Source organism: Theropithecus gelada, chromosome 14 (genome assembly GCF_003255815.1).
Source record: "Theropithecus gelada isolate Dixy chromosome 14, Tgel_1.0, whole genome shotgun sequence".
Lineage (NCBI taxonomy): Eukaryota > Metazoa > Chordata > Mammalia > Primates > Cercopithecidae > Theropithecus > Theropithecus gelada.
The window spans coordinates 13,290,003-13,358,210 of record NC_037682.1 but is presented as its reverse complement, the minus strand read 5'-3'; the positions used below and the strand labels follow the sequence as shown (position 1 = coordinate 13,358,210).

The 68,208-nt window shown below is 51.4% G+C and overlaps 4 protein-coding genes across 6 annotated transcripts in view; 2 read left to right on the top strand and 2 right to left on the bottom strand.

Moving 5' to 3' along the window:
• Positions 1 to 15,233, bottom strand: part of PRPF19 (pre-mRNA processing factor 19) — a 15,655-nt gene extending 422 nt beyond the window's left edge. The window contains exons 1-16 of one of the 2 annotated variants that reach the window (XM_025358412.1): positions 14,995 to 15,233; positions 12,385 to 12,534; positions 12,132 to 12,208; positions 11,406 to 11,547; positions 11,249 to 11,322; positions 11,070 to 11,132; positions 10,171 to 10,212; positions 9,967 to 10,041; positions 9,526 to 9,601; positions 9,254 to 9,363; positions 7,839 to 7,994; positions 7,504 to 7,573; positions 7,186 to 7,271; positions 6,746 to 6,916; positions 6,489 to 6,594; positions 1 to 99 (exon numbers count right to left, since the gene is read on the bottom strand). The exon at positions 1 to 99 is cut by the window's left edge and continues 422 nt beyond it. In XM_025358412.1, coding sequence (XP_025214197.1) covers positions 2 to 99; positions 6,489 to 6,594; positions 6,746 to 6,916; positions 7,186 to 7,271; positions 7,504 to 7,573; positions 7,839 to 7,994; positions 9,254 to 9,363; positions 9,526 to 9,601; positions 9,967 to 10,041; positions 10,171 to 10,212; positions 11,070 to 11,132; positions 11,249 to 11,322; positions 11,406 to 11,547; positions 12,132 to 12,208; positions 12,385 to 12,534; positions 14,995 to 15,013 — 1,515 coding nt within the window. In that variant the 5' untranslated portion in view covers positions 15,014 to 15,233 and the 3' untranslated portion in view covers position 1. Of the gene's footprint in view, positions 100 to 6,194; positions 6,595 to 6,745; positions 6,917 to 7,185; positions 7,272 to 7,503; positions 7,574 to 7,838; positions 7,995 to 9,253; positions 9,364 to 9,525; positions 9,602 to 9,966; positions 10,042 to 10,170; positions 10,213 to 11,069; positions 11,133 to 11,248; positions 11,323 to 11,405; positions 11,548 to 12,131; positions 12,209 to 12,384; positions 12,535 to 14,994 lie in introns of those variants that run through there. The other variant, XM_025358411.1, reaches the window with a different exon arrangement.
• Positions 15,234 to 23,466: 8,233 nt separating this feature from the next.
• Positions 23,467 to 33,238, top strand: TMEM109 (transmembrane protein 109). 2 transcript variants are annotated; one of them, XM_025358413.1, is made up of 4 exons: positions 23,467 to 23,860; positions 29,486 to 29,730; positions 30,682 to 30,784; positions 31,568 to 33,238. In XM_025358413.1, the coding sequence occupies exons 2-4, from the start codon at positions 29,494 to 29,496 to the stop codon at positions 31,957 to 31,959; spliced, it is 732 nt and encodes a 243-aa protein (XP_025214198.1). In that variant the 5' UTR covers positions 23,467 to 23,860; positions 29,486 to 29,493; the 3' UTR covers positions 31,960 to 33,238. The 2 variants fall into 2 exon arrangements, with proteins under 2 accessions (XP_025214198.1, XP_025214199.1); XM_025358414.1 differs by lacking the exon at positions 23,467 to 23,860 and having other exon boundaries at positions 29,484 to 29,730.
• A 774-nt stretch (positions 33,239 to 34,012) lies between these two features.
• Positions 34,013 to 47,083, top strand: TMEM132A (transmembrane protein 132A). Its single transcript, XM_025358409.1, has 11 exons — positions 34,013 to 34,474; positions 36,952 to 37,166; positions 37,388 to 37,606; positions 38,561 to 38,892; positions 40,453 to 40,602; positions 41,609 to 41,804; positions 41,903 to 42,046; positions 43,475 to 43,677; positions 44,410 to 44,686; positions 45,172 to 45,363; positions 45,787 to 47,083. Exons 1-11 carry the CDS (start codon positions 34,375 to 34,377, stop codon positions 46,828 to 46,830), a joined length of 3,072 nt encoding a protein of 1,023 aa, XP_025214194.1. The 5' UTR covers positions 34,013 to 34,374; the 3' UTR covers positions 46,831 to 47,083.
• On the bottom strand, positions 47,007 to 61,119 carry SLC15A3 (solute carrier family 15 member 3). The gene is made up of 8 exons (XM_025358410.1): positions 60,338 to 61,119; positions 56,385 to 56,674; positions 53,565 to 53,712; positions 51,944 to 52,054; positions 51,028 to 51,196; positions 49,383 to 49,541; positions 47,792 to 47,947; positions 47,007 to 47,297 (listed from the first exon to the last, which is right to left on the bottom strand). Exons 1-8 carry the CDS (start codon positions 60,893 to 60,895, stop codon positions 47,143 to 47,145), a joined length of 1,746 nt encoding a protein of 581 aa, XP_025214195.1. The 5' UTR covers positions 60,896 to 61,119; the 3' UTR covers positions 47,007 to 47,142.
• Positions 61,120 to 68,208: the final 7,089 nt, after the last annotated feature.

Genomic DNA, 68,208 nt, shown 5'->3' with positions numbered 1-68,208 from the left:
CCTACAGGCTGTAGAACTTGAGGCTTCTGTCCATGCCTGTTGAAGCGATGAACTTGGCGTGATGCCCGAAGGCCACCCCTGTGGTCAGGCCGCTATGCTCTGAGGAGAAAGATAAGAGGCAACTGTGAGAAGGCTTTTCCTCCTTTATCCTCCTTTAGTCTGAACACTGATCCCTAATAACATGTTCCCAAACAATCAGGCCTTCCCTAATTAGTATTTATCACACCACAGGCTCCTGTATTTTCCCTAGGCTGACCTGCACACTACCCCCAGTGCCTCCCTCAGTGCCTGTCATTTTTCACCGGTAGGATGAATGAATAAAGCAATGCAGCTCCCTTCTCACCAGAGCTTTCTGGGCAACTGCAATTCGGCTAGGTTTAGCTGAAAACCTCAGAGCTCAGCTTGTTTATGCTTAGGGCTCACTCCTTGCTCGTAAGTGGAACAGTCCATCGGCATGTTCTAGCTCATAGGGTTCTAACCCCAGAGCGCTCAGGCCCCTAACACAGAGCAGGACCAGATAAGGGGCAGATGGGGCTGGGCAACATTCCTCATGGGACTCAGGAAATTCATGAACATCTGGCCAAATTCCTTCTAGATTTAGGATCACACCTGGAGTCAACGAACTCCCCATTAAAAAGTTCACGCTGTATTTTCAGCTACCTAACTCAGCTCCGAATCAAAACACCAGGTACAGTACGGGGTGACAACTGGTGAGTTATACTGTTAGGATGGACACCTTTGTTACACAAACACACTGAGCAGGGCTCGGGAGAATACAGGGCAAGAAGAAGTATCTTGTATCCTGCTCACAACCTGCTACTGAGGACGAGAATTTCATCAACAAACACAGCAGTAGCTCCCATTCACGCAGCATCTTAAGTGAGCATCAGGCACCCTGTTAACCAGCATATTAGCATGCCACCTCCACAACACCAGCTGTCACACTCTGCAAAGCTATGCCAATATTCCCATTTTCTAGATGAAGGAGCTAAAGCTCTGAAAGGGAAAGTCACGTACCCAGGGCCACATAACTGCTAGGTTAGAAACCCTGTTATCCATTCTCTCACCATCTCATACTTTTCTTCTGTAGCACTTATAATTGCAATTAAATGTGTATGTGTGAAATTAATCTACATTTGCCTTTCTAACCTGACTATAAATTACATCAGTGCCCAAATCGGATCTGTCTTATTCACTGCTCTGTCCCACAACATACTAAGACCCAATGCTGAGTAAGTACAACTGCAAATCCTGACTATGTGCCAGACACTGATCTGACCTATGTATTCACAGACAGTCCCCGATCTACCATGGTTCGACTTGCAGTATTTTCAGCTTATGATGGATTTATCAGGATGTGGCTCCATCGTATGTCAAGGAGCACTTGTATGTATTTTCATCTAAACCTCAACAACCCCACTGAGTCTGTACTGTTACCACTCCCACTTTTCTGAGGCTCCAGAGAGGTTAAGTAATGTTGGATCTCAGAAAACAATACCCCAAAGTATGGTGGTTTGACATGCTGAGGGCTCTGAACCAAGGTCTCTCTGACCATGTCCTGCCCTCCTGTTTCTTGCCCCTCTTTCTCTATCTAAGGGCAGATCATCTGAAAAGAACATCATGAATCTCCTCCCTGGGAATCTCAACCAGGGAAAATGAACTGGTCTCACAAGAGAGAAGACTAGATGCCAGTCTTTGTCACATACTATCATGCATTATTTATCTAAGGTCTGCTCTGAGACAACTTTTATTACCTGAGAGACTCTGTAGTGCACTTCCTCCCCATCCCCCTACACAACTTGTGTCACCACCACCCCCTAGAAGCCTTAGGCCCCTACTCCCTTCTGCAGCTCAGGATGCCATAGAGTCATGTGTCACATAATGACATGTCGGCGATGGACCACACAATGGTCCCATAAGATTACAGTGGAGCTGAAAAATTCCTATCACCAAGTGATGTCATAAACATCTTCATGTCACCGTGCAATGCATTACTCACGTTTGTGGGGATACAGGTATAAACAAAACTATTACACTTGCAGTTGTATAAAAGTACAACAGCTGGGCGCGGTGGCTCACGCCTGTAATCCCGGCACTTTGGGAGGCCAAGGCAGGCAGATCATGAGGTCAGGAGTTTGAGACCAGCCTGGCCAACATAGAGAAACGTCATCTCTACTACAAAAAAAAAAAAATTAGCCAGATGTGGTGGCACATGCCTGTAGTCCCAGCTACTAGGGAGGCTGAGGCAGGAGAATCACTTGAACCCGGGAGGCGGAGGTTGCAGTGAGCCAAGACCGAGCCATTGCACTCCAGCCTGGGTGACAGAGCAAGACTCCATATCAAAAAAAAAAAAAAATGTATAACACAATTAGGTACAGTACAAATAACTACGTTACTGGTTTATGTATAAGCATATCTCAGGGATATTGCTGGTTCAGCTCCAGGCCACCAATAAAGCAAATACGCAATAAGGCAAGGCACACAAATTTTTTTGGTTTCTCAGTACATATAAAAGTTATGTTGGCCAGGCATGGTGGCTCATGCCTATAATCCCAGCACTTTGGGAGGCCAAGGCAGGTGAATCACTTGAGGTCAGGAGTTCAAAACCAGCCTGGCCAACATGGGGAAACCCCGTCTCTACTAAATATACAAAAATTAGCTGGGTGTGATGGTGCACACCTGTGCTAGAACCCAGGAGGTGGAGGTTGCAGTGAGCTGAGATCGTGCCACTGCACTCCAGCCTGGGCGATAGAGACTCCATCTCAAAAAAAATGTTATGTTTACACTATACTGTAGTCTATTAAGTGTGTAATAACATTATGTCTAGTAAACAATGTACATACCTTAATCAAAAATACTTTATTGCCAAAACATGCTAACAACCATCAGACACTTCAGAGAGTTGTAATCTTTTTCCAAGACCCACCAGCGGGGTCTTGCCTTGATGCTCATGGCTGCTAACTGACAAGGGTGATGTCTGCTGAAGGCTGAAGTGGCTGTGGCAATTTCTCAAAATAAGACAACAATGAAGTTTGCCACATCGTTTCATTCTTCCTTTGACAAAAGATTTCTCTGTGATGGATGCTGTTTGATAGCATTTTACCCACAGCAGAACTTTCAGACTGGAACCAATCCTCTCAAATTCTGCATCTGCTTTATCAATTAAGTTTATGTAATATTCTAAATCCTTCATTACCATTTCACCAATGTTCACGGCATCTTCACCAGGAGTAGATTCCATCAAGAAACCACTTTCTTTGGTCATCCCTAACATCTCCTCATCCATTAAAGTTTTAACATGAGACTGCAGCAATTCAGTCACAGCTGTAGACTCCATTCGGATTCTAGTTCTGTTACTATTTCCTCCACATCTGTAGTTACCCCCTCCACTGAAGTCTTCAATCCCTCAAAGTCATCCATGAGGGTTGAAGGGTTGGAATCAATTTCTTCCAAACTCCTCTTTATGTTAATAGTTTAACCTCCTCCCATGAATCACAAATGCTTTTAAGGGCATGTAGAATGGTGAATCCTTTCCAGATTTTCAATTTACTTTGTCCAGATCCATCAAAGGAATCACTATCCATGGCAGCTATAATTTTATAAAACATATTTCTTAAGTAATAAGACTTGAAAGTCAGAATTACTCCTTGATCCATAAGCTGAAGATTAGATGTTAGCAGGCATGAAACATCTGCATCTGAGCTTTAGGGTAATGAGGTGCACTGTGATATTTTGAAAGGACTCTATTTTCCTGAACAGTACCTTTTAATGGTGGGCTTAAAAAACATTCAGTAAACCATGCTGTAAACAGACGTGTTGTCATCCAGACTTTGTTGTTCTATTTACAGAGCACGGGCAGAGTAGATTTAGCCCTGCATTCTTAAGGGTGCTACAATTTTCAGAATGCTAAATGAGTTTTGGCTTCAATGTAAAATCACCAGCTGCATGAGTCCCTAACAAGGGAATCACTCTGATCTTTGCAGCTTGGACACCAGGCATCGACTTCTCTCTAGCTGTGGAAGTTCTAGATATCACCTTCTTCCAATAGAAGCCTATTCCATCTACACTGAAAATCTTTTGAGTGTAGCCCCCGTCAATGATCTCAGCTAGGTCTTCCGAATAACTTACTGCAGCTTCTACATCAGCATCTGCTGCTTCACCGTGCACTTTTCTGTTATGGAGATGGCTTCTTTCCTTAAACCTCATGAACCAACCTCTCTGTTAGCTTCAGACTTTTCTTTCAGCCTTCATAGAATTCAAGAGTTAGGATCTTGGTCTGGATTACGGTTTGGCTTAAGAGAATGTTGTGGCTGGTTTGATCTATCCAGACCATTGAAACTTTCTCCGTATCAGCAATAAGGTTGTTCTGCTTTCTTATCATTCGTGTGTTTACTGGAGTAGCACTCTTAATTTCCTTCAAGAATTTTCCTTTGCTTTCATAACTTGACTAATATTTGGCGTTAAGAGGCCTAGCTTTTAGCCTATTTGGCTTTTTGCATGCCTTCCTCACTAAGCTCAATCATTTCTAGCTCTGAGTTTTAAGTAAGAAACATGGGACACTTTCTTTCACTTGAACACAGAGAGACCATAATACGGTTATTAACTGGCCTAGTTTCAATATTGTTGTGTCTAAGAGAACAGGGAGGTCTGAGAGGGAGAGAGATGGGGAATGGCTGGTGGGTGGAGTGGTCAGAACACACACACCATTTCATTTATCGATTAAATTTAGTATCTTATATGGGCACATTTCATGGCGCCCCCCCAACAATTACAATAGCGACATCAAAGATCATTAATCAGAGATCACCATAACAGACACAATAAATCATGAAGTTTGAAATACTGTGAGAATTACCAAAATTTGACACACAGACACAAAGTGAACACATGTTGTTGGAAAAACAGCACTGACAGACTTGCTCGGGGCAAGGTTGCCAAAAACCTTCAATTTATAAAAAGCAAAGTATCCACAAAGTACAATAAAGCTAAATGCAATAAGACAAGGTATGCCTATCCTATACTTTTTTGGGTATTATTTTAAGTATACTCTTTCCACTTATAATTGTAGTGCCCGTAATCCCCACGTGTTGTGGGAGGGAGCCAGTGGGAAGTAATTGAATCACGGGGGTGGTTACCCCCATGCTGTTCTCATGATAGTGAGTTCTCACGAGATCTGATGGTTTTATGAGGGGCTTTACCCCCTTTGCTCAGCATTTGTCTCTCCTGTCACCATGTGAAGAAAGATGTGTTTGCTTTCCCTTCTGCTGTGACTGTAAGTTTCCTGAGGCCTCCCCAGTCACTGGGAGTCAATTAAACCTCTTTCCCTTATAAATTACCCAGGCAGTTCTTCACAGCAGTATGAGAACGGACTAACACAGTTGGTGATCCTGATCCTGTGTAGGTCTAGGGTAATGTGTGCTTGTGTCTTAGTTTTTAACAAGAAAAGTTTAAAAAGTAAAAAATAAAAATTAAAAAAATTAGAAAACAGAAAAAAGCTTATAGAATAAGGATGTAGAGAGACAATATTTTTGTACAGCTGTACAATGTGTTTTTGTTTTAAGCTAAATGTTATTACAAAATAATCCATTTTTTTAAGTTTATAAAGTAAAAGTCAGTTAAGGCTTATTACTGAAGAAAAAGCTGTTTATGAATTTAGTAAAACCTAAATGCACTGTGTTTATGAAGTCTACAGCAGCGTACAGTAATGTCCTAGGCCTTCACATTCACTCACAACTCACTCACTGAACGCAACTTCCAGTCCTGCAAGCTCCATTCATGGCAGGCAATATACCAGTGTACCATTTTTTAAAAATCTCTTCTACCTTATTTTTACTGAACCTTTTCTATGTTTAGATTGGTTTAGATACACATATACTCACCACTGTGTTATAACTGTACTCACTACATGTAATATGCTGTACCGGTTGCAGCCCAGGAGCAGTAATAGACTACACTAAGGTTATAGCAACAGCCTTGGTGTGTAGCAGGCTACACCACTCAGATACGTGTGAGTTCACCCTACAATGGTCACACATGACGAAATCACCTAACAAGACATTTCTCAGAACATATCCCCATTATTAAGGGATATATAGACTATATAAGCTTCAATCATCTGACCTTTCTGCAGGTCTAATATAATGTGGGCCTCCCATGCATATGCACGTCATTAAAATGGCTTTCCTCCTGTCACTCTGCCTAATGTTCATTGATTTTAGATTCAGTTATCAAACCTTCAGAGGGAGGAGTTTTCTCTCCCTTCAGTAACCTGCCCAATGCCACAGGGCATGAAGTGGCAGAGCGACTACTAGCATCCACTGCCACGCAGTCTGACTCAGTCTGCTTCCTTAGCCATAAAGCTCTGCCTCAGGTGGTAACCGAAAGCTGCTTAGGTAAATTCATGCAAGTCCTAGAAATTCCTAACCCAGTGAGGCTTCCCTCCGGGCCTGGGCACCTAGAGACCCCAGGAGCCCAGGACCAGCCTCTACCTGTAAAGTGAAGAATCTCCGTCCATTGTTTGCAGATGTAGATCTGGACATCCGTGCCCCCAAGGGCTAGGTAGGTACCACTCTGGTCGAAGATCAGTGACTTTACCTGCCAGAAACAGAAAGAGAGAAGGTCACACAAGGAGAACAGAAACTATGGGGCAATTGCGGATAAGCAGAAGCAATTAGATTAATTCAATAAATAATCGACAAACAAGGAGACACAATGGAAAGCTGGGTGGGGCGGGGGAAGGGCATACCTCGAAGTTGTTATCCAGCTGCAATGTCTTAAAGTTCTTAAGCTTGCGCAGATCCCATAGCTTGACAGAGGAGTCATCAGCCGCTGTAGCCAGGTAGTAACCATTCTCAGAGAAGGCGATGCTAGTGATGGGGCCCGAGTGGCCAGGGAAGTTGGCCACATTAGTACGTTCCTACAGTGGTGGTGGGTAGTAAAACACGTCACCCACAGATCATGAGAGGAAGAAAATGGAGCTCACCAAACCCCTACCTGAGATGTCCCTCACTGTCCTTCCAGGAAGGCCAGCCAGCGGGACCCCCCCAGACCACACCATCGTATCACACAGGCATAGCCAGCGATGGCCCCTTCAGTGCCAGGTGCCACAAGCACCTCATCAGCACCACGTTGTCACAAACACCCGCTCCGGCCCTGGGCCTCAGATGGAGGCCCACCGTGTCCTACCTTCAAGTCCCAGATCTTGATCTGAGAGTCCATGGTTCCTGTGCCAAAGATGAGTCCATCAGGGTGGAACTGTGCACAGGTGAGAGCTGTGGAGGAGGAAGACGGACCTGTGGTCAGAGCCCACCAGGGAGAGACTAAGAGCAGCAAAATTAGGTTCCTTGTTCTTCACGGTCCTCAGTGCACCCAGCACAAAGCCTGCACTAGGCAGGTGCTGATGGTAAATGTATCTTTAGAACAAATAAGCAAACGACTAAATAAAATGTAAAAGTAAATGATAAATAGCAAACAAAAAGGCTGAGCGCCTATGAGGCAACTTACAGCAGCCAGAGGTCTCATCTGTCACCTTGGTGAGCACACGCCCTGTCTGGATGTCAGAGAAAGCCCAGTACTGGGGGGGAAAAAAAAGAGAGAGAGAGAGAGAGAGAGAGAGAATGGAGTCAGTGAGAAAGTGGGTCCCAGGCTTTGGTGGCCTTTCAGGTAGACAGAGCCCCTGGTCTGGTAAACCCTGGCAAACCTAGCACCTCCCAGCAGAGAGGAAACATTCTCCTTTGAGGTTCTGGGGAACCAGCTGGGGTGGGAAGATGTTCCCGCCACCCAGGATGTTCAAGCTTGGGGACCAGCAGGCCTCTCCAGGGCACTGGCTGGGACCGCACCTGATCATCGGAGGAGCTCAGGAGATAGTCACCAGTGGCATGGAGGCTGAGGCCTGTCACAGCACTCTCATGGGCCCGAACCACCTGTACACAAGAGGCATTGGGGACCGACCAAATCCTGATAGTGGCATCGGGGGAAGCAGAAAACACCAGGTCCTACAAGGAAAACAGAGTATCAGAGTCAGAGAGGAGACACAGAACAAAACAATGTTATAAAAGGGGGCAGGGGATGCCCAAAACTACCAACAATTGCTTCACCTTTCAGCCCTGCCCTCCCTGGAACCACCTACCCACCCAATGGTGCCCACGACAGCCAATGGTAAACGCTATTAAAGTCGTAACTCATACAGCATCAGGGCTTGTGGAGGCGTCCTCGCCATCTAGTGGTAAAAAGGCTAACTGCAACAGAGAGCAATTTTCCCATTTCCAGGACCAAAGGAAGAATGTAGCTAGTACAATTGAGGGACTGAATTTTTTATTCTATTTCATTGAAATTTAAGTAGCCACATGTAGCTAATTGCTACTGTACTGTATGGCACAGGTCTGGGCAGTACTGGGACTCAAAGGGGCTGCATGGCTACATTTCAGGGCATCCCACATTTATGGATTTCCAGGGTAAGTTAGTTTTCCAAAAGATTTGGGGCAGGGAAAGAATTTCGTGTCACTCACCAATTTTTTGTTTAGTTAGGATATTAAAAGCCACAAGGCAAAAATAACTACCATCTTTATCAATACAATTTCATGAGACCTAACTATTAATACCCCATAAGCAAGAAAACAGTGCTCTCGATTTGAGTAATTTAGTCATGAAAAATTCACCATGTCATTCTTATATTTCTCATTTCCCTAAGGTCCAAGGGAAAGCTCGACTGGGAAGCACTAAACCAACCACTGTCCTGCAGCTCCAAACCCAAACTGTCTTAGGCTTGAAATTCGAATCCCATAATATCATTAATCCAGTCCCATGAGTTACCTTTACCCTGTAAACCAGAGGTTCTATTTACAACCCACACCACTTTCAATAGTCAACATGACTTTTACCCATCTCGGAGGGTCATGAGAAAGCAAATACACCTGTCTTCCTCATACCTGTGAGTTGAGATTGAGTTGAGCTTTGTTTTCTGTAGTTTATATGACGAACACTATAAGATTTTTTCTTTCCCTAATATAAAACTTTTCAATGAATATGCTTGTCAAACTACACATTTCCCTTCTCTCCCTGGCTGGAAGACCACTGCTTTAGAAGGTCTCACGCAGAGTGAAGGGCAATCTCCACAACTCCAAAGTGAAGCCCTTCCAAGTGCCCACTAAGGAGTCAGCGCTCTTTCTCAGCCCCACTTCACAGAGACAGCAGGGGGGTGAGGGACAAACAACAGCCAAGGAAAGAAGAACCAAAGGTGGCAAGAACCCCTTACCTGGGAAGGGTGAAACACCACGCTGGTGACCTTCTTGGTATGGCCTTTGAGGGTAGCCAGGATTTGTTCCGAACTTTTGTCAAACACAACGACATTTTTATCTGCTCCACCTGGAGAAGACCCAAAGAGACCATACAATGAGTCAGGCCCACCCAGGCCCTTTTGCTGAAGGAAATGCTTTTGTCCCCATGCCCATGAAGAGGACAAGGCGCATGCAAATTCCCTGCTGCCCCTCCCCACCTTGGCCTGCTGGGCTAGGCCCAGACTCTCACCAGTGAGGATCTTGTTAGTGTCAGACGGGCAGAGGTCTAGGGCCAGGATCCCAGGAATGCTGGCACTGTGCAACCCCTTTGCAGAGAGACACACCAAACCCTGTCACAGCCAAATCACAGCAGGCCACAAAGCCACAGGTCTCCCCTACTGCCATCCCCAGTCACCCATGTTCTCAGGGCAGCAAGAGTTACTTCTACTCCTTATCCATATCTCTTGGCTATCTGCCTGGTGCGGTAACTCCTTCACTGCATCACTGGGAAACCCACAACTGGGCAGGAAGAGGAGCCCTGACAGCTCAGCAGCCCAGGCAAGAAACAGCGCCAGGAACAGTGCCAGGAGCCCGGGACAGCTCTGTACTCAGCACTCCCCATGCTGGCCCGCCCACCCCAGACACAAAACAGGAGGGCTGTCCCCAAGACAGTGAAGACCCAGACACTCACCACGTGGGACGCCACCTGCCGGTATTTGCTGAGCTCTTCTGGCTTCACCAGCTCCTCAGGCACAGTCTTCCCTCTCTGAGAAAATGAAAAAGCCCCCAAAGTAGAGCAGCAATGAATCCAAGATCAGCCAGCCCCCTTTTTCCTAAGGGGTCAACTGCCTCCCACCAGGCCAGCTCTTTCTCCTGGCTTCAAAAGAGAACTCACCTTCTTGCGCTCCGTGGTTAGCACAGTGGCTTTGTCTTGAAGCTGGGGAAGAACAGGCTCAATGTGAGACAAATTATCTTGCAAGGAGAAAAGCACATTGGATGCTGGTCACATCTGTGCTTTCACAAGCAACACCCAGAACTTGCTATCTGCCAATTTCTACATTACAGGCTTAAAGGCATTCTCTCTTCTTACTTCCATCCCAGCTTTATAAGGGGGGTGTTGATGACCTTGTTTTACAGCTGCAGACACTGAGCCTCAGAGAAGTGAAGTCAATTGCCCAAGGTTGCAGAGGTGATAAATAGCAGAGCAGGAATAGAGGCCAGGACTGTAGAGCTCCCATAGGTCTACATGCCACTCAGCCAAGGGCTCAGACACATGCTGACAATTTGAACTGCTCAGAAAGACACTAAAAAGCCCTGCAAATGAGAATCCCACTGGACTTGCAATCAGGAGCCCAGCTCTGCCTCTGATGTGTCTTTCATCTGTAAAATAAGGATTATAATTCCAGTCCTATCGCCCTCATAGAAAAAAAGCAAGAAAATATATAAAAGTAGTTTACTATCTGCAAATAATACCCAAAACAATAAGGGCTAAAAGGTGCACTTATCAGTAATTAAATCGTTTAGATTCCCACATCAAGCCTATAAAGTGGATATTATTATATTCTCAGTTTAGAAGCTACAGAAATGAGACTTGGAAATCGGCTAAGGAAGCCAAGGTCATGTAGCTTACAAGTAGTGGCATCAAAATACAAACCCAGGCAATCTGGGCCCAGAATTCACGCTCTGCACCACTCAACTCCCAAAAGCATAGCGATTTTAGTCACGATGGACTCCAGACAGATGGGGAAAAGTAAGGGCCCATCAGCACTCCCACCAGGTGAGAGCAGGACTTACCTTCTGAATAATCTCTGGGGTCATTCCCACCAGCTCACCCAAATCCATTGGCTCACCCGCACCCTGAAGAGAAGAAAGGTGAGGGTGAGGGGCACAGAGCACCAAAGACACCTACATAAGGACAGCTCTGTGGGCCACTGCACACAAATGGGCTGTGGTAAGGGAAGGGGGACACTTACTACAACACTTGGTTGGGAACTTGGCACAGCCTGGGGCACAATGAGACCAGCCTGTGGTTTCAGGGTAGCCAGAGCTGAGAGAAAAGACGATGTTAGAAATGGGATATTACAAAGCAGAACCAGCCCAGGGTGGGGGATGGCAGGGGGCAGGCTGCACCTTCTCGGGCAGCAGTGACTTCCTTGGTGAGACGGGCAATGACACGGCAGGCGGCATCGTGCTGGTACAGAGCGTGCGACAACTCTTGGCGGGTTGTCTGCAGCTGCTGGCGCAGAGTGAAGCTGTGCAGCATGACTGCATCCTGGGAGAGGCAAATATTACTGTGAGCTGAGGCGGGGGGCGCAGGGAGCACCCAGTGGAGCCAGCTCTTGGGGAGAGGATGCTGCTTCCTATCCCACAGCCTAGACCAGTATCAGTGACCCAAACAATATCCGAGCACCATGAATGTGCCAGCAGACACTCTTGAGCTCCTACCCCAAGCCAAACACTGGGCACACAGACAGGAGTGGGAGTCAGCTCTTTCCCATCCCCACCTTCCCTAATTTACTGGCAAATTCCAGCTGTCATGCCGTCACCTCTCTAAAAGAGGATAACAACACTGCTGCTGCTGCTATTTATTGATTGCCCTCTTTGTGTCAGGCACTGTGCCAGACAGTCCTGCAGGATGTATTCAATCATTCAGTTCGTAATTCTAGAGCACCTACTACGTACCAGGCGCTGCTCTCAGTGCTGGGGATACAACAAAGAATAAAACAAAACCCTGATGTCACAAAACCCTGATGATGATTATCCAAATAATGCTCCATCCTTCCCACCCCCAAGTCCTAACTCAGCGATGCATTCTCTTCAAGTGGGGAAGATGCTGATTCTCTTGCAGGAACTCACCCACTCATCCTGCAAGGCTTTCAGAATGGCCGGGATGCTGGTGGCTGAGGGAGGCTTGGGCCGGATTGGGTGAGCAACTGCCGAAAGGGAAAGTAGGTATGAAGAGCATAACCCAGGGACCTCCCCTGCCATCACATCTTTTCCTTTTAGCCATAAACAGCCCACCATCTCCTCCTCCAGTGCACTGGCACCACCTCCCATCCTCTCAGGCTCTGAGCTAAGATGGCCCTAGACTAAGGCAGCCAATAGGCACCTTTGATGTCGATGAGCTGCTCCTCGGAGAGAGGCTGGTTGTTGATGGGGTCGGTACCATTCTCTGCAATGTACTTCTCAATGAGCCGCCGCTCATAAACATGATTAGAGACAGGGGACACACATGGGTGCTCCGGCACTTCATTAGAGACTGTAGAGAAAAGGCCGGCAGTGAGCTTGGAGTGAAGGCAATCTTGAGCCTAGAGGATTCCTCATCTGCTATCAGCCCCAACAAGACTAAGCATCCTCACAATCAACTAGCAAAAAGCAAGACATCTGACCCTAAGCCAGTTTTGTACTGGCCCCAGAATGCTTGCCAGCTGTGGAACTAGCTTTTCCTTTAGTCTCCTGACAATCAGATAGTCAACAAATAATTATTAACAACTACTATGTGCCAAGCACCTAGAGAACAGCAGTCCATTATCGCCACCTAATATCTGAACAATGATTGTGTACTCTATGAATACAGTTTACTCCATGACATGGAGACACACATGAAGCCATTCAAATCCCTTCCATCCATCTTAGTCTATAGCTCCAGAGGGATTATCAAAGAAATTATAAAGTCTGAGAATATAGGAACAACAAACTCAGTTTCTCCTAGTCTCTCACAAAACAAAATACTTCTGTGACCTCAGATGTGACCATCCGGGTGTCCCCCAATTCAATTCTGACACCAGGTACCTGGAGATAGTGTCAGATCACACGGGTTGAGGTCTCAGTCCCACCAGACTCCCCCACCCCTTCAGATGCCAATCGCAAGCTCCAGGTTGTTTGACCTGTTCTTCTGATCTACCAGCTGTAAATCAGGGTTCCCATGACCCCCTTTTTGGGTTCAATTAATTTGCAACAGTGACTCACAGAATTGTGGGAAACACTTATGTTGACCAGTTTATTATAAAGGATATTACAAAGGGTATAGATGAAGAGGTGCACAGGATGAGGTATGGGAGAAGGAGTACAGAGCTTCCCATGCCCTCCCTGGGCACCCCACCCTCCAGGAACGCCCACATGTTCTGCTATACAGAAGCTCTTTGAATCCTGCCCTTTTGTATTTTTATGAAAACTTCATTACAAAGGCATGATTCAATAAATCACTGGTCACTAGTGACAACTTCAGCCCCTCTCGTTCCCCAGGTAAGTGGTGGGTACGACTGAAAATCCCAACTTTCTAATACCCTTTAGTCTTTCTGGGTGACCAGTCCCCATCCTGAAGCTATTGAGGTCTGCCAGCTACCAGTCAACTGATTAGGATACAGGCAGACACTTATCACCTGGAAGATTCCAAGGAGCAAAGTGGCAATCATTACAATAAAAATATTTACATGGCACATGTCTATGTGCCAAGCACAATTCTAGGCATACAGTACAGTAATTCATGTTCACAACAACCCGCAACAGAGGTATCATTTACACTCTTGCCTGCGTAGACTGTGCGCCCCTTGAGGATAAGGATTACAGCTGGTCTCTCACTTCCAGTACAATGCAGATGCCCCCGGGGCACTCGGTAAACATCTAACGAATGAGTGAACCCTGCCAGGAAAGATAGTGCTGGGGAACGTAAAAGAGAGCTTTCCCAAGACTGGAAGGAAACAATGAATGTGAAGGTACTTTGCGAGCTGTAATTTCTTCAATGTGAGGGATTCCTTTTCCATCATTTCCCTTCCTTCTTCCCCCTCTCTGGATCAACGTACAGGTTCTGAGAAGAGACGGAGGTGAATAGCAAAAGGGAGGGGAAACGAGTAATCTGATGAAACAACGAAAAGGGAAAGGAAAACGTATGTACGTCATGATAAAATAGCAAAGGGAAAGATAGTGGAAGGTACGGAAAAAGCATGGATTCATGGTCCAAACTCCGTGTAACCTAACTACGTCACCCAGCTCTGCCACTGACTAGCTACGCATTCTTAGATAAGCCCCGCTCTTTCTGAGCCTTGCCTCCTCATTTGCAACACCAGGATCTTTTCTCCTTTAGGGAATTCTTGTGAGGATAAAATGAGATCCTAGACTTGGAAGCGCGTTGTAAACCAATAAGGGCTTTATAAATGTGCGCTGTTTTTAATTAGTCATACACTGTAAGGCTGGAAGCCATATACCTAGCTGCCAGCCTTGCCTACCTCTAACTCATCATGTGACCTTTACAAATTGCAAAAGCTGCGACTATCCGAGCAAGGCCTCACAAAATATCCAGTGCAATGCTCTCCATTTTGCAGATGGGGAAACCGAGGCACAGAGCCTTAAGCCAATTCACAAAGCCAACAGGAGGCGGACCCTGGACAAGACCTCGGGTTTCCGACTCTTACATCAAGGCTGTTTCCCCTGCACCAGCTCCCTCTGTCCAGGCCTGTTTCCACTCGGTAGAATGAGGCGACCTGCCTCAGTAATGCCTGCGACAATAAACCTCCGGCACTATATAAACTGCGGAGCACTGCGCAAATGCACCCCGCTCCGAGGGGAGGGCTCCGGGGCTGACAGGCCGCCGCTCTGCCTCTGGAGCGCCCCATTCCCGCCTCCACCCCGGCCCCGGCCCCGGCGCCGCAGTGGCCCGCACACGCTCCAGCGCCGCTCTCCGGCCTCCTGCGACCCGCGCTCGGCCGCAGGCAACACTCACTGGAGCAGATTAGGGACATGGCGCCGTTGCCGCGCTCCCAGGCGCCACACGCCGGACTCCGGGACTGGCTTCTGAGCCTCCGCGAGCCACTTCCGGTCCCCCGCTGCTGCCGGGACTGCTCAGCTGCGAGCTGGGAGCCGCCAGTCGAGCGATGCTCGCGTAGCGCTTCACGTGGGAATGCGGACAGCCGCGCGCCACTGCCTCCAGCACCTAACGGAAATAGACCTTTCCCAGAATGCAGCCGGGCAGGAAAGGGCCCGCCACGAACACTCGGTTATTTCCGGATTGACTCGGCTCGTTCCGTAAAGCGCCCGGGGATTGGCGGGGGCGTCGGAAGAGAGGAGACTGGAAACTACATTTCCCATGATGCAGTGAGAACTTAAAACCAAAGCAATTGGACAGCACTTGTTTTGACAACTGTGCGGCACTGTGTCACGGGACCCTGGTCTTTGAAACCTTGGTGTGCGCGATAATTTCCCAATTTCCCATTGTTAAAATGCAGATTCCTCGGATCTGCGTAGACAGACTGCGCCCCACGCTATTCTAAGTCAGGTGTTTCTCGGGCCACCCTTTAAGAGACACTGCTGGATGGCCTGGTGTTAAAAATACAGAGGCAGATGGGTACAGGAACTAAGAAAACGGCTAAGACAGCGTTTTGGTCCTGACTACTACCGTTTCGCTCTGTGATTTGGGGCAATTCACATTGGCTTCCCTGTCCTTTCTTCTTTGTCAAAAGACAAAATCACAACAAATTTAGTTTAAAGTTTTTTGTTTGTTTTTGTTTTTTTGTTTTGTTTTGTTTTTGTTTTTGTTTTTAAGAGACGGACTCTGGCAATGTTGCCCAGGCTGGAACGCAGTGGCTATTCACAGGTGCAATCGTAGCAATCATGGCTATCACAGGTGCATCCTGGAACTCCTGGGCTCAAGTGATCCTTCTGCCTCAGCCTCCAGAGTAGCTCTGGGACTTAGGGTGCAATTCTGTAAAATTGGGCAGCGCCTTACACTATAAAATATAATGGTTGTTCCAATGAGCTGAACAGGGGAGCTTGGTTTTTTAGACAGAAAAGGACTGAGGAAAACAGAAACAGAACAAAAATGGGATTGGTCATTTGGTAATCTCAAAATTACTTTTCTTGTAAAGGTTAAAGTGGAGGGTACTTCTTTATCATGCCATGTAAAACTTGCCTGTTTGGGAATTTAGCTCTCCCCGCCAACACACATGCACACACACACTCTCTCTCAGAAGGTCGTAAAGATCTTAGTTTCAGCTCATTGGTGTGGAACTTCAGCAGGACTCTTTTTAGCTTGGTCTGTTAGGCCTAGCGCAAGAGCTCAGTCCAAACCAGTGGCCTCTTATCAATTTATTTTGTATTTTCTGTTTCTCTTCCAGCTCAGATAGTGTATGATTCTTTGTGGATATCTGTAAGATAAGATACTCTCAGGAATCATGCAAAAGACATGTGGTGTGGACTATAAGGTATCAAGACAAACGGGCAGGATGAACAGGATGTGTGAGTGAGAGGGACTTTGACAGGTGGCAGTATTCAGAGGAGAAGGAGAAGGAGAAGGAAAGGCATTCCAGAAGGAGAAACAATGTAAGCAAAAGCTTGGAGAGAAAAATAAAAGTTACAGGTACAAAAGGTAGTATGGCATAGTGGCCAAGAGCATGGACTCTGAAGTCAGACTGTGTGCTCAAATCCTAGCACCACCCAGGTGATTGACTGTATGAACTTCTCTATGCCTTAGTTTCCTCATCTGTAAAACAGAGGGAGTGATGACAGGGGTAGAACTAACTCGCTGAACTCTTATGAGGAGCTAATATGCAAAAGGCCATTTCATCTCTCTCTTGCACCAACAAAGTAGCTTGCCACTTGTTCCTTGCTTCCAGCCTGGCCTCCTCCTCCTAATCTACTTTCCACAGAGCAGCCAGTGATCCGCTTTGAATGAAATATCGATTCATGTTATTCCCCAGGCATTTCATTCATCCAACAAATATTGATTGAGTACTTCCTATGTGCCAAGCCCTATTCTAAAAACTGGAGATAGAAAAGGTCAACAAGAAAGACACAGTTTCTGCTCTTTTGGAGCTTACACTGTACTAGGAGTGGTGGGAGCACAGAGACAATCAACACTTAAGAAGAAATTCCAGGCCGGGCGCGGTGGCTCAAGCCTGTAATCCCAGCACTTTGGGAGGCCGAGACGGGCGGATCACGAGGTCAGGAGATCGAGACCATCCTGGCTAACACAGTGAAACCCCGTCTCTACTAAAAAATACAAAAAACTAGCCGGGCGAGGTGGCGGGCGCCTGTAGTCCCAGCTACTCGGGAGGCTGAGGCAGGAGAATGGTGTAAATCCGGGAGGCGGAGCTTGCAGTGAGCCGAGATCTGGCCACTGCACTCCAGCCTGGGCAACAGAGCGAGACTCCGCCTCAAAAAAAAAAAAAAAAAAAGAAGAAATTCCAGAGTAGTAGTGCTATGAATGCAACAAATCAGAGCAAAGTAGATAGAGGTGCTGGGGATTGGAGGAACAGCCACTTTAGACAGGGCACTTAGAGAGTGCATCTTTGAGGAGCTGATTTTTTTTTCGCTGAGAACTGAATGAGGGTATGGAGCAAAAAAGTTTCTCCTCTGCCCTCTAAAGATTTGCTGAAATTAACTGACAAACGACAGAATAACAGGAGAAACGACATACAAGTGTATTAGTGTGCAAGTGTGCACAGCAGTCATACAAAATATGAGGCTCAAAGAAGGAACAGGTGGCTGATGCTTACTTAAATGGCACCCAGGAAAGAGGGAGATGGAAATGTAGGCAATTTTGAGGGCTAGCAAATAATTTTTAGGGGAAATGAATGAGCCCCAAGAACAGACAATGCCTTGGGACAAAGTTCTTATTTTTGTTTTTGTTTTTTTTTTTTTTTTGAGACGGAGTCTCGCTCTGTCGCCCAGGCTGGAGTACAGTGGCCGGATCTCAGCTCACTGCAAGCTCCGCCTCCCGGGTTTATGCCATTCTCCTGCCTCAGCCTCCCAAGTAGCTGGGACTACAGGCGCCCGCCACCTCGCCCGGCTAGTTTTTTGTATTTTTTAGTAGAGACGGGGTTTCACCGTGTTAGCCAGGATGGTCTCGATCTCCTGACCTCGTGATCCGCCCGTCTCGGCCTCCCAAAGTGCTGGGATTACAGGCTTGAGCCACCGCGCCCGGCCGGGACAAAGTTCTTATGAGCTCTGGAGGAGGTGGCAACAAATTGTGGGAAGGTGAGGGGCAGAACTCCATTGTGAACAAAGGTTGTCTTATGCTCATAAAGTCTCCCAGGTAATCTGTTATAGCTCCCTCAGAAGAATAGATTAAAAGTCTCTCTAGGTGTAGTGGTGAGTTGATGACTTTTAGTTTTTATTCTTCTCTAGTGGTTAATCTTTCCTGGTTATTTGATGAGTTTCCTGTGAAGAGGGATTTGAGACAATTGCACTTCTTTTGGAAGAAATTTTCTGAGATAAGGGAACTTCTAGAGAGAGCTTCTACCTGCACTTAGGATGGGGGTCAGTGGGCAAGAGAAGGTTAGAAAGTCCTTGGTTCTGAGGCAGCTTCTAAGACCTTCCCATTTCTTTTCATTCAAAAGTGCTCGGCATGCTGTAACCTCAGGACCAATCCAAACTGGGCCTACTCTTTTGATAATAGAATGTCATGTTCTCTTGTAGGTATGACAGAGCCGAAACTCCAAGTCATGTCAGCAGGACATGCACAATAGAAAATGCTTTGACATCTAACAACACCCAGAACCAATGATTCTTCCCTGTAGTACCAAGAAGACCTAGACATGAACAGAACCTAAATGCTAGAACTGTTTCAGGAGCAAAGAGTCTGTTGACGAGAAAGATCCAGGGCAAAAATCCACCTCAACATACCCGTGTAGTCAAATTTGAAGCCCTCCAATCAGACCCTGCCAAGCAAAAATTCCTAATTCTTTTCCTTGCCCTCTGTATTAGTCTGTTTTCACACTACTGATAAAGACATACCTGAGACTGGGCAATTTACAAAAGAAAGAGGTTTAATTGGACTTATAGTTCCACGTGGCTGGGGAAGCCTCACAATCATGGCAGAAGGCAAGGAGGAGCAAATCACATCTTACATGGATGGCAGCAGGCAAAAACAAAAAGCTTGTACAGGGAAACTCCTGTTTCTCAAAACCACCAGATCTCATGAGACTTATTCACTAACACAAGAACAGCACAAGAAAGACCTGCCCCTGTGATTCAATTACCTCCCACTTGGTCCATCCCTTAACATGTAGGAATTCAAGATAAGATTTGGGTTGGGATGCAGCCAAACCATATCACCCTCTGACCCCTTAAAACTTGCCCCAGTTAGGGAAAATTAGGGAGACAGATTTGAGCCATGCCTCCAGTCTCCTTGCTGGGTGGCCCTGCAATAAAGCCTTTCTCCACTCAAAAGCTGGTACCATAGTATTGGCTTCTATGTGCATCAGGCAGTAAGCCTATTTGCTCAGAAACAATACTAAAGCACCATACTTTGAGGTATCATTCTCTGAGCCCCAACCAGGGGTCATTCCTGAGGCCATGAATGAGAGAGAGAGTTTCTGGATGAGGAAACTTGACCCCAAGTCTTGTACCATCTGGCCCATGCTGACCATCATGGTCTCACTTTATCTTCTCTCCAACCACATTGGCCTTTCAATTCCTCAAACATACCCATTCTGGCTGGTTTCAGAACTTCTGCCCGGACCACTTTCCTCTCCTCCCTCCCTCTTCCCCCTCCTGTCTCAAACCCTCCAATGTAAACTTCAGTCTCGCCTTAAATGTCACTTCCTCTGGAGCCCTTTTCATGGTCCCTGGTTTACATTTAGTCCACACAGCAAACTGTAATTGTCCTCCAAACCACTTCAAAGAACTGTAATCATTTAATTATCTATTTATAAGTATTTGATGTCTGGGTTCTCCACTAGAGTGTAAACTTCATGATGGTAGGAACCATCATTGTTCTGGTTACTTTTGCTCTCAGAGTGTAAGAGTGCCACATTGTGCCTGGCACGTAGCAGGAACTTTGATTGTTGGTTGAAAGACAGGTTGCCTGACAGGCCATGCATCTCAAGTACTGTACTTGGATGTGTGGTAGGAAATAAAATGGATCCGTTTAGGAGAGGCCTTGAACCCAAGGTGGTTAAACTTGGGTGGTGATTGGGCTGGCAGCACAATAGCATGTGTTTGCATTTGAACTGTGGAGTGATAACCACACTTTTAGAGGTTTCCTGTGGAAGACACTTACTGGATGGGTTGGAGTGGGACAGACTAGAAGGAGGGAGACTCAGTAATTAATTGTTGAACCAGTCTTTATTGAGTACCCATAGTGTGTCAGCCAGGCATGATACTAGGTGTTGGTAATATCACAATGAGCAAAACCAGAGATGCCCCTCTGCTGGGGAGTTTATGGCTATGACAGCAGGATGCAGGAAAAAGGAAGTCCCTTCAAGGCTTTTCCGTTTCATAAGCCAGTTCACAGGGAATAGAAAAAATTCAGGGCACTTGATTTTGGAGAAACAGGGAGACTTAAGGGAAAAGAGATACATGTATTGGTGCTGGTGGGTCCCTGAGGAAGGAACTCTATGCCTTGTTCCCTCAGACCAACGCTGCTGTTGCTGCCTGGGGAGCATGGGGACACATCGGCCAAAGACCCAGAGGAAGCTCAATTTCCCAGGTATCTTCAGTGGCAATCTGTGTGGACAAGTGACAGAAGATTAGGCAGGGAGAAGTTGCCAGCTTAAACGACTGACAGTGATAATTAGATGAATTTTCTTTTTTTCTTTTTCTTTTCTTTTTTCTTTTTTCTTTTTTTTTGGACATGGAGTCTCACTCACTCTGTCACCCAGGCTGGAGAGCAGTGGTATGATCTTGGCTCACTGCAACCTCTGCCTTCTGGATTCATGTGATTCTCCTGCCTCAGCCTCCTAAGTAGTTGAGATTACAGCACACACCACCACACCCGGCTGGTTTTGTTTAGTATTTTTAGAGACACAGGGTTTCATCGTTTTGGCCAGGCTGAACTTGAACTCCTTCACCTCAAGTGATCTGTCCGCCTCAGCCTCCCAAAGTGCTGGGTATTACAGGCGTGAACCACTGCCCCTGGCCAGGATTAGATAAATGTTCTCCCCCAATTTTGGCCCTATGTTCATTTTCCAAAAGGTGTATACAACCTGAAAATCAAGGATGGGAAGATCCCTGAACCGTCTGAGATTGTTTCTGCTACCCACATGGAAAACAGAGTTGAAAAGAAATTAATTTGTCATCGAAAAAAAAAGGTTAAATTTCTTTCCCAGGTAAGTCTGTGACCTGAGATTGGTAATCCTACACATCAGAAAGGATCTAACAAGCAAATGTAAAATTGAAACTGTTAGAAAAGCTGGAAAGTGAGGTTCAGGATGCTACCAGAGCCTGTTCTGGAAGAAGGACTCTTAGCTGAGGGGCAGGAAGTGACAAGAGCTCAGATGAAGATGGATGTGTCTGAGGAACATTTGATGGAAAGAAACAACTGGGTGAGGTGACAGATTGGGAGCCTACAGAGTGTGTATTCTGGGAGGTAGGCAGAATTAGAAGGCTGAATGATTGGGGGTGGCAGGGAAGAGTTACGTTTTAGAGGGCTGAGTTTGAGAAACAAGTTTTAACATCAAAAGGAAGCTCTCCTATGACAGCTCTTGATGGTTATAAAAACATTCGGTCAGCAACGTGGATTTTTTTTTTTTTTTTAATGTTCATGATTGTTGCTTCCTTGAAACTTCACACCTACCGTGAAGTGGTATTTTTAGGTCCTTTATAGTTCTTGAACGTCAAGCAGTGAAGGCCCAGAGAAATGAAGCTGTGTGCTCAGGATCACACGACAGGCAAGGGATCACTTCATTCGGAAGCACTATTCATTCCCCTAAACGGTGCTGCTGAAGCAGGATATTGCCCTGACCCTTTCACAGGACTCACAACAAGGGTGCCCCGTTTACTCAGCCCGCTGCTCTCAACTTCTCGTGGGAGGGAGTACGCAAGTGAACGAGGCGGGAACTGGAGTGCACAAGCGCTGGAAGAAGCCAGCTGTTCTTCGGCACCGGTGGGATCACACTCCACTCACTCAAGATTCACTGCGTTCCACCCCTCATAGGAGGGAGCATGCAGGTGAGTGGGTGCAGGAGCCAGAGTGTGTGCTTTCGGGCACCGGCAGGAACGAATTCCGTGCAGCCCCGTGGCAGCGTCCAGGCAGGGTGCCTGAGGCTCCCGAAGCCCCAGAGGGCATGTTACAGTGCTCTTTCGGCTCTGCCGTCCGTGGACGGCTTAAGTGTTAACAGCTCAGTGGGGCCGCGGTTGCCCTCCACCAGCGAGGGCAAAGGGCCAGCGTGACAGCCTTTGTATCCGCACTGGTGGCTCCCCAGCTCTTGTCCAGCGTCCAAGAAAAATAAAGTTGCACGAACAAATTAAAGGACAAATGCCTGGGATTTTATTGCTGATGAAAATGGATTTCAGAGGGAAGGGGAGCTGAAAACAGATGGGTGGGACAGGCGGGTATGTAGTCTTCCCTTGAAGCCCAGCTGTCTCCGGCCAGATTCGTCTCCGAAGTTATGCCTCAAGCTGTCCCTCTGAAGACAAGCTGCTTCTCTCTGACATCCAGCCATGGTCGTCCCCTCATCCAGCTGCTTCTCCTCTCTGCCAGATGAGTCTGGAGTCTTTCCAGGCACAGGATGAGGCAGGGCAGAGACATGGGTGGCTTAGGAAAAGGGAACATTCAACTAGGAAAACATGAATAGAAGTTCTCACTTTGGGCCACGGTTTCAGGCTTTTTGGCTTGCGGGTGGGGTTTCCCCAGGGACCCGCCCTTTTCTACCTAGCATTTATCTGCCCCCTGTCCCTATCACTGCCTTTGTGGCAGAAAAAGGAGAGCGGGAGTTGGTTCCACTCCTTCTCTAAAATTCTGAACTAGCATTTGGGAGCCGTCGAATTTTACGAATTTTCTTTTCTTTTCTTTTTTTTTTTTTTTGAGACGGAGTCTCGCTCAGTCGCTCAGGCTGGAGTACAGTGGCCGGATCTCAGCTCACTGCAAGCTCCGCCTCCCGGGTTTACGCCATTCTCCTGCCTCAGCCTCCAGAGTAGCTGGGACTACAGGCGCCCGCCACCTCGCCCGGCTAGGTTTTTTGTTTTGTATTTTTTAGTAGAGACGGGGTTTCACTGGGTTAGCCAGGATGGTCTCGATCTCCTGACCTCGTGATCCACCCGTCTCGGCCTCCCAAAGTGCTGGTTTTACAGGCTTGAGCCACCGCGCCCGGCCTACGAATTTTCTCTCTGGGGGAGCGCATGCGTTTTCCTAGCGCAGTGTGCCTTTAATGCCTTTCTCTTTCGTGCCTTTTTAGCGCGAAGCTTCTAGGAAGACCAGGTGCTCGTTAGCAGCCCGGTTAGAACAACATTGCCCACAATGCCCCAAGGAACATTTGTAGCTCGAGAACTACATTACCCAAAATGCCGAGCGGTGGCAAGAGGGGGATTAGCTTCCACTCCGATTTCAAAGATCCAGTTTACCCACTCTGCAGCCCACATATAGTCATTTATTTCCCCTTTCCAGCCAGAGACTTCCGTTCCCTGCTGGAACTTCCGATCCCATTCTTCTCTCGGTGGGAATGCTTGTGGGGAAAAAAGAAACGCAATAGATAAAGCGGGGCGCATGCGCTCCCGGCGTGGGTTTCGATTGTGAGAAAGGCCGGCTAGTTTCCGGGCTCATCCCGCCTTGCGCATGCGGAGAAGGCAAACCAACGCCCGGAGTTGAGGCGCGTTTTTGGTGGCGCGTTTCAGCGAAGTCGCACGTGAAGGATAGCAGTGGCCTGAGAAAGGTGAGTGCGGGCCGAGGCCGGAATGCGGGGCAGCGCACGGGAAGGGGAGACAGCAGCCGCTGCAGGCGGCACCAGGCAGAGCGGCGAGGCCTGGAGAGTCCGAGTAGGGAGGGGTCCGCGCGCCCAGCGGGCGAAACAAACAGGGGACCCGGATCCTCGTTGCTATGCAACCGGGGGCGTCGTTTCCAGGCAACCCGGGAGGCGCATGTTTCCGGGGAGAAGAGGGTTGCAGCAAGGTACCGAGGTCCGGCGGAGGTGGAGCGGCTCCCGGGCGTGGGGACCAGACTAGCGCCAAACCCGACCCCCGAGTCCCGACCCACGGCCCAGCCTCCTGCAGCCTCGGCTCGAGCCCCTCGGGGGGCTCCCAACTCATGGGTCGCGCCACGTCCCTTGCCAGCGACGCCACCCCTCAGCGCTTGGCAGGGGACGCGCCGTTCGAAATAGCACATGCCACTGACACCCTCTCTCCGGGAGGCTGGGCCCTGGGGAGAGCGCGGAGCGGCCGGGAAGCTGCCCCTTTGCCGTCGCCCTGCCCCCAAACAGTTGCTGGGCAGCAGCTGTCAGGGGTTTAGTGGGAGCTGCCCCCAACCTGCCAGGGCGCTGACTTCATTCTCTGCAGTGGCGGCTTCGCCCTGTTTAGGACCTTCCTTTAGACTCAGCTGTGCTTCTCGTGTGGCTGCTGTATATTTGGATCTACTATTAAAATAACCTCCCTCCTCACCTCTCCATGGCTTTCTGGTTCTACCCTCACGATTTCTTGGCGGGTTGCTAATATTCATTTAACAAGCATTTATTAGTCATCTTTCCTACTAGGCGCTCGGGATTCCAAGATGTCAAGTCTAACCGGGAGGCGCTTGGTGTAATGGGGAAGGCAGGTTGATAAACTGCTAAATTATGCTACGATATATAATCAGTGGTAATGCGTGTGCTGCAACATTTCTATAGATGTTTAGTTTACAAAGCGCTTGCTGAATAAATATCTCAACTCCTTACACTCACTTTTACGTTTGAGGAGACTGCAACTCAGGCAGGTTAAGTAACAGGTGTAAAGGTAGTGACTTCTAATCTGTGGCACACTTGAGCCTGGGACGGAAGTCTGGGGTCCTTTGTGCACTGCTGCACTTTTGAAGCTTTGCTTAGACTTTTCCCTGAGCTGCTGGCTATGCATCAGAAATTCCTAGGGAGCTTTGCAAAACAAAGGGCTGAGTCCCTCTCTGGAAGAGTCTGAGTGAGTAGCCCTGGGTGGGGCAGACATCCTCGTTTAATAGGCTGCACAGGCATTTCGGATGGGCAACCAAAGTTGAGAACCGCCGCTCCTCAGGGGCAGCTATGAGCAGCAGCGGGACAGTCAGAGCCGGTAGAGGGCACTTTTTGCCGCCCCTCCTGCTACCTGGTGATTCATAGCATGAAATGAAACTAACAAAAGGAAAGAGAAGAGGAGGAAGGAGCCTTGATTGGGAGGAGGGGCGTGAAATGCCCCATCCTACCCTTGTAGCAAACCACAGCTAAACGTAAGCAGTGGCGCCCCCTCACTAACACAGTAAGTAAAGCTGTTTCCCCAGCCCGGCTGGGCTCTCCAGACCCACCTGGGCCATATTGCAGCTGCCGAACAGAAGTGGCAGGTTTTGTCCCCCACCTTTTGCTGTCCTCTCATACCTCTTGGTACAAAACGAAGGCCTATAAGCCCAGAAGGCAGATGATCTCGTTGTATGTGTTCCCTCGGAGGAGTCTGGATGTCCTTCACTTTGAGCTTGTTGATGAACTTCAGCTCCATAAGGGCAGGGGCTATGTCCTATCAAGGCAGCATGTGGCTGTGGGACAAGCAAAAAGGCAAGATGGAGATCCTGGGTACTGGAGTCAAGTCCCAGCTCTGCTGTGTGATCTTGGATAAGTCACTCAACCTCTCTAAGCCATACTTTTCTGACTAAAATGAAGAGGGTAATAATATCTTAAAAGATTGTTGTTAGAGTTAAAAGAAGTGATGAAAAAACAAGCACTTTGTGAATTATAAAGCACCACACAAAAATTATTACAACATATGTATACATATAGATATGTATAAACTTTGTATTATTATGAGTTGCTGTTGAGTGCCTACTATTTGTCTTGCAGAAGGTGAAGAAGTTTTAAGACATGCTTCCTCCTCACAGAGGCTGAGACTGTTTCCACGCCTTTAGTAAAACTATTTGATTAGGCCAAAGTGAGGAGGCCTAATAGCAGTGATTCATACTGCCTGAGATTCCCCTGGAAAAAAATGAGGAGTCCTGTTAAAGAAAACAATTTGAAAAAGCAGACCAGCCAGCCAATCTCTGCACTCATTATCTCCAAAGGGTACACTACACAATCCTATTAGATTTGGTTTCTGGTGCACTTCAGATCATCAGCTGGCATGACAATGCCAGCCTCACTGTAGAGGGCTTATTTCAAGGTCTCCTAGCTCCCTTTGACTGGGGCAGACGGCCACTGGAAAGTTGGGGCTGGCACAGAACAAGACAGGCTGCTGTGGGAGGAGCTGCTCATGGCACCCTGACCTCCTAGGGCTGAGGAAACGACATTTGATCCCTCCTGGTGGAGGTCCTTGGATAAAGGATCTGACCCAAGATAGCATCCCTGCTCTTTAAGTCCCCAACATGGTTATGACCTAGATAACTCAGGAACAGACCTGTGCTTTCCTCATCTCTGACCACTGGCAGGCAGGAACCATCTGGTTCTTGATTTGTGCCAAAGAGAGGGCTTAGAGCAGCTGTTTCTGGACCAAAAAGTACCCTAAATGTAGTATTTTTTAGAACCCTTTCCTAGACTCCTCCTTCCCACTAAGCAAGACTGGGACATCCTTCTCTTCTCTCTCGTCCATCCTCAAGCTCTGGATTTATGTTCACCTCACTGAGTGCCTGCGTAACTGCAAAAACTTCAAAAACCTGACTGCTCCTACCTCAGGGGCATGGCTTAGCCTCTGAACATCAGGTCTGAATCATGAAAACTCCTGGAGCTACAGGTTCATTTCTGAGCCTGGAGGAGAACAGGGAATTTGCTGGCACTGTCTGACATTTCTCAAGCACAGTGGCAAATAGAAGTTGAACTTGCATACTTTTTTCTTGGCTGATCTTTACCTGCTTCAATGAGTTGGCACTTGTTGGATCTTAACTTGTCTGTGGCATTGTGTTACAAGACCAGAGCACAAAGCACAAAATTGTTAGGTAATTTTCACCAGTAATTCACTGAGATGAGTGGTAGATGCCATGTTTATTTTAACTCATGAATAATCTGTGGTGTGACTTTTTTTTTTTTAAGAGTCTTGCTGTCTCGGCCAGGATAGGGTACAGTGGCATGATCACAGCTCACTGCAGCCGTGACCTCTTGGGCTGAAGTGATCCTCCCCCCTCAGCCTCCCAAATAGCTGGGAGTACAGGCATGCACCACCACACCTGACTAATGAATTTTATTTATATTTTTGTAGAGACAGGGTCTCCCTATGTTTCCCAGGCTGCTCCCAAACTCCTGGGCTCAAGCAGTCCTCCTACTTCGGCCTCCCAAAGTGTTGGGATTACAGGAGTGAGCCACCATGCCTAGCCTGTATGACTTTCGAAATCACTTCTGAGAATTAGTTGGAGACAATACAGCAGAGTTGTTGTGTGTGAGGGGTCCAATGTCAGAAGTACCTGGATTCAAATGCTGGTTTCCCCACTTACTACTTAACTTGCCTCAATTACTTCATCAGTAAAATGGGGGAAAATAGCAACACCCAGCGGATGGGCTGTTGTGACAGTTAAATGAGCGAGGTGGTGCATGGCAAGACCTAGCTGAATGTTAGCTTTTGATTAATAGTATCTTTCTTTAAAGGTTGTTTATTATACCCTTGCCCACTGTCCTTGTCCCTTTTCTGCTTGCTATAACAGAATACCACTGACGGCGTAGTTTATAATGAGCAGAAATTCATTAGGGTCACAGTTCCAGAGGCTGGGAAGTCTAAGGGCATGGCGCTGGCATCTGGCAAGGGTCATCCTATGGCAGAAGGCAGAACCCAGCACATGAGACAGAGAGGAAATCAGACCAAAGTAATCCTTTTTATCAGGAGCTCCATTCCTGGGATAACTAATCCACTCCCAAGAAAACGGCATTAATCCATTCATGAGGGCTAAACCCTCATAACCTAATCACCTCTTAAAGGTCCTCCCTTTTAATACCATCATCATGACAGTTAAATTTCTTTTTTTTTTTTTTTCATGTTGGAATTCATTTATTTGGAAAGGAAATTCAATTGATATTTAATCGAATTCATAAAATCACAGAAAATGTTTAGACATGAAAAGTGAATCTAGTACAATCTACTTATTTTACAAAATGGAATTTTTTTTCCAAACTATGGAGAGTCTAATATAATTTTTTTTTTAAATTATACTTTAAGTTCTAGGGTACATGTGCACAACGTGCAGGTTTGTTACATATGTATACATGTGCCATGTTGGTGTGCTGCACCCATTAACTCGTCATTTACATTAGGTTTATCTCCTAATGCTATCCCTCACCCCTAAATTTCTTTTTTTTTTTTTTTTGGCGGGGAAGGGGTCAAACTATTTTACTGAGGGGAATGGGGTGTCAAAAAAGTACTGAGGATCATGAGATCCAACATCCTTGGCTGGGCCGGGAGCTCCCAGGCTCTGCAGGTGGTGCAAGGACACTTAAATCTCAACATGAGTTTTGCTCTTCAAACTACAGCACCTCCATTGGGGGTGGGGAGGTGAGATCACTCTGTATCAGTGGTTCTCAACTTCATACAGGGGAACTGCCTAGGGAGCTGTTGCAGGTCTAAGGCTAGGCCACACCCAGACAATGATATCAGAGCCCCTGGGCTTGGGACACAGACATCAGTACTTGTGAAGCTTCCAGGTGATTCCAGGGAGCAGCCATGGTTGAGACCCATGATATAACTTGACTCCTAATGAAGATGGGTGGAAGCAGAAGCTTGGGTTCAAATCCTGGCCTTTCTGTGTAGCCCAGTGACCATGGGAAAATGCTTAACTTCTGAGTCGCAGTTTCTTTCACCTGTACCTGTAGGGATGAGGAGGATAAAAGCCACCTCACATGATGGTCCTGCAGAGAAGATGACATATGTGCAGTTATTCTTGTTTGAGCACATAACTGAGCACTTTTCTTTATACCATTATATGGCAGTAATCCTACTTGTGTGCTATTTTTAAGTTGTTTTTTATACCAGCTTTATCTTAAGTAGATTATAAGCTCCTTGGGACAGAGCCTTTATAGAGTCTTATAATTCTTTTATGCCTATAGCACCTACGATACAGGGACAGGCCTTCAGATTTTTAGAACTGGCACAAACCTGAGAGAGATCTTCTCACCCACTCTAAAGTGTTGAATAATATTTGCTGGTTAATTAACATGCAAGTGGTAAAGAATGTGAAAGAGGAACCTGTGAGTCAGATGGTTGTACCCAGCTCCAGTTGGAAGTCCCAGTCCTTCCTCTCCCAGCTAACAGCACTTTCTTTCCAGGGTTAGCTTGGTGCTTGCTGGAGGTAGGGGCGGAGAAGGATGTTGGGATAATGAGAGCTGGGAGGGTGAGTGCGTCTACCATGGCACTCAGCTCATGCTGTGCTTCTCTCCTGGCAGACCCAGTCATGGCAGCCTCCAGCATCAGTTCACGATGGGGAAAGCATCTGTTCAAAGCCATCCTGATGGTCCTAGTGGCCCTCATCCTCCTCCACTCAGCATTGGCCCAGTCCCATCAAGACTCTGCACCACCGGGCCAGCAGAAGAGAGAGGCCCCAGTTGATCTCTTGACCCAGATAGGTCGATCTGTGCGGGGGACACTGGATGCCTGGATTGGGCCAGAGACCATGCACCTGGTGTCAGAGGTAAGGAAGGTAGTCCCTGTGTGACTACACACATTAAGGAAAAGTAAAAGAGAGGTTGGTAATGGCCAACTCATCTTAGTTCCACATCTTCTCTGGTGCAGAGAGCCCCAAATTCCACAAAAAGAAGCCACACAGCACTTGTCTTTGAATTCCTCGTTATTTGATTCCTATCCTAGGGCCTTTTAGCTCCACCCCTATCTTTTCCTGGCTCCTGCCCTTTCCTTGCCAGAAAGGCTGGAAAATGAGCCATCTTTATAAACCCATGTTACTGGGTGACCGTAGAGTCTCACTTTGGTCTAAATCTGACCTAGAATCTCGAAATGGCAAAATATCAAGCCCTGAATCCATTCCTTCACCTGTAGAAGTGGGTTGGGCTTATTGGGAGCCTAAGGCAGGGTTATCTTTTTTACCTAGTGGCATCCCAAGCGTGGTATCACATAATTTTGATAGGCTGGACTGAAGGGCTGAGACAATCATTTTTTAAATCCATAATATAGTATAGCTGATAGACTCCTTTTTCACTGAAACATCCTATCCCTTTACAGATGTTCTCCACACACCTTCATGACTCCCTGGAAGGCTAGCAGGGCTCCACTTTTACAGGGTGACTACTAAAAGTATTTAATTGTCTCCGTCATTCACACACAAGTACACCTACTACTCCCTCCAGAGTATCCCAGCAAAGCAGTTAAATTATGTCCCAGATGCCCTGGTTTCCGGTTCAGGAAGGAGAGACGGCCTGTTGGCCATCCCTGTACACTAGAAGGTGGGTGTGGAAGGGACCCCTTAGCCAGCCCCAAGGCGCCTACCCTCTGACCCAGGCCTGTCACCACTGGGTGAGAAACAGGTCTGAGACATTCCTGCAGTCCTTGCCTGGACAGTGGTGATCAGGTTTGAAGGCGAGGACTGTTGTTAATTATGAACTCATCTCGCTCCATGCTTTTTCCACAGTCTTCGTCCCAAGTGTTGTGGGCCATCTCATCAGCCATTTCTGTGGCCTTCTTTGCTCTGTCTGGGATCTCCGCACAGCTGCTAAATGCCTTGGGGCTGGCTGGTGAGTGTTGGAGCACTGGGTAGTCAGCCAGAGCTTTGCCTGTACTTTCCTACTTGGGGGAGTTCATCTTTGTCAGGGTCTAGCCTTTTCCCCAAGCTGCTTAACCCTTCCCAGGATCCTGCAGAGACACGGCCAAAGAGCAAGCCAAGAACTACCATGGCCGGGTGTGGTGGCTCCCGCCTGTAATCCCAGCACTTTGGGAGGTCAAGGCAGGAGGGTCACTTGAGGCCAGAAGTTTGAGACCAGCCTGGGCAATATAATGAGACCTCGTCTCTATAAAAGATTAGCCAAGCATGGTGGCGTGTGTCTGTGGTCCCAGCTACTTGGGAGCTGAGGTGGGAGGATCGCTTGAACCGAAGAGGTGGAGGTTGCAGTGAGCCGGAATCACGCCACTGCACTCCAGCCTGGGCAGCAGAGCAAAACCCTGTCCCACCTGGACCCCCTAAAAAATAACTTCCACCCCCATGTGCCAGTTGTTCACTTCTTATCAGGCATCATGCTGAGCTGTAGTATCTCATTTAATTGCCAGCCACAGTACAGGGAGGCAGTAGAATTGTTCCCATTTAGTAAATGAAACTGCAGCTCAACAGAAGCAAGTAATCTACTCCAGTCCTCACAGCCAGCAAGAAACAGAGCTGAGATTCCAACCCATATCACTCTGAGTCTACTAGAACACCTTATTCCTTTGCAATGTGGCTAGCACCTCTCACCCTTTTAGCTCTTGCCCCGCTCTCCCCTCACCACTTCTCCAGGTTGGCTGACTCTGACTCTTTTGGCTTCCAGGTGATTACCTCGCCCAGGGCCTGAAGCTCAGCCCTGGCCAAGTCCAGACCTTCCTGCTGTGGGGAGCAGGGGCCCTGGTCACCTACTGGCTGCTGTCCCTGCTCCTCGGCTTGGTCTTGGCCTTGCTGGGGCGGATCCTGTGGGGCCTGAAGCTTGTCATCTTCCTGGCCGGCTTTGTGGCCCTGGTGAGGTCGGTGCCCGACCCTTCCACCCGGGCCTTGCTACTCCTGGCCTTGCTGATCCTCTACGCCCTGCTGAGCCGGCTCACTGGCTCCCGAGCCTCTGGGGCCCAACTTGAGGCCAAGGTGCGAGGGCTGGAGCGCCAGGTGGAGGAGCTGCGCTGGCGCCAGAGGCGAGCGGCCAAGGGGGCCCGCAGTGTGGAGGAGGAGTGAGCAGAATGCCCCACGCACCTCCAGTGTCATACCAAAGAGCTGAGCTGCTTCGGGGCAACACAGCCCTCCTGCCAGCCCCCTGCCCTTTTCTTGCCCTGTTTCAGCCTTCAGAACCTTGATCCCTGCCCCAGCCCCACCAGCCAAGAGAAACAGAGAAAGGCCATTCCCCCTGCCAGTCCTTGCGGCCCTGTCTTCTGAGGTTCTCTGTCTGGAGTTGCTCTCTTAACCCTTTCTCTGCTCCCAGCCTGCCTCACCAGGGAAGGTTGGAGGGGCCTCCCTCTGGCTTCTGCATCTGCACCAGCAAACATCACTGCCATTGGTCTCTCATGACTTAACTGGCTTCCCTCTGCTGCTGCCTTGGCTTCCTCCTAATGCTCTTGCTCTTCTGTCCTTCTGAAGTTGCTCCTTGGCCAAATCTCCAGCTCCCTTCTTGTTTTCCTCATCCTCCTACCCTGTACTCCCACCAAACCATGGTCCTGTAAGGCACGCTGCTGTCCTCTTCATTGCCCAGCAGTGGGGAGGGGCAGGGGTAATGGGACCCAAGGATAAAGGGTGGGGAAACAGGGTCCCCTGAGGCCTGTGGGGGCTGGAGGGGAGGAGGATGTACCTTGTGTCTGTTTCAAGTGCCTTAATCCGAGCCAGCAGGGCCCTCTGCTTGCCCGCTGCCATACTGTATGTAGGAAAGTGCTCTGTGGCTGCTTTGTGTCAAGAGAAGAGCAGTCACTCTCAGAATCTTGATTCCCCATCAGCCAAAACAAAAGATGGCTGCTGCTTTGTAGGCATGTGCTTGCAAGTGGGACCTTGCTGGGCATTATATGCCCTATGGGGGTTTCAGAGACCCTGAAGGAGGAAGGAGGACCCGCCTCCTTGTTTGCACAACTGCATGCACTTCTGTCCCCATCGCTCCACTCCCTGAAACCAAGAAGGAGTTGCTGACCAGCGTCCACCCCGGCAGCCCGGGAGGAACACAGGCAGCTCCTTTCCCTTCGCATGGTCTGCGAAGAGCAGGGTGAGCTGCCAGCTGCCCCTCTCCACCAGGGTGCCCCATCTTGGTGGTTAGGGGCCACTTTTCCTTTGAGGCTCTGGTGGAGGTGGGTATCCTTCTCTGCCAGGCCTGGCACATGATGTGAAGAAGAAATGCCCAATTCTTACTGTTCAGGTTTGATGTGGAATCACAGCTGCAGTGATATATATATATTTTTTATCAGCGCTTGGTTGGTTTTAAATAAAATGCACGCTATTTTATTATCTTGTTCTGAATAAAATGTATTTACTCCAAGTCTGGATTGCTTCGATGTCTCCTCTACTGCTAAACCCATTTCTGTAGTGCAGCTTCTGTGGGGACAGTGTGAAGCCGGCAGAGGGGAGAGCTGAAAAGGCAGGCTGGTACCAGGTACCCTTCCCTCCAGGGGCATGAGGAATGAGGAAGGTGTGCCTCCATTCCAAACGTAGGAATGACCAGCACTGCTGGAAATGTGTGCGCGTGCTGGGCGGAGGGGGCACCCCTTCCCTGCGGTGTGCTGAGGTGGGTGGGCAGCCTGGAGAAGACTTGCCTGCCCTCCCCTTCACCACCCACCTGAGGACTTTCGTGTGCCAAGGTTTCCAGTTGGCCCACAGGCTGGACCAATTTTGCGGAGGGCCTCAGACATGTTTTTCTTTGTAAGCTGCCCAGGGCATGAGAGTGTGCAGCCAGGGCTCCTGTTGTGGGCCTCTCCCCAAACTGCCTGGTAGGCAACGCTGGGTCAGGACCCTTGAGGCCGGCCTTCCCTCGGGAGTGCTGAGCAACCCTCACCCTTCCTAGGCTCTGCAGGGTGCTCCCCAGGTGGAGCTGGTCAAGAGACTAGAGCTGCCCGCACCTAGAGCCCTTCCTCCACGGCGGTGGCCTAGGGCTGTGTCAGGGCAGGCTCAGGTGGTTGGCATCTGGCCCCGTTTGACTCCCTCACTCTTTTGCTGTCCCTGCAGCTCCCATCCCATATGTCCCTGAATTCAGGTGTCAGATGCCTTCACAGGTGAGCTGCTTGTGGGGGTGGGTGAGGCAGAGGAAGTGGCTTTTTCTTCCCTGGTCAGAAGCTTCCGAGAGGGAGAAACACAGAGGCGGCCGTCCTCTGTTGCTTCCTGGGACGTGGCCCTCTTCCCGACCTCGGTCGCCAGAGCGCGCAGGAGTTGGGAATCCGTAGGGCACTAGGACCCGGCGGGGCGGAGGGGGCAGCCCATGTGCTGCGATTCGCTCCCTCCCACCCCGCTGCTCCCGCTCCATTGTCTGGGAACTGCAGCCGCGGGGCGGGCGGCGGCGGCGGCGGCGGCGGCGGGGACCCAGCGGGCCAGGTGTGGCTGGCGCGGAGCGGGTGCGGGAGATGCCGGGTGGGACCAGGGCCACCTGAGCCGCCCGCCTGGTCCCCGCCTTCTGTGGGAAGGATGTGCGCGCTGATGGCCGGGCGCGCGGCAGCGGCCCCCCGGGGGCCCTACGGCCCCTTGCTCTGCCTCCTGGTGGCCCTCGCCGTGGACGTCGTGAGAGGTCAGCGGGAGGGGAGGGCCGGGCCAGGGCGAGTGGGAGCGAGTGATGCCCGGGAGCCACGAACCTTCGGGTTCTCGGACTGAACCCTGAGCGGGGTCGCCCCGCAGCGCCCTGAAGGTCGGAGAGGTCTTGCCCTCGGGAACCTTTCCCCAGCCGCTCGCCCCTAAGGTTTCCTTCACCTTGCACGACCCGGCAACTCCTTCCTGACCCGCGGCGACCCGGGGCAGCCCGGCGCAGGAGCTTCCCTGTCCCGCACCTTCTGCAAGGGGCCCCTCAGCCCGGGCATCGAACCCAGTGGCCCCGGTCCCGGGCGCACTAACGTCATCCCCACTCCCTCATCTGTGGTCTGTAGCGCTGCACCCTCCTAGCCTCCTTCCGCCAACACCAACCCACCCCCCTCGGGAGTGGAAAGCAGCTCCTTTGCCTGGGACCTGCAAGATACACAAGCCCTCCCTCCGCCTTCCTCCAGGGGCTCCCTGACTTTGGCGTCTCCAGGGATGGCCGCATCCTTGCCTTCCAGGGCCCTTGGGAGGATTCCTGTCACTGGGGGAAAGGGCAGCAACTTCCCTGTTCTTCGGGGTGGGGGTCGGACTCCCTTGACCTGAGCTAGCTGGGCTGTGGCTGCAAGGCAAAGGATGCCACAGAAGACCAGGGGGACAGTGAAACATTCTCTGCCCTCCTCCCCACCGAGAGAGCCGAGCGCTGGGTGATGGGAGTCTGTGGGAGTCAGGCTAAGAGCATCTTGTAATTACGGAGGCAATGGAGTAGGAGGCAAATCTGAAGCCAGTGGCTGCCCCTAGGGAGCAGTAGTCACCTGTTACGCTTGGGGCAGGGGGCAGGGGGCAGGGAGAGCCTCTCAGTTATATGCTCCTTGTGGGGGAGGGCCAGGAAGGAGGTTGAAACCAATTTCCCCACCCCCACCCACAGTCCAGCTGTGGGGCTGAGAGGGAGCTAGCTGTGGGGTTGCTTTCAGCCACCTGCTCCCCAGCCCGAGGGACCCGGTGGGAGTCCTACTAGAGAGAGGAGGAAAACCTTGTCAAATCCATTACGCAGCAGCAATAATGCCTCCCCCCTCCAGACAGCACTCCACAGTTTACACAGCCCTGTCCTGTCCACAGTGTCACCTAATGCTTCTGCCCGTTGTACAAGTGAGGAAATAGGCTTCAAAATGTTAATGCCTGACCCAAGGTTCATCAATTTAAGTTCAGGTCTCCAGGCTCCCAGGAAATCCTCTCTAGGGAGAGCTTCCTAGTTTGGGGGAATTCCAGGATGAGCACGACAAGGTCCCTGGTTGATAGGAAGATTACTAATTCAGAGGAGGCACCCAGGGTTGCAAAAGACAGGAGACTGGTGGGAAGGTGAGTAACCAAGGAGGGCTTCCTTCAGAAGGAGGCCGTATTCACTCATGGCCCTGAATGAGGAGGGAGGTGCCACCAGGCAGAGCAGAGGAGAGGAGGTGTGCTCCAGGGCATGAAGCCTGCAGGGTGCACCGTGGCAGTGAAGAGTGGAGAGAGAGGTGGCAGGTGGAGAGGCCGGATGGTCTAGTGGCTAATGCCTGGGATGAACTCCCAGCTCCTTCACTCTCCAGCTGTGGAACCATAGGCAAGTTCCTTAACCTCTCTGCCTCATTTTCTACATCCACAAAATGGGATTCATCATAATAGAACCTGGTTCACAGAATTATTACAAAGACTCAAATAGTTCATACACATATAGTATTTAAATTCTCACCTGCATATAGCATTCACAAAATGCTAATTATTATTATTAGTGCTCATAGTTAGGGCAAACCAATATAGCCTTAGTGGTCCTTTGTCCTTCTGATGATTGATTATTTTGACAGTTGCCCCAGGCTCATGGTCTCCACCCCACCCCTAGGGCAAGCAAGTGCCTTCACAGATCTCTTCAGCACCTTCCGCACCTGTCCATCCCACACTTGCACTCGATACCAGTTGGTTCAGGGAAGAAGGGAGCAAGCTTGGAAAGATGCTTCAGGTTGCCATGGCAGTGATGGGGGAGGAGGGGTGGATGCCCAGCAAAGCCTGGCCAAGGATTCAGGGCAGAGAAAGCTCACTTCATTACCATCTTTTACCACACTGGCCCAGTCTGGGGAGAGTTGTACCCCAGAAGTGCCTTGGTGTCAGAGGTGAGTAGATAGAGGGCAGGAGCTGGAGAAAAGCAGACATTGAGAAGGCTGTTGGAGAGAAGAAAGCCAAGGTCTGTGGAAAGCAGAAGGAATGGCTGGGAAGTGTCCAGTCCTGGACTCAGATTTGAATCCTGGCTTTGCTACATGCTACCTGCGTGAGGCTCTTTAAGCCTCAGTGACGTCATCTGTGAAATGGTGGTGAGAGGGGAAGGGACATTTACAGCCCTTTTCTCCCTCCCCTGCCCACAACTACTGTGCCCCAGCATGGCGCTCAGGTCAGCCCCTGCCAGCTCTGAAGCTGTTGCCATCTCTCCCTCTTATCCCTCTTCAGTGGACTGTGGCCAGGCTCCCCTGGACCCTGTCTACCTGCCGGCAGCCCTGGAGCTCCTAGACGCCCCTGAGCACTTCCGTGTGCAGCAGGTGGGCCACTACCCACCTGCCAACTCCTCTCTGAGCTCCCGATCTGAGACTTTTCTGCTCCTGCAGCCCTGGCCCAGGGCCCAGCCACTTCTCCGGGCCTCCTACCCACCTTTTGCCACTCAGCAGGTAAGGAGGGGGCACCAGGGACTCTCAGGCTAACAGGACTCAGGGCCTGAGGTCTGCTGGGTATGGCTTGGGAGCCTTCCCCAGCCCCTGCTGTGCTCCTCATAGTCCAGAGGGGGAAACTGAAGCCCACAAAGGTTCTCTTCTGCCAAGCTGGGATCCCATCTTCCTAGATCTTGCCCCGCAACCTCCTCTTTTGTTAAGCCCTCTCATTCTCCCTCCAGGTGGTCCCTCCTCGAGTCACTGAGCCCCACCAACGGCCAGTCCCATGGGACGTGCGGGCCGTGTCAGTGGAAGCGGCTGTGACTCCAGCGGAGCCACACGCCCGGGTTCTCTTCCACCTCAAAGGGCAGGATTGGCCACCAGGGTCTGGCAGCCTGCCCTGTGCCCGGCTCCATGCCACGCACCCTGCGGGCACTGCTCACCAAGCCTGCCGCTTCCAGGTGAGTACAGACAGGCCCCACCTAGGCTGGTCCTGCTGCAGCTGCATCAGCCAGGTGGTGGGCCCACCGCAGAGAGGAAGCCCCCACTCTTGGGACGCGTGGGGGTTGTGGACCACCGACTCCATTTCTGCCCCCACTGCTTTCAGTGCTATGAAAAGGTTATTTAGGGCCCCAGAGGGAGTTCAGTCCTTGGTGTGACTTTGAGCAAGTAACTTAATCTCTCTGAGATTCAGTTTCCTCATCTGAAGAATGGGGTGATAACAATTCCTACCTCATCTGGAGTTGGAGGAAGGAATAAGTGAGATGAATGTAAGGATAGCTTATGGCAGAGTAATCACTCAGCCAGTGTGTTTGCATTATTAGTATTACTTTTATAATTGCTGTTTCCACTATTTTGGAGTCTAGCACAGGACTCCATGGGAGAGGCATCTCTTGAGCTTTAGGATTCTGAGAAGAAGATTAGATTCTAGGCAGGATAGTCCTGGGCTTGGTTAGGGTGAGGCACTGGGATTGGCTTACTTTGTAATGAGACCTTTCCCAAAGTAATGGGCTCTTGCTCCAGTGCCCCAGCGAGAGATATTTGCCCCAATCATGTTCACCTACATGCTCTCCCTCCTTGCCACCCTTGCCGTAGGTCCCTAACCTTTGGACAGAGCCCGCTCTTCCCTATAGGAAGGCCCTCATTCTTTGTGTCGTTTTCTGTAATAAGTTCCCGCAAAGGTCTTTCCCAAGGTCTGAAGAGTGGTCTGCGGACATGCTCTGAAACCTAGACCTGGTTTGAAGCCCCAGCCATGTCGCCGGTTTGCTATGTCACCCAGGCGATGTCTCCGGCCCATGCCGGGCCTCCCTTTCATGAGCCCCTCCAGCTCTGGGTTTCCTGCCGTGGGTGCTGAGAATCCTGTTCCTCGCCCTGCGCCCACCCGCATGCCAATTACTGCTGTCGTGTCTTCACAGCCATCCCTGGGCGCCTGCGTGGTGGAGCTGGAGCTTCCCTCGCACTGGTTCTCCCAGGCCTCCACCACACGGGCCGAGCTGGCCTACACGCTTGAGCCTGCGGCCGAGGGCCCCGGGGGCTGTGGCTCCGGTGAGGAGAACGACCCGGGGGAGCAGGCCCTCCCAGTGGGGGGTGTGGAGCTGCGCCCAGCAGATCCCCCGCAGTACCAGGAGGTACCACTGGACGAGGCTGTGACTCTGCGGGTGCCTGACGTGCCAGTGCGGCCCGGCCAGCTCTTTAGTGCTACCCTCCTGCTTCGGCACAACTTCACAGCCAGCCTCCTGACCCTGCGGTGAGCACCAGGCCGTGGGGATGGGTGAGGGTGGGAACCTCTGCGGGAAGACTAGGGACAGGTACCTGCTTCTCTTGGGGTCCTTGCTGGAATCCTTGACCTCTGCAAAACATGTGTCCACCAAACTCCTTCCAGGTAAAAAGCCATGATTGTGCTGGTAGGAGCCCACCATGGGCACAGCCCTGGAATTAGAGTCAGAAGTAGGAAGCTGCCCCTCTCCCTGGCACCTCCCTGAGATTCCTTTATCCAATGGCGCTAACATGGTCCAGCTTCAGGGCAGCTGCAAGGCTGCAGGGAGGGGAACCCGCAAAGGGCTTAGAGACTGGAAAATGCAGTACCTAAGCGTGGACTCTTGCCCCAGTGCTCCGGAGGGATATTTGCCCCAATCATGTTCACCTACATGCTCTCCCTCCTTGCCACCCTCGCTGTAGGTCCCTAGGCTTTGGACAGAGCCCGCTCTTCCCCATAGGAAGGCCCTCATTCTTTGTGTCCTTTCCTTTTCTGTAATAAGTTCCCCCAAAGCAGCCCCCACCCACCTACCCAGTTCACCGGGCAAGGGCTTGCAGAGTACGACTTGCTTTTGGAGTCTAGCGCAGGAATTCATGGGTGAGACATCTCTTAGGCTTTAGGATTCTGAGAAGCCTGAGTTCTAGGCAGGATAGTCCTGGGCTTGGTTACGGTGAGGCACTGGGACTGGTTCACTTCGTAATGAGACCTTTCCTGAGGGTTGAAGAGTGGTCTGCAGACATGCTTTGAAACCGAGACCTCGTTTCAAGCCCTGCCTGGGTTTGTGCATGTCCCGTCTCTGTGTCTCCCCATCTCCTACGCCCTCCTATTCTCACTCTTATTAAGCAGATCTTTCCTAGACACTTGCGGCCTGCCAAGCCCTGTGTCTTCACTCTGCAGATCCAAACACGAGCAAGGGCCAGTCCCTGTCTGGCAGAAAGGGGCCCCCAGTGGTAGGGAAGGGAGCTGGATGGGCATGAATTGGATTAGAAGGCATGTGGGTGTGTAAGCACTGAGGGAGGTTAGCAGTGCTGTGGGAGCTTGGGTCACTGGGTGCAGTAAGGGGGAAATTCATCCCACCACTGGAAAAGCTTTCTAAAGGAAATGGTCTGTGAGTTGTTGGTGGCTTAAAGCATCAGCAGGTAAAGTAAGAAAGGGCAGAGCAGACTGAAGGCACAGACTGGGCAAAGACTTGGAGCCACGAATGAGTGCTGTGTGTGTGGGGAAGAACTTGTGTGTAGCTGAAGCAGAGAGTGCATGGAGAGATGTCACAGCCAAAGGTAAGGCTGAACCAGACCCTGGAAGGCCCCCGAATGCCAGGCTAAGGTTTGACCTTATGGGAAGTGGGGAGGCATAAGTGGTCTTTGGGTAGGGGAGAGCTGGAAGGTGTGAGCTGCACTGAGGCGGGGTCCTTCTGGGTTGGAGGATGGTGAAGAGGAGATTCAGACTGGAGCCGGGGAGGTCAGAGGGCTTCGGCCCCTTGTCTTTCCCCTTCAATCCAGCCCACACTTCAGCATCCACCTTGCCAAACTGAGCCTATACCCTCTTCCCCAGGATCAAGGTGAAGAAGGGGCTGCATGTGACAGCCGCCCGCCCAGCCCAGCCCACACTGTGGACTGCCAAGCTGGACCGCTTCAAGGGTTCCAAGCACCACACCACCCTCATCACCTGCCACCGTGCTGGGCTCACAGAGCCAGATTCCAGGTGGGCAGTTTCCTTCCACCCAGGGGGCAAGGGAGGGAGGGCTGGTTATAGAGTGCAGGTGGGCAGACTTGGGAGCTGCCATGCTGCCTCTAGATCCCCAGGTGGGAGACACAAGGACAGACTTTTTCAAGGCACAAAGCACAAAGCAGGCATCATTCATTCATTCATTCGGCCACTTATCTTCCCAGCCCCAGCCATGTGCCAGGCATAGTAAGTGTCTGTGAGTGTTATTCTAAGGGATGCCAACCAATCCTGTCCCCCAGGTACAGCCCTCATAGCCACTACTCCATCCCTCTGCTCCCACCAAATGGTTCCTTCTCTGGGCCATTCACATTTCCCCAAAAAGCCCAGCTGCAGTTCTGAACTCTTCTTATTCATGCCCTGAGCCTGGGTCAGGGCCATGGACTCGGTAGCCCCAGTTTGAATTCTGGTTCTGATGCTTTCGGGATGGGCAAAACCTGGGGCAAGCCAGTGAACATTCCCCTAACCAAGCCTCAGTTTCCTCACTTGTGAAATAGGAATAATAATGCATCCCTTAGCATTTTTGAAAATAAAGTACTGCATATCAAGCACCCAGGACGGTTCCCAGCACATAGATGTTTGTTTGATCAGAGGAAGCTTATCATTGAGAGGGTCGAGTGTTTGGTCCTGGGACCTGGAAGTGAATCTCCCGCATGCCACCTCAGTGGCTGTGGAAAGCAGAGGTCTGGGGGAAGCGGGCCCCGGCAGGCAGGGCAGCAAGCCACCTTGCAGGTGGGAGGTGGTTAAGTGGCTTCAAGGATCTTAGAGAGGCCAAGAGTGGGTCAGAGTTTGGGCTGCAGCAAGGATGCTTGGGTTTAGATCCCAGCCCTGCTACTTTTTGCTGTGTGGTCTTAAGTGAGCTATATAACCTCTGTGCCTCAGTTTTCTCCTGTGTAAAATTGGGATAATCATGAATGTAGGAACAGCTGAGGCCATACCTGGCAGCTAGCGAGCACTTGGCTTCTCTCTCTCTTTTGGCTGGCAGTTCCCTTGAACTGTTTGAGTTCCTATGGGTGGACTTTGTGGTGGAGAATAGCACTGGTGGGGGCGTAGCGGTCACTCGCCCCGTCACGTGGCAGCTGGAGTACCCCGGCCAGGCCCCTGAAGCAGAGAAGGACAAAATGGTGTGGGAGATCCTGGTGTCAGAGCGAGACATCAGAGCCCTTATCCCACTGGCCAAGGTAAGGAGACCTCCATCTCTGCTGGGGGAGGCTGGAGGCCAAGTCCCAGGAGCCCATGAGCTGAGGGACCTGGGGCTGAGCCCCTCCTCCACCCCCAGGCTGAGGAGCTGGTGAATACAGCACCACTGACTGGAGTGCCCCAGCATGTCCCCGTGCGCCTTGTCACTGTGGACGGCGGGGGGGCCTTGGTGGAGGTGACAGAGCATGTCGGCTGTGAGTCGGCCAACACGCAGGTCCTGCAGGTGAGTGGCAGGTACCCAGCTCATGTGAGTCTGCATTTGTGTGGGCACAGTTACACACACACCCCTTTCCTCCTTCCTCATGTGGGTCCCCAAGAGAACAGCTTCGTCTTGAGACCAGAAACCTCATGGGAGGAACCACAGCTTCAATTTCTTTTGTTCCAGCCACCTCTCTCCCAAATCAAGTAGGAGCCAAGTAACCCTAACAGTCTCCAACCTTAGACACTTTCATGCTCATTATTGCATGGGCAGGTGAGCTGGCCTGAGAGTTGAGAGCACGTACTTTGTGATCAGAAAGTTTTAGTTTGAAACACATCCTTGTTGTCAACCAGCTGTGTGATCATGGGCTGATCTCCTAACCTCTCTGAGCCTCGTTCCCTAAACTTTAAAATGGGAACATATCTTTGGGTTGTTGTAAGAATTAAAAGCACCTTAAGACAGTATTCGGCAGATAGCAGGAGCTGAAACAATGGCGCCTATTGCTGTTATAATATGTAATAATTATACAATGGTAAAAATTATTATTATTATTTCTGGTGATTGTGAAGCAAAAAAAAGGGGGGTGGGTAGAGGAACTTTCTTATCTTGAAGTTCTAAGAGGGGAAGCATGAAGCCTGCATGTATGCAAATCGCAGCCACCTGAAGGGAGAAGGTGCCTTTCCCCACTTGTGGCGCCCTTTGCTCAAATGTGTGTGGTTCCTGCTGGAGGGCCTTGGTGGGGAGATCTGCTTTGCCCCACCTCTGCCTACCTGGCTGTAGCTGGCTGCCAGGGGGCTCCAAGAGCAATGTCAAAGGCCAGCACGAATAAGGAGCCAAAGTTTTGGGTTCATACCCCTGCTCTGCCAGGAGGCAGACTGGTACGCAATGGCCAGTTCCCCTGACTGAGCCCCAGGGAAACTCAAGGAATGGCCCCTACAGTAAAATCTTACACGAAGAACAGGGGCTTAACCAACAATTCTGCTGCAACATGCATTCCTGTGAGACACAGAGCCGAACTCAGTGGGAGCCCACCCTATGGCCTGAGGTCCGGGCTGCTCTCTTCTGGCCCATGCCTTTTTTTTTTTTTTTTTTAATCTATTTATTTATTTATTTGAGACAGAGTCTCACTCTGTCCCCAGACTGGAGTGCAATGATACAGTCCGGCTCATTGCAGTCTCAGCTTCCCAGGCTCAAGGGATCCTCCCACCTCAGCCTCCCCAGTAGCTAGGACTATAGGCACATGCCACCACCCCTGGCTGATGTATTGTATTTTTTGTAGAGAGGGGGTTTTGCCATGTTGCCCAGGCTGGCCTCAAACTCCTGGACTCAAGGAATCCACCCACCTCGGCCTCTCAGAGTGCTAGGACTACAGGCATGAGCCACCCACCGGGCCCAACCTCACACCTATCTTTAGTGGCTTAGCCCATCCGCCTGCCCTCTGCCCTTCCACAGGTGTCTGAGGCCTGTGATGCCGTGTTCGTGGCTGGCAAGGAGAGCCGGGGCGCCCGGGGGGTGCGGGTGGACTTCTGGTGGCGCCGGCTCCGGGCCTCGCTAAGGCTGACAGTGTGGGCCCCGCTGCTACCACTGCGCATCGAGCTCACCGACACCACCCTCGAGCAGGTCCGCGGCTGGAGGGTACCTAGCTCTGCCGAAGGGTGAGTGGAGGCCTGAGGAAGCTGGCAGGCCTTGGCGAGTCACACTGGGACGGAGAGGGCGCAGGGGACACAGCCATGGGCCCAAGTCGGGGTCTGAAAAACTGCCGCGTTGCTTGCAGTTCTTTCTGCCCACCTCCACCCTGGACAGCCCAACCAATGACAGCTTTCTGTGAAATTGCTGACGTCCGCATCCCTCTCCTTCCCTGCCTCATTTCTCCCGTAGCACCCTCCACTTCCTAATCTACATCAGTACTGGTTAATATTGCCTGTCCATCCTTTCCACGCTCCTCCCCCGAGAATGTCAGCCCCTTGAAGCCGGGGTCTGTCTATGCTGGTCACTGCTGTACCCTCAGAGCCTAAGATGACACAGAGCTCACGAAACGAACACCTTTGGAGGGGGCTCCCCAAAACCCAGGGCGAGGTGGCCCACGCCTCTGGAATCTAGCTTCCAGGCCCTTCAGAGAGTGAGCGCCCCCAGGGTCCCCGAAAGAGAGTGTCTCCCCTGGGGTCCACTTGGGAGCAAGAGCGGTGATCGAGGCACAGCGCTGTTCCAGAGTGGGCTGGGGGTCGAAGGGCCTGACCCCAAGAGGGGCAGATGTCTTCCTTTGAGAAACAGGAGCCGCTGGCGATTAGGAGCTGCCGGGGAGGAGCTGGGGATCTTCAGCAGCTGGGCCCTGGGCAGGCTGGGGCCGGGCAGCGCTGACAGCCAGTTCCGGCCTCCCCGCCCTGCAGGCCTGCGGAACCCGCCGCAGAGGCGGTAGATGAGACTGAGCGGCGCGCCCGTGGCTGCCACCTGCAGTACCAGCGCGCCGGTGTGCGCTTCCTCGCCCCCTTCGCTGCCCACCCGCTGGACGGCGGCCGCCGCCTCACGCACCTGCTTGGCCCCAACTGGCTGCTGGACGTGTCCCACCTTGTGGCGCCACATGCCCGCGTGCTGGACCCGCGTGTAGCCTCGCTGGAGGGCGGCCGCGTCCTGGTGGGCCGGGAGCCCGGTGTCACCTCCATTGAGGTAAGCAGCCGGGGACCAGGAGAGCAGACCCCCTGAGAAGGGTGGAGGGGCCCCCAGAATGCCTGCGGGTGGGAGTAAGAGTGTGCCAGGAGTCCAGAGTGTGTGGGGGAGTTGTGAGGTCTAGTCTGAGAGCAGTGGGATTGGGGATGGGTTCAGAATGGGGTGGCCGCATAAGCGAGGAAACCCTCTAGCTATGGAGGGCTGAGGTGTGGGTAATGTGGGGACCAGGTCTTGAGGGAAAAGGGAACTGTCCCCTAGGTGTGGGATTGGAGTCCAAGTATGCACTGGGGTGCAAAGAGTAGAGGGAGAGTAGCCAATGAGGCTGCTGGGAGCTCCTTTTTCCCTCTGGGTGGGGGCTGTCCGTGGCGAAGACCCCCCCACCTCCCGAGAGCAGCCTGTAAGGGTGTTGGGGGCACCCAGTTCCCTCTGGGTGGGGGCTGTCTGTATGGAAGGCTCCCCCACCTCCAGCTCCTTCCCACCCTCAGGTGCGTTCCCCGCTGTCTGACTCCATCCTGGGGGAGCAGGCCCTGGCTGTGACGGACGACAAGGTCTCAGTGCTGGAGCTGAGGGTGCAGCCAGTGATGGGCATCTCGCTGACCTTGAGCCGGGGCACTGCCCACCCCGGGGAGGTCACAGCCACATGCTGGGCACAGTCAGCCCTTCCCGCCCCAAAGCAGGTGACAGTTGGGGGGGGTCAGGGGGGTGAGGTCAACATCTCCAGATGGGGGCTCATGGTAGAGGGGGATGGGAGGAAGGGGAACCTGGCACCTTGACCCCTTAGGGTTTTCAGAGTGAGGACTGACTCTGTGAGGTAGTGAGCTCTCTGCAGCTGGAGGTGATCAAGCAGTGGCTGGAGTATGGCAGTGGGAGGTTGGTTAGATGGCTCTAACTGAGGACCCTCCCAATAACTCAGACCCTAGGACTGAGTGGCAGACAGGTGATTGACACGCGTCCCCTCTCTCCCTGTGTTTTGTCTATCTGCCTGTGTCTCTGTTTTCTCTCTGGTCTCTCTTCCATGTGGCCTGTCTCTGTGGGAGTGGTTTCTCTGTGCATGCGTGCGTGCCCTCGCGTGTCTCTGCCTGTGTCTGTGTGCCCCACAGGAGGTGGCCCTTTCCCTATGGCTGTCCTTCTCTGATCACACTGTGGCCCCGGCTGAGCTCTACGACCGCCGTGACCTGGGACTGTCCGTCTCAGCCGAGGAGCCTGGTGCCATCCTGCCAGCTGAGGAGCAGGGCGCCCAGCTCGGGGTGGTGGTGAGTGGGGCAGGCGCCGAAGGGCTGCCGCTGCATGTGGCTCTGCACCCGCCCGAGCCCTGCCGCCGGGGCCGCCACCGTGTGCCTCTGGCCTCTGGCACCGCCTGGCTGGGGCTGCCCCCTGCCTCCACTCCAGCCCCTGCCCTCCCATCCAGCCCTGCTTGGAGCCCACCAGCCACAGAAGCCACCATGGGTGGTGAACGGCAGGCGGCAGGCAGTGTCGGGGACAACATAGGTGTGAGGGGCAAGTTTGAGCGGGCAGAGGAGGAGGCCAGGAAGGAGGACACCAAAGCCAGGGAGGAGGAGGAGGAAGAGGAGGAGGAGATGGTCCCTGCCCCTCAGCGTGTCACCGACCTAGAGCTGGGCATGTACGCCCTGCTGGGAATCTTCTGCGTGGCCATCTTCGTCTTCTTGGTCAATGGTGTGGTCTTCGTCCTGCGCTATCAGCGCAAAGAGCCTCCCGACAGTGCCACTGATCCCACCTCCCCCCAGCCCCACAACTGGGTCTGGCTGGGCACTGACCAGGAGGAACTGAGCCGCCAGCTGGACCGGCAGTCCCCTGGCCTGCCCAAGGGGGAGGGGGGCTGCCCCTGTGAGAGTGGGGGAGGAGGGGAGGCCCCTACCCTGGCCCCTGGCCCTCCTGGGGACACCACCAGCTCCTCAAGCACCCTGGCCCGAAAGGAGGCTGGGGGGCGGCGGAAGCGAGTAGAGTTCGTGACATTTGCGCCAGCCCCTCCAGCCCAGCCACCTGAGGAGCCTGTAGGGGCCCCTGCTGTGCAGTCCATCCTTGTGGCAGGCGAGGAGGACATCCGCTGGGTGTGTGAGGACATGGGGCTGAAGGACCCTGAGGAGCTTCGCAACTACATGGAGAGGATCCGGGGCAGCTCCTGACCCTCCACAGCCACCTGGTCAGCCACCAGCTGGGGCAACAGCGGTGGAGGTCCCACCGAGCCTCTCGTCTGCCCCCCGCCGCTCGTCTGGTGCTTGGTGATCCAAGTCCCCTGCCTGGTCCCCCACAAGGACTCCCACCCAGGCCCCCTCTGCCCTGCCCCTTGTCATGGACCATGGTCGTGAGGAAGGGCTCATGCCCGTTATTTATGGGAACCATTTCATTCTAACAGAATAAACCGAGAAGGAAACCAGAGCCGGGACTGCTGCTGTCTGTCTGGTGGAGTGAAGCAAGGGGGCTGGAATGGGGTGTGTTCAGCCCCTGTCCCTGCTGAAACAGCTGTGGGAGGCTGGGCCCTGGGACACCCTCTCATAGCGTCCAGCGATCCAGACAAATAGGAGAGCCGTGACAGCCTGAATGCCAGCCAGCAGGAAGAAGTAGAGGTCCATCCGGCAATTGTTGATGTTCCCTGGGGAAAGGAGGGGTTAGATTTGGGTCAGGACAGGGATCCTCTGACTTGCACCCTGTGCCTGCCATGTCCCAGCCCTGGGGCTGGCAGCTGAGGCCATGTGGGCAGTGGTGGGATCTGAAGACACTGGACAGATACCCGCTAATGTCTGGCTTCCTGAAGGTCTCCAGGGGTATCTACAATTCCTCTTCAGCTATTCAGAAGGGGGTGTGAAATACAAACGCCATGAGAAAGGTAACCTTTCAGCCAGAAATGGCAGAGTTCCAGAAGCAGTAAGGAGCCTTGGAGGTCCACTAAGTTCAACAGTTGGGGAAACAAAGGCCCAAGGAGGGAGGCCATGCTGTGGGTGACTGGCCAAGCCCAGACTAGAACCCCATTCTCCAAGTCTAGCCCTCTTCTTGCTTCTGCCCAGAGTCAAAGCACTTAGCAGTTGCCACCTCCTTTCCAAGCCTCCCTCCACCCATGTCCCACTCCTGGGGAGGCCCCATACTCACCGAAGTCCTCAGGGCAGTGCAGCCAGCCCCCAGGCAAGGACAGCAGTGCCACTAGGCTGGAACCCAACAGTGAGCCCACCCCCGACAGGCAGAAGAAGATGCCCATGATGGCGCCTTGCATGGAGCGCGGGGCCTCTGAGTAGGCAAACTCCAGGCCTGCGGAGAGGGAGCAGAGATGATCTCAGGGGCTGGTGCAGGTGCAGAGAACAGGCTCAGGCCCCTGCCTGCTGCCACCACCAAGCCACCCTCCAGGCTTCCCTTGGATGCCTGTCCACTCAGTGGCAATGACAGCACCTATGCATCAATGCCGCCTTTCCCTCTGCCCTGCTCACCTGCCTCCTGGCTGAACCCCTGCACCGGGGTGCTCCATGTGCTGCCCCAGGAGCTCTGTCTCCCCTCCTCCCCTTCCTGCTAGGTCGCTCATTTCAGTGACAGCACCATCTTTACTTCCTCTCTCTCCCCACCATCTCTGCCCACCTTCAATGTCATCGTCGAATCGTTTTGATATAACCTCTGAAATCTATTCTAAATGTATGTCCTTCTCTCTGTTTCCTCTTCTCTGGGTCCAACCCCAGTCCTGGTCACTTTCTGCAAATGCCTCTTAAACTCCCCTGACTCCTGTCCTCCTCACACAGCCAGGAGCATCTGTCTAAAGCATCTCGGATGGGGTCCTTTCCCGGCCTAAACCCCCTGGAGGGGAGGGGCACTGTTGCCTTCAGGAGAAATCCCAAGGTGCAGGCTCAGCCCACAAATTCGACACTTCCACTGCACTTCCCTTGCCCCTCCAGTCCTATCCCCCACACTTCCCAAAGGCTTGGGTCTTTGCTTATGCTGTTCCCTCAGCCTGTAAGACCCCTCCTCCTACCCACTCACCTGCCTGCCTCCCCTCCATGCTTAAGGGCTCCCACCACACTCTGCCCTGACTTCCACAGCACTCCACTGGCTCACTGTTTGCCTGACTCTCTCCCCATCTGAGTGAGCTCCCAGGGTCAGTTTTTTCATTACATCTGACCCAGCCTAGCCCTGGGCCCGCAGCTGAGGAAGCTCTTGGGTTTTTTTTGCTGCCTGAAGGGCCTGCCCCAGCCTTGCAGCTCTAGCTCCCAGCCCAGGGAAGGGGGTTGGGAGGGTGGGGAGCGAAGGACATAGAAATCCATTATTATGACCCAGAGTACTGTGTGCTATGATAGAGAGATGAACACGGGGCGGGAAGGGAGGGCCCCTTCCTCCCAAGCACCTTGGTATTTAGGCTCAGAATTGAAGGGGAAATCAGAGTTCACCTTCAATCTAAGGTAGAGGGAACAGCAACTTCAAAGACATAGAGGGTGGAGAACCTGGCACCAGGGGAATACGTGGAGAGCTGGTGTGGGAAGTGCCTTGCTTGCCTCCAAATCCCCAGCGCCTGTTACAGTGGCTGACTTGAACCAGGTGCCAATACTAGATCCCAGTTGAGTGACAGAGCCCTGGTCAGAAAACACTGCCTTCCTCCATGCAGATGGGCCCTGGAGGCTGCAGCCCTGGGGCCCCTGATTTTGAGGTGCCACTGGGCAGAGCCCATCACTGGTGTAGGAGCAGGGGAGGGGATCCAGGGTACCTGGGATGCTGGCAAAAATCTCGCTGATCCCAATGAGCAGGTACTGAGGGATCTGCCACCAGATGGACAGTGGTGCCGCGTTGTACAGGACCTCCCCAATCTCCTGGGACACGGTTTGGTTGTGGTGGATGTAATGTAAGCGCTCCATCTCCAGGACTCCTGGTGGAGGAGCAGAGGGGGATTATAGTCAGGCCCACCCCAGGCAGCTTAGCCCACAGCAGAGCTTGTACGTGGCAGGGGTGGGGTGCTCATGAAGTAGCCAAAGATTAAGCATCAGGCAAGGAAAAGAATCCTGGACTCGGGGTGGAGGAGGAGGCCAAGATGTGACCAGCTCTTCCCTTTTGGAGTTGGCTGCTAGAAGCTCCGAGCTGAGTTTTGCACTCATTAACAACTCTCATTAATGGAGAACCTGTTATGTGCTAGGCATTTACTATGCATCCTTGCTGGTGAAAAAAGTGCAACAGGTCAAACAACCAGCCCACAGTCACACAGCTGATAAGTAGTCAGGGCTGGATTTGAGCTCTGGTATGTCTGGTTTCAAAGCTGGCCTACTTTCCACGATATCACATGACTTCTCTACTGCAACGTCAAGTACTGCTGTAGTGTTTCTAACCTGGCTTTCAAATTTAATTATGTTATCTCCTTCTCCTGCGTTGCTTGGGAGATAGCTGTGCTCTAGTGGAATAAACATTGGACATGGAGTTGGGGGACCTGGGTTCCCAGCCTGGCTAGCTGTGTGACCTTGGGCAAATCACTTAACCTCTCTAGACTCAGTTCCCTTATGCAAGAAGCAGGAATAACATTCCCAGGACTATTGTGAGGATAAAATAGGACAAACTGCTTTAAGGATATAGCTGGAATAAAATCTAGTTGGGTTTTCACACTTTCAACACAATACCATTTATATGGAGGTTTCATTTCTCCAGCTCACACTTGTGATCCAGGCACACTACTGAGTGCTTTACAGACTTCATCTCCTTTAATCCTCACAACAACCCCCATCAGACTGAGTTCCACGAGGGCAGAGCGCTGCTCAGGGCCCAGATGATACCTGTCCCCATTTTAGAGACCTGGTCTCTAAAACAGGTGAGTTTAGAGACTCACCTGTTCCCCCTCAGAGACTCTAAGGAACTTCAGGGTTATAAAGTTACAAGTAAAAAGGGTTCAGGTTTGCGCAACAGTGTGAAAGACTTCTTTAGCTGCCCCCTCCCACCCCCACCCTCAACCCCCACGTTGTAACAAATGGCTCCAGATCCTTTTAAAACGAAGAAGGAAGAGAAATTTCTTTTTAAGTCTTCTTTTGCCACTAAGTGGAAAATTCCTTCAACACATTTATGGAGGGCCCACATGCATGTTCATAGCAGTGAATAAAAAAGAATAACAATCCCTGCCTTCAAGGAACTTATAATTCACTGGGGAAAGTATTTGTTCCTCTCTTGGCCTGAGTTTCCTCTTCTGCCAAAATGAGGGGCAGCTGGACTAGATAGGAGGGTCTCTTTCAGCTTGCACCTCCGGGAAGCCAACACGCACGCCCACTGGGAGAGGCTGAACTTGGCCCAGGCTACCACTTCAGCATCAGCCCATGGTGGAACCAGACTTCCCCAAGCCCAAAGTTCAGCCCCCTGCCCCACACCGCTCTGCACACCTGCCACAATGACGGAGGTAAAACCAAACAACATCCCCAGAGCCATCTTCTGCAGAGCAGATGGAAGCAGCTTGCACCGCAGCAGCAGAGGGTCGATCAAGCGGTCCTTCAGAGGGACCAGAATCAGCACCACCACGACGTTGGCCAGGAGGAGCCAGGCTTCCGGGATCTGGGCGGGAGGAAGTCAAGAGAGGCAGGCTAGCAGCGTGGAAGGAGCCTGGCTGCAGTCAGGAGACCTGGACTCTAGACTGGCCCTGAGTGACCCAGGGGTCCCGCTCCTTCCCCTCTCTGGAACTCACATTCCTCAGTTGTGTAGCCAGGGAGTGGGATTATATAGAGATGGCAGATAGGTTCCTCTTGTATTCTAACTTTTATCAGTTGGTAGTGGCTGATTACGGAACATTTATGGGCTCAGCATAAAAAAAGTCATGATTGACTAGTGATGTCTGCCATAGGCACAGAAATGGAGTACAATGGCAAATTTCTCATTTATCTGCCAGCTCTGTAGATCATTCATTTCTTGAGTCTCTGAAATGCCAAGGAAATGGTTTAGAAAGCTCTGGGAAAGGCAGAGATCTAGGTATCTAAGGGTCCCAGAGAAACAGGAGACAAGGAAGAGTTGAAAAGGGACCTGAGTGTGCTTAATCTGAGGCTGCAGATTCGGCAGCGAGGCCTGCTTCAGAGCGGCAGCATGGCGGTGTGCAGCCGGCCTGAATTCCTTCAAGCAGGTGAGCGTCTTGGCAGGATCCCTGCGCTGTGACACAAGTTCTCCCACCCTCCAGGTGCTTTTCCTGTATCCCAAGGTTGCCTTGCAGCCAGGAAAGGGGAGTGTGAAGGCAGTTTCATTTGCTCCTCTTCTCAGAGGAAGCTGCTACCTGGCCTGAACTGGGTGCTGAACACATGCTTTATCTCTCACCGTATAGCTGCTGCCCTGGGCTCTCAGGGCCATGGAGATGTTGGACGGGTTGGCTGGGAAAATGTTTGGGATGTGGAGGTGAAGACCCTGCAGAACGTAGGTGGACTGCATCTGCCAAGAGAGACGGGGATGAGCCTGGAACAGAACTGGCCGTGCCCCCTCCCAGCTTCCAGGTGGCATTCCTCAGCCAGAGCACAGGGCAGTGGGGCAGCTGTCCCCTCTCCCAGTCTCAGGGAGATAGTCACTTTCCCACCCTCCTTTCTCCTACATAGCCGGGCTGAGCAGGGAGCTTCCTGCGCTCTGCTCTCAGGCCTGTAGGTAGTGCGTGCAGCCTTGTCCCGGAGCCCAGGCACAGCTGGTCTGACTCGTATTTGTGTCCCCAGGGCCCAGCACAGGGTAAGCATGGATAAATGTTTGTTGAAATGGGAAAGGTAACGGCTGCCCCCGCAGGGAGTTCTCATCTCACACTGAAACCAAGCTGAGTCCCACAGGTTGACACAAGCACTGCATAGACATGGACTTGCCGGAATGGCTCTGGACACAGCTGCAGGAGCAGGGCCCAGGGGCCACGTCCCATACCAGGCATTGCCCCTTTAGTTGCTACATAATGGAGTAGGATCCAGGAGACTCCCACCGGAAGCGCCAGGGCAGGGGAGGGCATGTGGGCTGCTCAGGGCAGCAGCCATTTACCAACTGGTATGGAAAGAAGTCAGTATCTGATTGGTATGACTAAGAATCAGCCATGGACACCCTCCCACCACAAGCCGCTGTCTCATCATAGACATACTCTGTGTGCCCCTAAGTAGCAGGCTGGGAGCTCCAACAAATGTTCCTGTGAATGGGACATGAAAGGCAATGATCTTATGGCCTGGGGGCTAGCATTAAGCTGCTGCCCACCCTCCTAACAATCACACACACACACACACCACTGACCTCCCCTCTGGGAGTAATACGGTGAGTGGGAGGCAATAGTTCTCAACCCTGAGTGTCAGTATCATCTGAAAAGTTTCTTAAACTAGATACTTCCCCAGCAATTCTGATTCAATAGCCTAGGGTCGGACTTAGAATCTGTTTTTAAAACACAGCATATTTTTAAAAGCTCTGCCGGTGATTCTGAAGCACAGCCAGGTTGGGGAACCACTGTTGCAAAGTACCCACTTTTGTGAGCTTGCCCCTGACCTGCCTGCCGTGGGGCCTTGGGTGACTGACACAACTTCTCTAGGCCTCAGCTACCAAGTCGGACAATCTGAATGCGGCAGAGCTGGAAAAGCCTCTCGTTTAAGCCACCCGTCGTACATGTGAGGAAACAGGCCCAGAGAGATGAGGTGACTTATTCAAGGACCTAGCCTGGCACAAAGCCATCCCAGTAATTCAATTCCCGCAGGTGGTGTAGCAGGAGGAAGCCGTCTCCAGAGTTCCTCTTACCACACCACGCGAGGAAGTTGGATTGCTGAGATGGCTTTGTGCCAGGCCCCATGCTGGCTGGTACGGGGCAGCACCTCACTTAATTCCCAGACTTTCCCCCTTTCCACATGCCCTGGGCCTCTATGATGAGAACCGAAGCCATTCAGGTGGTGAGTGGGGAGCCAGGCCCCCAGAGAAAAAGGGGAGGGGTGCTCACCTGAAAGTAGACCATCCAGTAGGGCACCAGGGTCACCATGACGGGCAAGATCTTCACCAGCACCTGGAAGTTGGCGATGTCCTCTTGCGGGGAAGCCCCAGGCTGGGGAGACCTCTGGTCAGGCAGCAGGCGGGCACCTTGACGGTCTCTGTGGGACCTCAGGGACAGCAGATAAAACAGCAGTCGAGGCTTGGCTTGGTGGCTCACGCCTGTAATCCCAGCACTTTGGGAGGCTAAGGCGGGTGGATCACCTGAGGTCAGGAGTTCAAGACCAGTCTGGCCAACATGGTGAAACCCTGTCTCTGCTAAAAATACAAAAAGTAGCCGGGCTGTTTTGGTGTGCACCTGTAGTCCCAACCCAGGAGGCTGAGACAGGAGAGTTGCTTGAACCTGGGAGGCGGACGTTGCAGTGAGCCAAGATTGTGCCACTGCACTCCAGCCTGGGCAACAGAGCCAGACTCCCTCTCAAAAAACAAGCAAACAAACAAACACAGCAGCCATAATCTTTCCCACCACCTCGGCCACCGTTTTCACTCCCACCATCACCCTGTAATTTAATCCTCCTCTCAGTATCAGCATGTCCCTGAAATCAGTGCCCTCATCTCCTCCTCCCCACCTTCGCCATCATCACCACCATCGCCAAGGCCAGCATCCTTCCTATCATCACCTTTAGTAAGGTGGCTGCTGTCAGCAGAATCATCCTCTCCACAGAGTTTCCATTCCCATCACCATCACTCTTTTTCAGTGTTGGCACCACCACTGCCAATATTATTCTATCCTCTCTTTTGTTGCAAACGTGCCTAGCCAAGACTCATTCCGCTCTAGAGCTGCGGCCCCTCTGGGTCCTGAGGGAAGTAAGACCAGAGACTGTGGAAAACAGTCTGAAGGGATTTTTTGGCTTGTAGCATCAATTTGCCACAGGAACCAGGGGAGCCCCAGTCCAAGCCTGACTGAGAGCGAGAGACGCTGTCACAGATTTGATACACCAAAATTCCCCCCACTTGCTGTCTCAAGTCCATCCTCCTTAACAGTCAACATGACAACCCTCTCCCTCCACGACAAGGCATAGAGAGTGGAGAGGTGGGGGTAGAGGGAACATCAGTTGGTGACAGGATTGATCAATCACTGCTGCAACCTTTACCCTTTGCCCTTTGTCCTGAGAGCTTTCTGACCTCTTTTTGTCCAAGAGCCTTGCATCGTCCTTTGAGATTCCAAAAGGGACAATACTAGTGTGGTCATCTTCAAAGACAGTCACTGTCAACTCCGCCCTTCCCAGCGTGTGCTGCCATTTTGCCACCAACAGGCAGAGTTTACTTTTCCTGCCATTGTTTCCCTGCTGGCCCTGTGATGCCTTTGACCTGTTAGAATGAAGCAGAAGTGGTGGTCTGGGACTTCAGCGCCTCTTAAGGGCCTTAAGAAGACCTGTAACTTCTGCTTTCTTCCCTCTTCTGCATTCTTGGAATGCTCCCTCCTCCTACAACCCTCACAAGATGCTGTGAGAAGTTCAAGCCACACGGTAAGACCACATGAAGGGGAACCAAGGTGCTCTGGTCCACATAGTCCCAGCTGAGTTCCCAGCCAACAGCCCACATTGACCGCCAGCCATGTAAGTGAGCAGACTCAGATGTTCCAGCCCTTTCCAGGTACCAAATGACTGCAACCCCAGTGCCATCATGAGAAACAGAACTGCCCTACTGAGCCCAGTCACTCAGAACTGGGAGAGGAGATAACAAGGTCATTTAAATCAGTAAGATCTGGTGTGGTTTGTTAGGCAGTGATAGATAATGAAAACCACCACACTTCTTGGCTCCCGACAACTTACAAACCTCTAGCAATATGCCAGATTGGGGAAAGCATGTTCTTCACCTTTTTCATCTAGATCCTATTGACAGGAGCTGTAACTGGTTGCAAGGTCTGGAGACAGATTTGCTTAGCATAAGTAGACAGTTAATTTAGGAAGGCGAGGAGCAAAAGGAAGCCATGGGACCTAAGGTCATTCAGAACCTTCCTCCCTTGGATGTCAGCTAATGGGGAGGGAGCGAGTTTGGTCGATTTCCTAAGACGCTGTGATGGTTAGTAATAGGGTAATGTGGAATTATTCACATTATATCCCAACAGCCTTCACTGGAACCATCATCCCTCATCCCCTCCTTTAATGCCATTGTCATCCCCATTGCCAATGTTTGTGTCTTCAGTGTAGATACCAATGCCATCATCCTTATCCTTACTACCATCTTCACTGTCAAGACCCCGATCATCCTCACACTTCCTTTTCTTTCTTTTTTCTTTTCTTTCTTTCTTTCTTTTTTTTTTTTCTGTTCTGTCACCCAGGTTGGAGTGCAGTGGCACCATCATGGCTCACTCCAGCCTCAACCTCCTGGACTCGATTGATCCTTCTATGTCAGCCTCCCGAGTAGCTGAGACCACAGGCACACGCCACCACACCCCACTCATTTTTGTAATTTTTTTGTAGAGATGAGTTTCACCATGTTGCCTAGGCTGGCCTCAAATTCCCGGGCTCAAGAGAGCCGCCAGCTTCAGCCTCCCAAAGTGCTTAGAGAGATAGCCACTGCCCCCAGCCCCATCCTCACACATTCTATACGTAGATGGCCACCAATAATACCACCACCACCACCACCACTACCTTGACCTCCGTCCTCAGTCACAGTGGGCAGCTCTGGCCCACTGGAGAGCAGATCATCATAAAAAGCTATCACTGTAGCTGAACCAGAACATCTGCAATCCAGACCATCCCTCCCCAGAAGCAGTCCAGCGCTTCTCCAAGCTTGGAGGCTCCTGGCACCCAGAGCCCCTCCTTACCTGGCCAAGTGTCGTTGCCACAGCTGGGGGCAGCAGTTTTGGAGAGCGAGCTTAAGCATAGAGGACACTTGGCTGCCCATGGGGGGCTTGGTGATGAAGACAGGGGTGGCAAAGAGGAAGATAAAAAATGCCAGGCCCACACAGCCCACAGGGATGCTGTAGCCCAGCAGGAAACTGATGTTCTGCTGAATAAAAGCCACCACCAGCAGCGACAGCACAGCACCCAGGTTGATGCTCCAGTAAAACCAGTTGAAGAAGCGGCGGGTGGCGTCGCGGCCGAGATCCATCACCTGCCATTCAGGAAGGGTTGAGAGTGAGGGCCAAAGGGGTTCGGGGCACTCTCTGTACCCTACCCCTCCCTCATACAGAGACATTTCTTGGGGTCAGTGGGTGGTGGGCGTTCCGACACTTTCCTAGTCTCTGATCACTAAACAGATACTCAGTAAATATTTGCTGAATGAATGAATGAATCCTTCTCTTGGGAGTCACTTGCTAAAGATCAGGACATTTGGCCCAGCTGCTTTTGCATACCCATGACACACATTGCTTTTTTATTGTTGCAGAGGAACACATACAACAGATGTCTCGGATGCCACTTGTTCATTTCTGGTTGATTTATCCCTTTGTCTTTGACTGAGCAACCTACACTATTCATTACTTCTGTAATCAGAAAAAAGCCAATAAAGATCTCAGTTTTGTTGCACATTATTAAAAATGTTGTATGCATATTATTGGAAGAGCAGAAGTCTGAGTGAGAATTTCCTCTGCAATTCAGAGAGGCAAGCAGAGAAACCTATTGTGACTCATCCTTTCACCCAATTTTTGTCCCACTGATATGCGGCAGAGGTGGTCCCAGGCACAGCCCCAAGAGTGAGTTCTGGCCTGGTGAAAAAAGCATTTTTTTTTCAGGCCTCCCAGCAAGGGTAGATGGGCTGAAAATCTTTACCCAGGATTTGGATCAATCAGCAACAGCCAGGCCCCAGGCCCCTTCTGGTCTGTTGGCTCCAGTTAGCTGCACTGGCTGCTCCCAAATCTCCTAGACCCAGGTCCCAGATTCTGACTCAGCAGGTCTGGGACAGGACCTGGGTATCTGCATTTTTGAAAAAAGCAGTGAGGACTAGGGGCCGTTTCAATGGAGAGAATAAATGCTTCTCTACATTGCTAAACCAGTCACCCTTTTGATATCCCTGCAAATCTCAGGATCCGTTACTGCCTTTCACCTAGAGATTTAAATTTCCACTAGCTGGGGAGATTTTGTCAAACTCTACTTTCTGTAGTTGCACTGAGGAAAATATAAGTATTTATTTTTCCTTTTTCAAAAGTGAAATTATAGTCCACATGGATGCACTTAAAACCACATTCCATTGGAGATTCTGGGGGTCCTCTTGGCAATGGGGAGGGAGGGGCATGCCAGCTCCCTGATAATTCTCGCTCTAGACTTTCAAGTAGAAAATTGAATAGGTCCCATTAGAAGCAGCCACTTCCATTTATTAATTGGAAGTAAATGAATATGACTATTGTAACTCTAAGGGGGAAGACCAGGAATCCCATTCAGGATATAAATGAGTTCTTTTAGAATGAGCAGACACTTTGTCAAGAGTGATGGATGGCCCTTTCTGAAATCAGCAAGTGTGTGAAACACGCAGCTCCTGGGGTATAGCTATTGCCAGATGGTGCCAGTCCCACCCACCCCCACATCCCCCGTCTGACTGCCCCCCTGAATTCTGCAGCAGCTTCCTGCCTGTTGTGAAGTACCCGCTCTTGTTAACCCATACGCTGTCTACACTGCAGCCAGAGTCATTTTTGAAGACCTCAAATCCAGTGATGTGCATTCCTGCCTCAAACCATTTCGGTGTTTCTGCACTGTCCTAGGGATCAGGTCCCGACTTCATGAGGCAGCCTTGTGGCCTGCCTTTGCTCCACCCAAAGTTCATGCCCAGCCAAGGGGAGAATGTACAGGAGCTTCTATCACTATTGGTGCCATGGGAGGCTCTGCTCAGTGGCCTGGCCTCCAGAAGATCAATTCTGCCACAGGAGGTACTGGATGGGTGAGGCTCTCTGGAGGTCAACAGGGTCAAGGACACAGGTTAAGGGTACTGGGTTGGGGGTGCTAGTGGGATATCAACGAAATAAAAGGATTAAAGGAAGATGAGAGATTCCCATTGACAAATATTGGGGGTCTCTAAGTCTGAAGGAATGTCAACAACAAGTAAGAAATGGCCAGGGTTGGCCGGTTGCAGTGGCTCACGCCTGTAATCTCAGCACTTTGAGAGGCTGAGGCAGGTGGATCACCTGAGGTCAGGAGTCAAGACCAGCCTGGCCAACATGGCAAAACCACATCTCTACTAAAAAAATACCAAAATTAGCCAACGTGGTGGTGGGCATCTACAATCCCAGCTACTTGGGAGACTGAGGCAGGGAGAATTGCTTGAACCCGGGAGGAGAGGTTGCAGTGAGCTGAGATCGCACCACTGCACTCCAGCCTGGGCAACAGAGCGAGACTCCATCTCAAAAAAAAAGATAGAAAGAAAAAGAAATGGCCAGGGTTGTCTTGGGGGCACGAAGGCATCATCAAAGGATCCTAAACAAGCTGGACAAGTGACTCCTTGCCAAGGACACTGGAAACTGCTTAGGTGCTGAATTGTGGGTGCTAACTGGATGAAATGATCCTTTTGAAAAATGTCCCCTTTATGAGTATAATATATGCAATCAAAGAACATTTGAAAAACTGAGACAATTAAGAAGAAAGTGCAATGAGTCCAGTGGCCTGATCATACTACTGTGACAATGTTTCTCCCATTTCCTTTCATTGACATCTCGTCTTTCCACATGGCTGCAGTCCTATCTGTATGCAGTCCTGCATCTGGCTTTTGCTCATATACACCATATGTAGTTATTTTAATAATATTACATTTTAGTCTAAAGTATTGTCTGATATCACACTGGGAACAGCTATCAAAATATAGCCGTGTTGTTGGGCATTTACTCATTCATTTAGCAAATAATTATTAAATTTCTTCTACGTGCCATGCTCTGTCCAAGGGGGAATGGAGAAAGGCTCAGTGGTTGAGCTAAGGGAGAAGACCAGGCAGCCCATTCGGGATATAAATAAGTTCTTGCCCATGCGCCTTCAGCTAGTGATGGGCAGAGCTGGGATCTGAGCAGGTCGGCCTGACAACCTCCAGCACTGCTGGTAGGAAGAGGCTGGCTCGATCCTGCCCTGCCTGCACATCCCCATAACACACAGAGGAGGCTCATGGTGGGACCTGGAGTCCAGCTGCCCTTACTCGACTGCTTGACCCTCCATGTCACCTTGGACGAGTTAATTAATGCCATGAAACCTCTCAGTGTCTTTCTCTGTAAAATGGGTATAATACTTCCTACCTCCTGGGTGGTGAAGAGTATTAAATCAGTTAAACAGTGAAAGTGCTTAGCATAGGGCCTACAAGTAGCTCAAAGAAGACCAACCCTTCCGGCGTGGTGGCTCATGCCTGTAATCCCAGCACTTTGGGAGGCGGAGGCAGGTGGATCATCTGAGGTCAGGAGTTCGAGACCAATATGGTGAAACTCCATCTCTACTTAAAAAAAAAAAAATTAGCTGGGCCTGGTGGCAAGCCCCTGTAATCCCAGCTACTTTGGAGGCTAAGGAGGGAGAATCGCTTGAACCCGGGAGGCTGAGGTTGCAGTGAGCTGAGATCGCGCCATTGCACTGCAGCCTGGGCGACAGAGTGAAACCCCGTCTCAAAAAATAAAACCAACCAACAAACAAAAATAACCATGGTTATTCCCACTGCGGTTGCCATCGGTTCTGCAAGGGCTAGCACCCCTCTTCTTTCAAATCAGGAAACTAGGCGCAGGCAGGGGACGTGGTTTGTCCCAGGTCACGCTGGGGGTCAGCCCTCCTTCCCTCCACACCCGCCGGAATCGGCCGGGGCAGGCCTCCTGCCACTCACCTGGTCGGCACCGAAGGAGGTGAGGTTGCTCCGGACGGAGCTGGCGGCCAGGGCGATGAGCAGCAGCCCCGCGTAGAGGACGGGCGCGCAGTAGGGGCTGGGCGAGGCGCGCGGGCAGTCGGGCGAGGGGCAGGCGGGTCCCAGCGGCGAAGCGGGCATCTCTCCGCAGAAGGAGCTGCGGCCGTCGGGGAAGGCGGTGGCGGGCAGCAGGCCCGAGGCGGCCAGGTAGAGCAGCAGGCTGAGCGCGACCGCGCGGTAGCGGCCCAGGTACACGTCGGCCAGCCAGCCGCCCACGGGCGCCAACAGGTAGGAGGCGCCCAGGAATACCAGCGCGGCGCGTGACGCCTGCTCGCCCGCCCAGTTGAAGTTGGTGCTGTTTAGGTAGAGCACGAGGTTGGCAGTGATGCCGAAGAAGGCGGCGCGCTCCAGCATCTCCACTAGCAGCACCGCCGCGCCCGCCGCCCGCCGCCACCGTCGAGGGCCCTGCACGCCGCGAGGCAGCAGCGGCCGGCGCTCCCCGGGCACGCGGGGCTGCTCCCGGGTGCGCGGCGCGGGCATCCTGGCTCCGGGCTGGGCCCCCCTCGGCTCTCCTCTCCCCGCCTCAGAGCCCTGCACTCCTGCCCCCGGGCCTCGGCCCTCTCCCCCACCCAACTGGCTGGCCCTCCTTTCTCACCGCTTTGGCCCACCCTTCCCTCCTGTCCCCTCTCCCTTTCTTGCCCTACCCTTCCTGTTCCTCCGCTCACTACCCGGACTCTACTACCTCCTCCCTAATTTTCAACTCCCCTCTCCCTTCCCCTACCCCTAAGCCTTCCTCCCCGTGCCTCCCCTGCAGCTGTTTCTCCCTGACTCTCCCCTCTCCTCCCTCCACCTTGACCCTTCCTCCCTCTCCTCTTGTTCACACTGCGACCCTCCCTGCTCCACTTCGCTGCCCCTCCGCCTCCCTTTCCTCCTCCCCGTTTGTCGCCCCTTCCTGTTGTCCCCTCTCCTTATGACTCCCGGCCTGCCCTGGGGTGGGTTGGGGGCTTCTTCTGCCCCAGTTACCCTGCTGCCCCTGCTGTCTTCTCCACCTCCTCCCTGTTCCCCTCACCCCCACTGCCTCCACTCCCCTCCCAGTCTCCTGCAGCCCTCCCACCAGGCTCAGTTTGAGAAACTCTGGGCTCCCCTCGCTTCCCCTTTCAGTGGCCCTATCCGCAGTCGCCTGCCTGCATCACATGGCGCAACTGGGTGTTCAGGAGAAGTGAAAGCCTGGGTCACAGGGCTCCTGCCCTGTCAGCTTTCTAAAAACCTCCCTCCTCCTCTACCTCTGCCTGCTACCCCAGACCCCCTCTGCTGGCCTCCCTAGAGCCAGGAGGAATTTTTTCTTTCAGTTTCATTTCTCGCCAGGATCCCACTTTTGCTTTATCCTCTTCCAATCGAACTCCAAGGCGCCACGGGTAGAAGGAAGTGGAAAGGCTGCCTGCATCATTTGGTCACACTCAGTCACTTCACAGATGCAGAGACTGAGACCCAGTGGGGCTAGGGCAGGAAGGTGGAGAAAGACTGGTTCCTGGTGACTGAACTAGGGGTGAAGCCCTGCCCGGGCTCCTGAGTGGCGGGGAAATTCACAGTGCAATTCGGATTGCGCAGAGGCTGCTGTAAGGAAGGAAGTGGGGACACTTTCCACAAGCCTGCGGGCCATAGAGCACCACAAGTGAGTCGGGATTGAGAGGGACACTGACCTCAGACTAAATCAGAGTCAGCCTCAGCACTCCTAAGAACCAGCCCCACCCTGACCTAGGAGCCCAGGGGGATCTGGCCTCTGCTCTCCTCTGACCTCACCTCAGCCCCATGTTCACTCGAGTCCAGCCAGCTGGCCTCCCAGGTTTCCCTCCCATGCTAAGCTCCTCCCTGCCTCAGGACCTTTGTCTTTGCTGACCCCTCTGCCATAACTGCTCCCCTCCAGATCCTTGCATGGCTGGCTGCTTCTCTTTATTGAGGTTTCAGCAGATATGTCTCCTTTGTCGGGACCTTCCCTGATTTTCCCATCTAAGTAGTTGCCCACTGGATTCTCAGCATCCTCCATCACATTGTCTTGTTTTAATGTCTTCAGAGCACGTACTGCTTGTTCAGTTACCACCAGTAGAATAGGCCCTCCATCAGATCAGAGACGTTTTCTAACTTTTCACTGTTTTATTCTCAATGGCTGCCCAGTACTTGGCAAACAGTAGGTGCTCAATAAGTATTGGCTGAATCAATGAATAGAAAGAGTGTCCCAAGGCAAAATTCGTACAAATAATATCAGGAAGGCTAAAAGCTAAATAAACTGAGTCTCACAAAAGCTATAGATACCAGAAAAAAAAAAAAAAAGTGCTATAGGTACTAGCAAAAAAGTGCGGGTTTTTTTTGTTGTTGTTTGTTTGTTTTGAGACGAAGTCTTGCTCTGTTGCCCAGGCTGCAGTGCAGTGGCACAATCTTGGCTCACTGCAACCCCTGCTTCCCGAGTTCAAGCGATTCTCCTGCCTCAGCCTCCTGAGTAACTGGGATTACAAGTGCATGCCATCATGCCCGGCTAATTTTTGTATTTTCAGTAGAGATGGGATTTCACCACATTGGTCAGGCTGGTTTCTAATCCCTGACCTCGTGATCCACCCACTTTGGCCTCCCAAAGTCCTGGGATTACAGGCGTGAGCCACCGTAAGTTTTTAACATGTTAGAGAAGCCAGGCCGAGAGGATGGTGAGAAAACAGAGCTCTCCACCCCAGGTCTTCCTTCAGTTGCTGTGGTCAGGACCACGTGCTCTCCTGAGGTGGGCAGAGCCTGGAGGTGAGAAGAGGAGGCTTCAGTGGAGCTGCACCACCCCTCGACTTGGAGGAAGCTTAGGTCACCAGCTGTGACGGTATGGTGACGAAGTTCGGATCACATCAGATCCAGTTCCTTCCTCTCTTGGCAAGATCGCTAGGCTGGCAGATGAGCTCAGACTCAGCCCAGAGAGCTGAGTCTTACCCAGACAGCTGAGAGAGTGCTGGCCTGCTGCCAGTGATGTTCAGGGGGTGGTAGATGAAGGGAAAGGCTTCTAAAAGCAGTGTGGCCTGCAGAGAAAAACTCAGGAGAGGAAAGCAGCGGAGAAAAGAGGAGTACAGCATCTTTTTTTTTTTTTCTCTGAGACAGAGTCACGCTCTGTCAGCCAGCCTGAAGTGCAGTGGCATGATCTCAGCTCGCCGCAACCTCTGCCTCCCAGGCTCAAGCAGTTCTTCTGCCTCAGCCTCCTGAGTAGCTGAAATTACAGGCATGTGCCACCACACCTAGCTAATTTTTGTATTTTTTAGTAGATACGGGGTTTCACCATGTTGGCCATGCTGGTCTTGAATGCCTGACCTCAGATAATCATCCCGCTTCTGCCTCCCAAAGTGCTGGGATTACAGGGTGAGCTACTGCACCCTGCCCAGCGTCTTTCTTACTGCCCAGCCTCCATCTCCAAGGTACAAGGGGGCCAGGGCCTGGGCTAGTTCACTGGAGAAAGTCCCAGGGACATGTTTAGCTGGGGAGAAGGTAGGGGTGACTTGCCTCTTGCAGATAGGGGAAGTAATGTTCCAAAAGTAGACATGACTGTCACCCATGGCACGAGTCACCACACTGATGATCAGTGGGAGGGAGCCGGAGAGCGGAATCTTAGAACTGAGGAGCCCCAGAGCTGGTGGGCCATGGCCGTGACCCACAGACCTATGTAGTTTGGCTCTGATAGTGTTTAGTCACGTGATGTTGAGTTTTTATTGTAGCCTTTGTTATTGTTTCTCTCTCTCTCTTTTTTTTTTTTTTTTTTTTTTTGAAATGGAGTCTCACTCTGTCACCCAGACTGGAGGCTGGAATGCAGTGGGGTGAGCTCGGCTCACTGCAACCTCCGCATCCTGGGTCCAGGTGATTCTCGTGCCTCAGACTCCCGAGTAGCTGGGACTACAGGTGCCTGCCACCACGCCCAGCTAATTTTTGTATTTTTAATAGAGACGGGGTTTCGCCATGGTGGCCAGGCTGGTCTCAAACTCCTGACCTCAAGTGATCCACCTACCTCGGCCTCCCAGAGTGCTGGGATTACAGTCATGAGCCACTGTGCCCAGCCATATTGTTTTTTAATTTAAAAACATTTTTGAAATTTTAGTTATCTCCTTAAAAATTCAGAAGTATTGGCCGGGCGTGGTGGTTTATGCCTGTAATTCCAGCACTTTGGGAGGCCGAGGCGGGTGGATCGCCTGAGGTCAGGAATTCGAGACCAGCCTGACCAACATGGAGAAACCCCATCTCTTCTAAAAATACAAAATTAGCCGAGCATGGTGGCGCATGTCTGCAATCCCAGCTACTCGGGAGGCTGAGGCAAGAGAATCGCTTGAACCCAGGAAGCGGAGGTTGCAGTGAGCTGAGATTGCGCCATTGCTCTCCAGCCTGGGCGACAAGAGCGAAACTCTATCTCAAAAAAAATAAAAAATAAAATAAAAATAAATCAAAAGTATTGGCATGAAGATCCAGACTTTTGGCTACTCCTGAAATTGCAGAGGGTCTGGCATCTCTGGGCCTGCATGCCCACCGCGAGCCAAGGGCAGCAACGCTGTCTGGTGTAGTGGCATGCTGAAGTGCCCCTGCAGATGCCTTGGTTGGAGGCTGGTGAAAATGAGCCTTTTTACCTGTACATCTAACACAGCTGTTGTTGAGTGTGAGAAGCACAGGTGAGCATTCTTAGATCACAGTGAGGATGTTAGGTGAAGTGGCTTCTCGAGTCTCCTAGATTCTCCTGATGGCACTCTGCCAGGGCAGGGTGAGCGACGTCGGATTTTAGGAAGTTCAAAAGTAGGACTTGACTAACCTCTGAGGCCCCCAGCTCTACCTTTTAAAACCCAGCACAATTACTTTATGTGGTTGAAAAAAATGAAGCAATGAAACCTTGATCCAACTTTCACTTTCCAGGTACCATGTCTTCGTAATGCCCTGGCACCATCCTGCTACACTGCCCACAGGTTTTATAGTCACAGGTGAGCATCAAATACACACAGCCTCATCAAGACTCTGCAAGGAGGACCGAGAGGTGGCCCCTGCATTTGAGGCAAAGTTATCCCCCAGATCTAGCCAAGGTCCGCCTCACACCTGCAGAACAATTTGGATTTGTCTTACACCTGGCCAACATACTCTCTACACCTATAAGGTGATTCTGGGCTTGACAATAGGTGGAAATTAAAAAATTGAGCCACCTGGATAAAAGCATAACAGCCACAGAATGAGGAGAGGTAAAGCAGAGGGAAGGACAGTGACAGTCTGGGGAATTTTCAGACTGCTATGCAGGCATTCATCCACAGCAGCTTCTTGTGCTGCAGTGGCCAATCTCAACATCCTGCTCATGCCAGGGTGGTCAGTCCCAGCATGCCCCAGTGTGTAGCAGGTGCACCAGGAATTGCAGGTAACCTACCACACATCGTTCCCATTTCCGATGGAGACACGTGGCTGCCCGTGGAATATCATTTACTTGTGGTGCAGCAGGACAAGGTTGAGAGCTGCTGTTTGGCTCCATGCCCATGACTACCAGGACAGCTAGGTGCCTTGAAAGGAGCTGGACAAAGCAGACACCTTTCCAAGCCTATGGGGCCAGAATAAATCAGCAGGACATTCCCAAGGCCACAGCTGAGGATGAGACATAGACTGTGGACTGGCCTGTGGAAGGCCATGGCCCCCAGTGGGGAGGATGACAGTAGAGGATGCATCCTCATATTGTCTTCCCTGTCCCTTAGCATCCGGGAGGAGTGAGGCCATCCACAGACTGAGATCTGGAGGGGGAGGTAACATTTTGCCGAAGATAGCTTTTTCTTCTTATATCGTTTTATTAAGTGTTCATTCTCACCAACCTTTTAGAAAACTGACTGTGGTCATGCCTGCGCCCTGTTGCAGATATCCCCAAGGGTCCTGCCCCAAAGTTCCACTGATGTTGCCTGGCAACCGTCTTTTGTATCCACCCATCTCTCTCTCATCCCCACAACACTGCCCTGTTTGGGCAACCAGAATTCCCTTCCTGGACCACTGCAGTAAGACCTTTCGATTCACGTTCAGCACTGAAGCCAGCGTGCTTGAAACCCTGCAAGGGCACCCTCCTGGTTCTGGATTTTCCGGGACAAAGTCTCAACATCTTTGTCCAACTTTGCAGGCCCTTCAGGATTAACCCCTTCCAGACCAACTCCCAATTTCATCTCTGACCGCTCTCTCTCCATGTCTCCTGCTCCCACCCTGCCTTCAGCCACAGTCAGCTTCCAGCTGCCTTTCATCTGGAACTTGGCACAAGTTGCTCCTCCAGCCTAGAACTTTCCATGACTCATGCATACTGATCCCTCAGGACTTAACCCAGATGTCACCTCTTCTGAGTAGTCTCCCCTGATTTCTCAAGGCTGGGATCCTGTGTTAGTCTGTTCTTGCATGGCTATAAAGAAATACCTGAGGCTGAATAATTACAAAGAAAAGAGGTGCTGGGCGTGGTGGCTCATGCCTGTGATCTCAGCATTTTGGGAAGCCGAAGCGGGTAGATCACAAGATCAGGAGTTCACAGCCAGCCTGGCCAACATAGTGAAACTCCATCTCTACTAAAAATACAAAAACTAGCCGGGTGTGGTGGCGGGCACCTGTAATCCCACCTACTCAGGAGGCTGAGGCAGGAGAATTGCTTGAACCTGGGAGGTGGAGGTAAGAGTGAGCCAAGATTGTGCTACTGTGCTCCAGCCTGGGAGACAGAGCAAGACTCTGTTTAAAAAAAAAGAAGAAGAGGAAGAAAAAGAAAAAGAGATTTAATTGGCTCATGGTTCTGCAGGCTGCACAAGAAGTATAGTGCCAGCATCTGCTTTTGGTGAGGCCTCAGGAAGCTTGTAATCAGGATGGAAGGCAAAGGAGGGGAGCCAGCATGTCACATGGCAAGAAAGAGAGCAAGAGAGATGGGGGGGGGGGCCCAGAGTCTTTCAAACAACCAGATCTCCCACAAACTAACAGGGCAAGAACTCCCTGTTACCATAAGGGATGGGGATGGTGATAAGCCATTCATAAAGATCTGCCACAATGGTCCAGTCACCTCCTGTCAGATCCACCTCCAAAACTGGGGATTACATTTCAGCATGAGATTAGGAGGGACAAACATCCAGACTGTCTCAGTTCTCCCTCATCATCCCTCGTGGCGACTCATGTCACACGGGCCTGCTTACTTCCCTGTTTCTCCCATTGGACTAGTGACTTTTTGAGGACAGGGCTCTTGTTTTCTTCCTCTCTGTTTCCTGGCACCATGCCTGGTACATAGAGGTCACATGGTCTCCAAGGGAATACTCTGGAGTTAGGTCACCAGAGGAAGGACCCTGGCTTGACCTCTTAAGAGCTGTGTGATCTTCAGCAATTACTTAACTTCTTCAGTTTCTTTATCTGAGAAATGGAGGAGAAAAATTATACTTAACTTAGAGGGGTTTTGTTGAGTATCAAAAAGAGATAACCCAGCATGGTGGCTGGCATAGAGTAAAGGCTCAAGAAATGTCTGTACCTGCCAGGCGTGGTGGCTCATGCCTATAATCCCAGAGCTTTGGGAGACCAGGGTGGGAGGATCGCTTGAGCCCAGGAGATTGAGATCAGCCTGGGCAATGTGGCAAAACTCCATCTCAGGCCTGGCATGGTGGCTCATGCCTGCAATCCCAGCACTTTGGGAGGCCAGGGAGGATCACCTGAGGTCAGGAGTTCGAGATCAGTCTGACCAATATGGTGAAACCCCATCTCCACTAAATACAAAAATTAGCTGGGAGTGGTGGCGTGCGCCTGTAATCCCAGCTATTCAGGAGGCTGAGACAGGAGAATCGCTTGAACTCAGGAGGCGGAGGTTGCAGTGAGCTGAGACG

What these genes read in the sequence shown, in the direction of transcription:
- TMEM109 (XM_025358413.1), top strand. Translation starts at nt 29,494, where the DNA reads ATGGCAGCCTCCAGCATCAGTTCACGATGGGGAAAGCATCTGTTCAAA. An exon ending in CCATGCACCTGGTGTCAGAG is followed by an intron (nt 29,731 to 30,681) that starts GTAAGGAAGGTA and finishes CTTTTTCCACAG; the next exon opens with TCTTCGTCCCAAGTGTTGTG. An exon ending in AAATGCCTTGGGGCTGGCTG is followed by an intron (nt 30,785 to 31,567) that starts GTGAGTGTTGGA and finishes TTTGGCTTCCAG; the next exon opens with GTGATTACCTCGCCCAGGGC.
- TMEM132A (XM_025358409.1), top strand. Translation starts at nt 34,375, where the DNA reads ATGTGCGCGCTGATGGCCGGGCGCGCGGCAGCGGCCCCCCGGGGGCCC. An exon ending in CGCCGTGGACGTCGTGAGAG is followed by an intron (nt 34,475 to 36,951) that starts GTCAGCGGGAGG and finishes ATCCCTCTTCAG; the next exon opens with TGGACTGTGGCCAGGCTCCC. An exon ending in CCGGTGTCACCTCCATTGAG is followed by an intron (nt 44,687 to 45,171) that starts GTAAGCAGCCGG and finishes TCCCACCCTCAG; the next exon opens with GTGCGTTCCCCGCTGTCTGA.
- SLC15A3 (XM_025358410.1), bottom strand. Translation starts at nt 60,895, where the DNA reads ATGCCCGCGCCGCGCACCCGGGAGCAGCCCCGCGTGCCCGGGGAGCGC. An exon ending in CCTCCTTCGGTGCCGACCAG is followed by an intron (nt 56,675 to 60,337) that starts GTGAGTGGCAGG and finishes CCTGAATGGCAG; the next exon opens with GTGATGGATCTCGGCCGCGA. An exon ending in CCCAGGGCAGCAGCTATACG is followed by an intron (nt 51,197 to 51,943) that starts GTGAGAGATAAA and finishes CCTCCCGCCCAG; the next exon opens with ATCCCGGAAGCCTGGCTCCT.